The sequence below is a fragment of the Rhineura floridana genome, chromosome 1 (genome assembly GCF_030035675.1).
Source record: "Rhineura floridana isolate rRhiFlo1 chromosome 1, rRhiFlo1.hap2, whole genome shotgun sequence".
Lineage (NCBI taxonomy): Eukaryota > Metazoa > Chordata > Lepidosauria > Squamata > Rhineuridae > Rhineura > Rhineura floridana.
Genome location: NC_084480.1, coordinates 168,059,813 through 168,131,901, shown reverse-complemented (window position 1 = coordinate 168,131,901; position 72,089 = coordinate 168,059,813). Strand labels below are relative to the sequence as shown.

General features: G+C 42.8%; 2 protein-coding genes across 4 annotated transcripts in view; one reads left to right on the top strand and one right to left on the bottom strand.

Moving 5' to 3' along the window:
• Positions 1–10,761, bottom strand: part of LOC133364369 (mitotic-spindle organizing protein 2A-like) — a 15,213-nt gene extending 4,452 nt beyond the window's left edge. Inside the window, exons 1-3 of one of the 3 annotated variants that reach the window (XM_061584802.1) lie at positions 10,519–10,761; positions 7,091–7,209; positions 70–258 (exon numbers count right to left, since the gene is read on the bottom strand). In XM_061584802.1, coding sequence (XP_061440786.1) covers positions 70–258; positions 7,091–7,209; positions 10,519–10,670 — 460 coding nt within the window. In that variant the 5' untranslated portion in view covers positions 10,671–10,761. The remainder of the gene's footprint in view (positions 1–69; positions 259–7,090; positions 7,210–10,518) is intronic. The other 2 variants (XM_061584787.1, XM_061584795.1) reach the window with 2 other exon arrangements.
• A 24,639-nt stretch (positions 10,762–35,400) lies between these two features.
• Positions 35,401–71,590, top strand: LOC133377066 (tumor necrosis factor ligand superfamily member 4-like). The gene is made up of 4 exons (XM_061610311.1): positions 35,401–35,457; positions 36,400–36,558; positions 67,421–67,463; positions 70,896–71,590. The coding sequence occupies exons 1-4, from the start codon at positions 35,401–35,403 to the stop codon at positions 71,276–71,278; spliced, it is 642 nt and encodes a 213-aa protein (XP_061466295.1). The 3' UTR covers positions 71,279–71,590.
• Positions 71,591–72,089: the final 499 nt, after the last annotated feature.

The following is a 72,089-nucleotide window of genomic DNA, read 5'->3' as shown; positions in this document are numbered from 1 at the left end:
TTCGAAGGGGATTCTTTTTTAATCACAGAAGACTGAACTAAAACTCAGGAGATAACTAACACACACAACCTGCAAAAGGAGAGAACAAGCAGCAAGAAAACTGGAAAGTGCCAGGGGGACCTTGAGAGAGAGGCGAGCAAGCTGCAGCAGGACTGTAGACCACAGCCTTAGTAACGCTTATTCTTGGAGGTCGAAGGGCAGAGGAAAGTGAGAGTGGTGCAGGGATTTTACTGGTCTTGGCAGAGACAAATGGGGGCTCTAATTCAAAGAGAGACACAGAAACAAATTAGAAACACCACATGGTGATAGACACTGAAACAAACCTGTGAATGCTCAAATATCCAAACAAATGTTCAAAGATTTGAATACATAAGGTACCATCATGCCTATTTTCACTCTCCCTGTACAATTTACAATAAGTGGAATAATTCTACACATAGATACTTGTATTGCAATATAGTGTTCTTCTAATCAGGTTGAAGGCTTCAGGAGGAAATGGGGCTATATCGACTCTTTGGTTCTCTTCAATTTTCTTGCAATTCTATACCACATGACCTCAATTTTTGTGAATAAATACAGATTTTGATGCAATATTCCTAATAGGATACTAAAAGACAGTAGCATAATCAATACATTAGATGGATTTTGCTCCATCCTACCTACAAACATGGGTGGGAGAGAAGAGAGAACGCAGCTCACAGGGCAAGGCACGGGAAAAATCTACTTTTGTTGTAGCAACCTTAGCTGTGGCTCTGTCCACACCAACACACGACACAATGTAGACTGGTGGTTAGGGTGGCAGGCATAGTCTTGTGGTAGATTACTTCATGCGGTAGTATGGGAGCTTTTACCCGTGGCCATCTTACAGGGGATAGTGCTTTCGCCAACCTTTCCTCAGTCTCAAAATCAGATCCTACTCTCAACAGTTCAAAAATACCTAGCTACCAAATAGAAAAATGCTTATTCCAACCATTGCATGAAACAATTCAATGTGGTATGATTTTGAGACTTTCTAAATAATGAACTAATCATACTGCCGTTAGTTTTAACACACAGCATTTAGTCAAACCAACACACGAGTTCTCTTTAAATATTTATAATGTAAAGGTAAGGATAACTTTACCCCCACCTAAGGACTTGCCTGAACTTTTTTGTACTACTTTCTATGGCAGTGGTAGTCAATGTGGAACCCTTCAGATGTTATGGGAGAACTCAAGTCATCCCTGACCATTGATCATGCTGGTTGGGGCTGATGGGAATTGTAGTCAACAGCATATGAAGGGATCCCCTGCACTATGCAAGATGAGCTGATGTAAGCCTAATGTTTCATATCAGTTTTACCTCTGTTTAAAACCATTCACACCCTGAACAGTTCACTGAACCTTCAGTATCTCTCAGGGCTAGTCAGGAATCTCTTAATAATGCAAAGACAATACCTCAACTAAGTCAAGGCTAACAATTCATTTGCATCCAAGTTATTTCATCTAATATCTGGGCCACATAAAATTATTGAAAGCACTGCTAAAGAAAGAAGCACAAGCTTTGTTAGGAAGAACTAGCATGGCTTTTGCAAAGGGAAGTCCTGCCTCACTAGTCTTTTAGAATACTTTGAGTAGAATACAAGCATTGTAGATAGAGGAAGACATTATATACTTGAGAGTTCAAAAAAAATTCTATTCACAAAATCTTCCATCAAATTGGACAGAGTCCTCATGTGAATCAATAGCTGGTTAAAGAACAAGAAAGAGAGGGTAGGAGTAAAATGGACAATATTCACAGTGAAAGAATGTAAGCAGTGGACTCCCCAAGGGACTGATAGTATGTAATACATTCATAAATTAGATAATAATTTATGAAAATACTTATATCCTATTAGCAGGGATGAGCACGGAGGTGACTTGGTTTGTAGAGGACAACATATTACTAAAGATGATGAAAACCCACGTGGATTTACAAAGAACTCCAAAAATATCTATCCAAGTTAATGGGCAACAAAACGGCAAGTGTGGTTCAATGTAAGTGCGAAGTAATGCATAATGGTGTAATAAACTCTAACTTCACATATACACTGATGGGCTCTGAACTAGTAGTGATTAATCCGGAAAAAGATTGTGAAGTTGTGGTGGTTCTCTCAATGAAAATTTACTGGTTACAGGAAACCAGATTTTGGATGAACATCAGGAAAAAACTACCTAACTGTTACAGCAGCACAGCAATGGAACCAATTACCTGGAGGGGTTGGGCTCTCCAACACTGGAGGCATTCAAGAGGCAGTTGGACAGCCACCTATTGGATATGCTTTAACTTAGATTCCTGCATCAAGCAGGGGGTTGGACTCAATGGCCTTATAGACCCCTTCCAATTCTACTATTCTATACTACTATGAAAATGTTGGTTTAGTTTGCAGCAGCTGTGAAAAACACCAATTCCTTGCTTGGGATTATTATCTATTCTTTGCTTTATTAAATTTACACCCTCCCCTTCTTCCCAAGGGAGGCCAGGGCTCCTATTAGGAAAGGGATTAAAATAAGTAGTTTCCCATAGTTACTGGTTTGAGCCTCTGCATTTCCCACCCTATACAGGTAATACAACCCCTCTAGCATATTGTGGCCTTGATTAAAGAAGTAGTTTCACCTGGGTAGCAGGTTGAGACTGCAATGCCTTTATATTATCTATTGTGTGGCTATAGGTGAGAATACATTCCTGGTTGCCCCATCTCAAAAAAGACATTGTACAGTTGGAAAAGATGCAGAAGAGAGCAACCAAGGGAGCTGGAACATTTCCCACAGGAAAACACTAAAGAACCTGGAACGCTTTAGGTTAGAAAATAAAAAATGACAGGGTGGAGTGTGTGTGGGAGTACGACTGATGTTTATAAAAATGATTCATGGAGTGAAGAAAAGGGGTAGAGAGAATTTTCTCGTAATACTAGAACCCAGGGCCACACAATGAAACCATTGTGGAAATAAATTCAGAATAGTCTAAAGGAAAGTCCTTTATACAACCTATAATTAACTTATGCAATTTACTGCTATAAAATGTGGTGATGACCACTGGCTTAGATGGTTTTCAAAGGGAATTGGACAAATTAATGGAGAAGGAGAGGATCATCAGGATCTATGGATGTGATAGCTAAACAGAACATCTAGGTTTACAGGTCTAAATACTTACTGAGAACCTAGTGATGGTGTATGTTTGGGAGGCACAATTTTGGAATGGAGATTCAATTGGGGTGGTGTTTTTTATTCTGCAGACATCACCACCAACTTGTGGGGCTCTAGGCACTGCGTGCAGGGGGTGGGAGAAGAGTGTATTTCGATAGGGGGAACTGTAATGGAAGAGGTTAGGCACCCCTCCTGCAGCCCTTGAGTGGCATTCAATGCTAGTCCTAATAAGAATAGACCTGACTAAATTAGGTTCATTAATTTCAATGGGTCTGCTCTGAGTAGGGCTTAGTTGAATACAATGCATTATATACATTTGTGTGCAACAGGCAGTTTAGCCCTTAATTCAGAGGAGCCACTTACTTTAGGCTCCACTACAGCAGCAGCCTTCTTCTCAATCAGAAAGGTCAGGAAAAATAAGGGCTGTAAGGTTATTCCAATGTCCCCTCTCAGCCTTTGGAAGCCAGGCACAAGAGCTATAGCCCTGCAGCGCTCCTTCTAGGTGGGGAAAGAGTGCTGCAATGAAAGCAGGGAGTAGCTGAACAGCATGACAGGCAGGCAAGATCTGGGCAACTTTTAGCACAGCTAGCAAAGTACATGCAATACAGAGATCACAGAAATTAACAAGCAAGCCCAGATGCAGAATAAATGTTGGGGATATATATATGAGGCCTCACTATTTACTTTGAAGGATGCCATCCAGGCGAAGTGATACAGTTTATACCAATATGCACCAGAATTAACAGACTGTGTACGTGTCAGTGCTCACCAACATGCAAGAGAGAGACAATGAAATGAAACACAGAATGCCACCTGTTGGGTTCAGCTTCCCCTCTCACACATGGATTGCAAACTTTGTTTCCTTCTGACACTCCTGCCTTCATGTCATCTGCCATGTATTCCTAGTGACTGAACAGTTGCCCCACAGTCATGATCATTTCAAAATCACCTTTTCTGCACTGTCTTCTAGTACTTATGCCTTATCTCCCTTGTCCTCTGCCTCCCACTTTATAAAGCCTTGTTACTACCCTTCTTTTGAATGAGACTGTAACCCAGAAACTACATCATGCAGTACAAAGCACAAACATTGTCAGAATTGCTATGAAGGGGCCTTGACTAAAAACAAATGCTGCGAGGACATAAAAGCAGCCCATGAAACATGTTCCTTTCTGCTCACACCCATGTTGATTAGAAGCAATAATTCTGAACTGAGAAAGCCAAAATGCTTGCTCTTGAACTGTAGAACAGTATTCACCTTGAACAGAATTTTGTCTGCTTTAATAATTTAAATATGTACTGAACTTTCAGTTGCTGTCCTGAGGCACACACATAGAGGACAACCTGGAATGCATATTAGATTGGGACGGCAGTATTAAATGTACTTCTACAGAAATAGGCCTGATTAAAAATCAGAAGGGCTTACTTCCCATGAAAGACTAAAAGGAACAGAAGAATGTACAGTCACATTTTACTGAAAACTTGCTGACTCAGTGGCGATACCTCAGTGGTACAGCCCACGCTTTGCATGCATACAGTCCCAGGTTCAATCTCTGGCATCTCCAGGGAGAACTGGGAAAGACCGGCCTGAAATCCTGGAGAGCAGTTACCAGTCAGGGTTGGCCATACTGAGCTAAATGGATTAAAAGTCCAAATTATACTGAGATCGTTTTCTCTGGTCCTAGCAATACAATCCCTATTGTCATCTACAGCTTATGAAGGGGAAGCTGGAATGCAGTAAACTAAATTGATGCAGAGAGTGGGACATTTTTGAAAAAAGCATAGATTTTGATGGATGATCTGCAAGAGAGGGAGAATGAAACATACAGGAATGGGTTAATTCCTCTGGAGTAAGAGTAAAAAACCACTTTAAAAAAAAAGCTTTCAGTGGCCAGATGGAAAGGGAGGTAGCCTTCCTTCAACTTCCAGTCTGTAACAAAGTCTAACCAGTGAGAGGCTGGCCACTTGTGACTTGTGTACTTGTGTACCTTTAACTAGAGAAGAGTAAACAAAGACAGGAAATGTTAAGAGAAATACAAGAAAGAAGGTTGTCGTGGGAGGTCCTCTCCACGCTGGCCAAGTTACTGCGCAAACACGAAATGCTAGGAGAGCTCCCAGATGAAGACATCCCCCCCCTGGTTAGGCACGGCTGAAGTGGCAATGCTGTACGCCCCACTTCCCGCTGACCAGAAGAACACTTCACAGCAAGGTCATTCTCGGTCAGTGGAGGAGAGGAGCAGACAAGAATGTGAAGTACCGACGCAGTGACCATTCCCTCTTGGGTGGGGAGGAGAACCTGAGCCGTCACCCTCGGGAGGGCCCGCCTGCCAAAGGTGGCCTTGCTGGAGGCATATTTGTCTGCCTTGCCGTGCCTGATGAAGGTGGGCGCCTGGGCCCAGGAGGCTGCCCTGTGGGTTTCTTCCAGGGGGCCACTCTTGCGAAGGGCTGCTGCTCCCCAGATGGAGGGGCTGTGATCCCTGGTACCTTGCCCTTGGCTTGCTAAGCCTTCACTATGCATTCCTGGACCCACTGTAGGGGCCCACAGTGTGCCCCCCACTGAAGACTGAGGCAAGCCTTGGCTGTGATGTTGCTGCTCCTAACTAGCATGTGTGATTGCTCTGTGAGGTGAAGGAACTCTATGAGGTCCAGACAGATGGCTCTGAGCTTTAGCCAGTTGAACATAGCCACAGGATTAATATCCAGAGGATATTTATCCTTGTGCCCCCTCCAACTGGGAGTCCTGCAGGCCTTACTCCCCTCTCCCCCAGTTGAATCAAGGGTAATTGGGAAACTGAAAGTATCTCAGGCAGAGAATCCAAAATGGCACCCACTATGGACACCAGCGGGATGAGTGGGTTTCTTGCGTCTGGGCTGCTGGGTTCTTCCCCACTAAGGGACACATCCCCAGTAGTACCAGAGGTCATACTTAAATAACAGAGGCTCAGTGAGGAACGGTCTAGTGTGGGATGCTCCCCCACCAAGTGAGCTCAGTACCTGCCCAGGACGCACAGCTAAGCTCCAGTAACAAAAGTATGTCACTGTGGTTGCAGAGTGAGAATCTGGATGGCAAGAGGCTCCTTTCCCTGCAGTCTCGGGCTGGGAAGTCACTTCTCTAGAAGGAGGATGTCAGGAGACAAGGCAGGAGGAGTCTGGGACTGATCCTGGCTACCTCCACTGGGAGACGACACCTGAAGGTGCCGCTGGTTCTATCCGCTTCTCCTCTCCCTGCCCTGACTAATCACTGACAGATGGGGGAAGAGGAAATGGAAAAAATTATTTGTAGAAAGAAGGTGGCCCCTGCACCCCAAGAGTGCAGATACACGAGTGAAGCGCTGACTCTGCTAACTCACGGGAGTCAGTCAAGACTGGAAGTTGAAGGAAGCTGACCTCCTCTTCCAGCTGGCCACGGAAAGATTTTTTTTCCCAAAAAGTGTTTTTGACTGCCTCCAGGAGGAGTTAACCAGTCCTTGTATACTCCACTCCTCCGCAGACCAACAACATGGGGCTTGTGCCCTATTGCAAATATCAGAGGTTACTTAACGATCAGAAAACAGCCATGCTAGAAAATGTAATTCCAACCACATAGCAGAGAAAGTGGTTAAAAACTGATATATGTTTTGAAAGACACAGAATATCAAAAGTTCAACTCCTAGTACTACCAGAATGCTTAGATCTGCACAATTCTCGGTCTAAAATTTAAAGCTATTAACATCTGGAGATAAAATGTTACTATAGGTTCACCCTACCAGTTGAACATTCTTCTCCTTGATATGGGAATTGGCTGTGGATAATACCAAAACTGTGGGAGAGGCACTCAGATACTCAAAGGTGCTCTTGCCATTGTTACAAATCCCTCTGGCTCAAACTAGCCCTGATGAGCAGCAGTCTTAATAAGTTCCTCTTTCTTCAAGGGATGGGGCACCACTAACCTCGCGCTGGCTCAGGAGCAGCCTCAGCACTGATGAGTCTCTGCCCAGCACACATGGAACGCAGCATCTGGAAGACAGCCAAAGGTGCCACATTCATGCGCAGAAGGTCCAGCAGAATCCTACAAGGGAACATAGACTTTAAATATACTATACTAACAGTTTTGTCTGGAAATTAGATCTCCGGGTTTCTTTCAATGCATTGTTTCTTGTCTACAGGGGAAAAAGTAATAATAATAATAATAAATAATAATAAAAGTAATAATAATAATAAAAGTGACAGTTGCCTACAAGAAACAATGGACAAATCTGGGAGCTTATTGTAAAAACAAACACAGTAGTTCACATTCTTTTTAACTTGGGCCTTGTTTAAAGACTAAAAAATACTTTCACATGGAACAATTATGAAAAAACTGTGCTGCAAATTCAAACTCAGTCTATAGACATTATCCTCATATTTGTTCATCTTAAACTTTTTGTAATGTATTTTATATTGCTGTGACCTGCTATGGGACTTACTGGTGAAGGACGGGTCATTTAATACTACCGCCAGCACCACCAATAATATTGTGGACTGGGGCTGAGAGGGTGTGGCTCACAGCAATCCTGTTATCCCTATATTGTGTGTGTCTATAGATCAGCAGTGGGGAACCTCTGCCCATGGGCCTAATTAGACTTGCTAAACCATGGCCACTTACACCTGACATCATATATGTAGCACAGAAATGACATCAGGTGTGGGGCAGATAAAGATGTAGTTTCACAACTCCCCACAATCGGCTGATTGTTGGGTCTTGTGGAGCACATGTGCTGGGCTTCACAAGTGCTGACAATCAGTTGATCATCTGTACTTTGTGGCTGTGCCTTTGCATACATGGACAAATACAGGTTACTTGTCTTCATTATGATTGATAGGTAGGCAGCCTCACCCACCTATCAAACTTGGCCCATTAGTCGCCAGGGAGATAAGGTTCCGGCCTGCTGGATCCAGTTCCCCAATCCTGCTGTAACCTATCATTAATATTGTAGGTAGGAAATATAGCTGAATGGACAGAGGGAGTGAATCAGAAACTGGCTAGGAAACAGGAAGCAGAGTAGGAAGAAATTGACAGTTCTTTCAATGGAAGGGTGTAAAAAGTGGAATCCCCTAAGGATCGGTATCAGAACCTGTGCTTTTTAACTTGTTCATAAATTATCTATAGTTAGAGGGGAGAAGTGAAATGGCCAAGTTTGTCGATTATACTAAATTGTTCAGGGTTGTTAAAATAAAAAGGGATTGCAAAGAACGCCAAAAGAAACTCTCCAAACTGAGTGAATGGGTGGTAAAATGGCAAATAAAATTCAATGTAAACAAGTGTAAAGTGATGCATGTTGGGGCAAAAAAATATTGATTTCACATATATGTCCACGGGATCCAAACTGGTGGTGAATAACCAGGAACGAGACCTTGAGGTCATAGTGGACAGCTCAACAAAGATGTGGACTCAGTGCTGTGAAAAAAGGCAGACTTCATGCTAGAGATCATTAGGAAAGGTGATGAACATAAAACTGCTCATATCATAATGTTGTTATACAAATCTATGGTACGGCCACATTTGGAATACTGTGTGCAGTTCAGGTCACCTCACCTCAAAAAAGATACTGTACAGTTGGAAAAGGTTCAGAAAAGGGCAACCAAAATTATCAAGGGGATGGAGTGACCCCCCTATGTGGAAAGGCTGCAGCATCTGGGGCTCTTTAGTTTACAGAAAAGGCTAGTAAGAGGTGGCATGATAGAAGTGTATAAAATTATGCATAGCATGGAGAGAGTGGATAGAGAAGTTTTTATCCCTCTCTCACAACACTAGAATTTGCAGGCATCCAATTAAGCTGAATGTTGGATTAAGGACAGTAAAAAGAAAGTTCTTCTTCACACAGTGCATACTTAAACTGTGGCATTTGCTCCCACAGGTGGCAGTAATGGCCACCAACCTGCATGGCTTTAAAAGAGGAGTAGACACCGTTTACCATGAAAACCCTATTCATAGGGTTGCCATAAGTCAGAATCGACTTGAAGGCAGTCTATCATCATCAGACACATACATGGAGGATAAAGCTATAAATGGCTACTAGTTATGATAGCTATGCTCTTCCTCCACGGTAGGAGGCAGCATGCTTCTGAATAACAGTTGCTGGGAATCTCAGGAAGGGAGTGCTCTTGTGCTCAGGTCCTGCATACAGGCTTCCCATGGGCATCTGGTTGGCCACTGTGAGAACAGCATGCTGGACTAGATGGGTCACTGGCCTGATCCAGCAGGCTCTTCTTACATTCTTATGAACTACAAAAGAATGTCCTGGACCACTTCCAGGTCTGACCACTAGACACAAAAGGAAACAAAATTAAGAGGTTAGGAGCCCAGAAGAACAAAGCCACTGACCTTTCTTGGTTGCCTGTTGCCACATCTTTTTTGCTATCCCCAGCTGCCTATAGAATACAGCAACCAACAGCTCCTCCAGGCTGCTATCTATGCAACTCTGGGCAAGTGGGGAAAGCAGAAACAGCACCACCAACCAGCAACAAATGTGAAATATTACTGCCTGTATTACTTTACGCAGGCAATGACAGTAGAAGCAAACCAGGGAAACCCAGAGTAGCTAAGAGAATTGGGAGTGGGGGAGAAGATATTTAAAGGTGGCTTGAGTAGCACAGCTGATCCCTGTGTAGGCGGCACCACTTAGAAGAGTGCCAGGTGCCACGATTTTAATTCCTCCACAACACTATGTCAGGTGTCCTAAAGGAATTAAAATGCCAGTGCCCAGCAATCCTCAGAGCACTGAGAAAGGAAAACAGTAACAAAGGGGCAGGGCCTCCAAAATAATTTAAATTAGGTGTGGGAAACCTGTGACCCTCCAGATGTTGCTGAGCTACAATTCCCTTCATCTCTGGCCATTTATGCTTTCTGGGGCTGAGGGAAGTTGTAGCTCTGCAACATCTGTCCAACAGAAACTTCTCCACATCTGGTTGAAGCATTGGCATTGATGGGCCCTAGCGGGTCCCCAACATTTGCCCAATCATGCCTAGTGTTGAAGCTGGACCTGAATCCTTCTATGCAGTGCAGTGTTATTATCTATGCAGGGTTAGATAACACACCATAGTCACGCTTCTGTACAACAATTAAGGTTGTTAAGTAATGCTTTAAAACGCTACAATGGGAGTGATATACACAAACACATTTGGTCGCTTTCTGGCAATGGCTTTGAATTACCAGCAAAAAATAATTATGGCTAAAGTGCCACCCACAGCCAGCGCCAAATTGAATGCAAATGTACTTATGTGTAAAACTACCGCACATCAATCTCCAGCGGAAAGAAAAGGCGGCGCATCGCTATAATACCTGCAGCACTTGGCCACGCCAGCCTACACACGACCCCATCCCTCGGGGTTCACTCACTTGAACACTTCCGGGTCAAGGCCGCTTCCCGCTGCCTGCGCAAGCTCAAACAACTCTGCCTCTTCCGCCGTAAGGACCTTCCGCCGAGAGCGCGACCCACAGGTTGCGGTGCCTTTTACCGGTCCTGCCGTGTCCAGTCCTTGGCCTGACATCACGCCCGCCCCAAATCGCGCACGGCAGCCCTTCTCCTTCGTAGCCGCAAGGCATCCTGGGATCACTTGTGCGTCTGACGCGATTTTCCTTCCAGGAGGAACTTTGGGACATGTAGTTTCCTGAAGGGCCGATAGACTTTAGAAAGTTAGACTGCCGTCGTCTAGAGTAGTTACTCGGATTTTACTTTTATTTTTTTGCTTCCACCGAGATGCATGTGACAGCTGTCTATAGAAAACTATAAGTGGAAAATGCAACAAAACGTTGCAGTGTGGAGATATCCTAACCACTGCTCCAGTCAGTCAGCCCTACCCTCCTCCATCAGACTCCCCCAATTTTCCATGTTCCCCCTCTCCACAGATAGTCAGCAATCATGTTGTGGCCACTGTGGATGCTCAATCTCTTGCAGTTCCCCCAAATAGGCGGATCTTGTGCATTGGAGCTACCATTATTTGGGGGGGGGTACATAAGGCTCAGCAGCACTTGGAGAATTAATTCTCTGTTAGGATAGCATGGAGGGTGGGGTGGGGTGACATGGGAAGTCACATTGCTGCTACCTCTGCCAACACAAAAGGTAGAAGAAAATTCAAATTCATACTGTGGCAGATGCAAATATGCAAATCACTTTCAAATCACTTTCAAAGGCAAAGATGTATCACTGAACACTGAAGTCAGGATCATTCAGACCATGGTATTCCCGATCTCTATGTATGGATGTGAAAGTTGGACAGTGAAAAAAAACGAATAAGAGAAAAATCAACGCATTTTAAATGTGTTGGAGAGCTTTGCGCATACCATGGATTGCAAAAAAGACAAATAATTGGGTGTTAGAACAAATTAAACCAGAACTATCACCAGAAGCTAAAATGATGAAACTGAGGTTATCATACTTTGGACACATCATGAGAAGACATGATTAATGAGAAAAGACAATAATGCTGGGAAAAACAGAAGGGAGTAGAAAAAGAGGAAGGACAAACAAGAGATGGATTGATTCCATAAAGGAAGCCACAGACCTGAACAGGGTGGTTCATGACAGATGCAATTGGAAATTGCTGATTCATACGGTCGTCATATCAAAATCGACTTGAAGGCACATAACAACAAACTCTGGCAGAGGATTCTTAATGTGTTTACTCTGAGTAAAATGGGAATTATTCCCCAATAAGGTTCTTTAGGATTGCAGCCTGATTCTGACCTTTTTATATATATAAAAAAATTATATGAAAGAAATTGATGCCCAAAACACTTGAGAACAATATTTCAGAATCAAAATCCTGCCCATGTTATATTTTATTAACTCTTTAATAACCAAAATGTCCCCTGAACAGAACGGCCTGGAACAGCAACTTCCGAGCAAGCCAAGCCTACCAAATTCACCAGTTACACATGACTAGATGGGAATGATGCATTAAGCCACAAAATTTCCATGAAAACTACAATCTGTTACCTGTTCTGGGCTATAATGTGTTTTTCCAGAAAATGGCCCAGAACTGCAACTTCCCAGCAAGTCACCCCTACCCAATTCACTAGCTACGCGACTAGACGGGATTCATGCAATAAGCCACAAAACCTGCACAGAAACCAGATTCCAATAACTGTTCCAGCCGTAATATGTTTGTCTGGCAAATGGCCCAGGATGGCAACTTTCCAGTGAGCCAGACCTACCAAATTCATCAACCACACATGATGAGAATTCAACAATCCACAAAATTGCTTTGTGTTTATTTTTACTGCATTCATATTTTTCCAAAGAATATAGCTAGTGATCCTATATGTTAAATAGTTTTAGAATGAAAAATCATTACAGTATTTCAGAACTACTCTTTATAGTAATATTTGTTCATTAATTTGAGCTATCATAGCATTTGCATCATCCCTTCTAGTCATGTGTGGCAGGTGAATTGGGTAAGTCTGGTTTACTGGGAAGCTGCCGTTCTGGGCTGTTTTCTGGCAAAATGTATTATAGCCCAGAACAGGTATCAGAACATGATTTTCGTGGAAGTTTTGGGGCTTAATGCATCAATCCGATCTAGTCATGTGTGACTGGCTTGCTCAGAAGTTGCTATTCTGTTTGGGGGCATTTTGGTTGTTAAAGGGTTAATAAATTATAATATTGGAAGGGGTTTGGTTCTTAAATATTGTTCTCAAGTGTCTTTAACACATTCAAATATTTTTGGCATCAGTTTCTTTTACAAAGGGCTTGCTCTGTTCCAGCTTTTATACCCCCGCAAACCAAAATGCAACATAACATACAAACCCCAACAAGTGTTGCATGTCTCACATAATGCATATCTTCACAGAACTAGAAAATCACAATAAGGTTGCTCAAACAAAAGACATCAAGTAGACCAAATCACTACTTGATTATCTTGTATATTTTGGGCTTTTGTCAGGGTTAGATATCATTAAAAATTTAGGCATTTTTGCTACTAGAGATTTCTACAGGCAATTTTATTCCCTGACAAAGGCCCAATATATCGGAGGCCAAAATGAGTTGGGCTTTTGCAAGAAATAAATTTTCTTCAGCATTTTGGGATATTTTCTCTTTGTGGTTCTTTTGGATCCTATTTTTTTGTTTCCAGAATATCTTGTAAGCCATGTTTGGTTGTATATTCAATAAATCTCCACCAGATGGCAATAAAGGCTTGTGGTTTTCTTTTCCCTTGCACAAGGCGTAGTTCATGGGTTATTTTTGCCATGACTGCAAGATGCCAAACATTCTTGTACCAGGCCACGTGAATGAAGATGGGGAAAACCTGAAACAAATAAAGGAACTGTGGAATTACACTGTGACCGTGGTTGAATATATGTATTCTGTTATATTTTTCTTCTTTCTTTTCAGGTATATACAGTCTCCCAAATAGAAAGAGAAATGCCCTGCCTTCAGATTTACAAACATTGGCACAAGGAGAGTGGAGGGAAAAGGTAAAGAAGAGAGATCAGTTTGGCAGTGCTAGGTGAGCTGTAAACGGGCATTTACATCCAATAGAGGCCATACTGATCTTCCCATGCTGCTGCAACAGGCATTTACATCCAGGTGAAACCACAGTATGCTTCTCCTCACTTCTGCAATATACATGCAGAGATACGTATGGCTCTTGTGCTGGTAATGCATGGTGGTCTCTTGTTTCTCATCTTCCCATTTTTCCATTGCAGAATTATGGCCCCTCCAGATGTCCTTTTTATTGGGTGTTTATGAATATTTGTGATCATGTCATGATTGTATGGAGTAGTTATACGTGATCCCTCTTTCAATACTGTTTGTGCCTACAAATGTTTTGGGATGGTCATACAGTTTTGTTTCTAATCAGTACATCTCCCATAATTTCCTGCTTAAATCCTGTAACTTTTGATACCACACACATTCTGTTCTGTTGTTTGGTTACCCAATAAACCTACAAAACACAGACATACATCACATTTTGCAGGGCCCCCAAGATGGCTTTAAAAGAGGACTGAACATTTTTTTAAAAAACCTGAAATCCTTAGTGTGATGTAATGATGTTGATGTTCTTTCTGTCCCTTATTTTTGTTGCATTCTTTTCTGTATCTTACTGAATTTTGTTGCATAAGCAAGACTGAATTATATAAAATAAAATCTAAAAATAAATCCACCTCTAATGCACCTTATGACATGTTGCGGAACACACCTACCAAAAAACAACAGTCTGGTGGGGCCTGTAGTGAACCAAAAATTTTTTTACTCATCTTAACCTGGTAATTCCCAATCTGTGTGCTGGGATATATTTGTACACAGTGAGAGAACTGATAGTGTGCTGTAATTAATATATGAATTACACAATCAAAGGCTGTGATTGTGTAAGTCCATGATGGAGAAGGCTGTGTCCTGCATCTCTGCATAATCCACTCTTCTGGACTTGCCTCTTTCCATAGGAATATAAGAAGAGCCTTGCCAGGTCAGACCAAGTCAATCTGTTATTATATTTTCTTTGTAATTTTATCCATTTTGACTACTGATTTTCAACAAATGTCATTGTTATTTATTGTATATATAATTATTTTGATCAGGCTTTGACCTGAATAGAGAAGTGCATTTGTTATTGTATTAACTTTGCAATGTTATTTATTTTAACTACATTTTTACAATGGATTGAATTTGTGGTGTATTTACCTATAATATTCAAAAGCATGTCACATTTTTTACTCTTACCCAACTTAGTTCTTTAGTTTAGCCTTGTTGGTTGGGGGTAGCATATCCTTTCTTGTGCTGGATTACGCCAAAGGCCCATCCAGAATAACATCCTGTTCCTCCAGTCGCCAACCACATACATACGGGAAGCCTGCAAGCAGGACATGAGTGCAATAGCATTCTGTGACTTCTGATATTCAGCAACTGGTATTCAGAGGTATTATACAGCCACAAGAGTGGCTATGTACTATTGTCAACATGGACTTTTCTTGTTCCGCAATGTTAAATTGAAAATACACCCACATGTCATTGTGATCCTTCCCATAAACTCATTTCAAAACAAAACCTTACAAAGCGTATAGTCCAGAACTCAGAAACAGTAGCTTAACAACCCTCTGAATTTTCATGGTGATACACAAAACAGTCAGAGAGAATCGAGAGTTCTCATAGTCCGATGAAATTAATTAAAAATCAGCCATGTTCACAGAGTACCTGTAATCCTATTACTGACCTTGCCCCATACTCTGACCTTCATCTTCTGCAGTTTAAAAGTTAAAAAATGTCTGGCTGATTTTTCATTAATTTAAGAAATTTAGCATTGAACTCAATGATAATGTCGGGCATGCTCAGTAAGAACCAACTGTCAGTGTTCTAAAAGCCAGACTCACAGCTGCTTGGCTTACCTAATCAGGGGGAGACACCCACACCAGACCATGATTTCACTTGAGACAGTCATGGCTTCCCCCAAAGAATCCTGGGAAGTGTTGTTTGTGAAGGGTGCTCTCCCTTTCTCCTCCCTTCTTCCTCTCTCCCCTCTTTCTTTACTCCCCTGACAGAGCTCCAGTGGCCAGAGTGGTTTAACAGTCAACTGCTGTGACTGAAGCTCTGTGAGGGGAACAGGGCATCTCCTAGCAATTCTGGATGTGGCCAGGGACAGCTTTGGTTTAAATTTGGGTGGGAGGTACATGTGTCTGCTGTAGAATAAAAAGGTGGGGGAAACTCTGAAAAAGAATGATACTGTTCACAATGTTTTCCTTTTGGAAAGGAAAGGGGCTTCCCCTCTGCTCAGTGCCCACCCATCTGATCTCCTCCCCTCCCCCTCCCCCTCCCTCCCTCCCCCCTCTTACCCCATCCCTCCCCCTTCCTTCACCTCTCCCCTCCCCATCCCCTTCCAATCTCCTCCTTCCCCTCCTGTCCATCCTGCCCCCTCTCCTCCCCTTCCCCTCCCCCATGGTCAGTTTTACCTATCCTAAGCATGATTGCATGGGAGTAAATCCCACTGTATGCAAATTATCAAACCTGCCCTTCCCTCCTCTTCCCTCCCAACACCACCCTTTTGCTCCTTCCCTCCCTCTTCCTTCATCCCTTCCCTTCCCCTTCCAATCCCTTCCTTCCCCCTCCCTCTCCTTCTGCTCCCCTCTCCCCCCTTCCTCCTTCCCTCTACTCCCCCCTCTCCCCACGGTCAGTTTTACTTATTGTAGCCATGATTGCATGGGAGTAAATCCCACTGAACTCAATAAGAATGCAAATGATCAGACCTACCTTTCCCCTCCTTCCCCTCTCCTCTCCTCTCCCTTCCTCCTCCCTTCTTTCTCTCTCCTCTCTTCCTTTTTTCTCCTTCCCTGCCCACTCCAGGCTTCCCTCCCCTTGGTCAGTTTTACCTATCCTAAGCATGATTGCACAGGAATAAATCCTACTGAACTCAATAAACATGCAAATGATCAAACCTGCCCTCCTTCCCCTCATGCCTGCTTCCATCCCCCTCCTCCCTTCCCCATCCCCTGTGGTCAGTTTCATCTATCCTAAGCATGATTGCAAGGGAGTAAATCCCACTGAACTCAATAAGCATGCAAATGATCAATCCATTCTCGGCAAACTTGGACAGGATCCCATTTCTTACCTCCCGGATTAAAAAACAGAGAAATTCACTAATAGGCAAAAAAACCTTGTGGTTTAAGGACGCACCTATAGCCAACATATTTCTATCAAACTTTAAAAAGGAGGGAAATCGGGCAGCTATAGTGAATGCACCATGGGAGCAGGAGACCTGACCTCTCTGAGATATTGTACTGTCCTACAAATGTGTAAAAATGCAACACACTTTGGGTTGGTCTTAAACAGCCCAATCCACTTCCTGTGTAGCTTGGAAGAATTGGGTAACATGTTCCTCTGAGCATATGATGAGTGGTGGCTATACCTGCAATAACTGAAAGAACAGAAGCAAGACATGTGCTGTGCTGTTCTTGTTTTAGTAGGGAGGAAGCAACAATATTAAAACAGTTGATATAGTTCAGATAGTCACTTTAGATATGTTTGATTTACTTTGCAATTTTAATGACGTTTCCTATAGTAAATCAGTTTCTTTTACTTCTGTTTCTGTGAATATGTGAAGTACAGCAACACTTTACAACACTAAAAAAAGCTCCAAAAACAATTGTGGAATAATGGCACTGACTGTTCTGCAGAATAATTTCCAGTGGACATGAGGAGCGTCTCAGTTTGCACAAGATGAAACAATGGGAGGTGAAATATATACTAGCAAAATTCTAGGTGTGCTCTATGTTTTTAATTGACCATGCCCACTTTCCTTCAGTGGAGTAGCTTAAGCATAGCAGGCTGAAAACATGCATCTTGGGCAGGCCAAGTATCCCCCCCCAACAGCTAGAGTCATTGCTTAAGTAGCAACATATAGTAATCAGTCTGATTTTACATCAAACTGCAATTTCAGATTCAACTGTTAATGCGCCCAAAATAGAAATGGAGCATAACCTCCAGTTTGAAACACAAAAGGTTGTCTTCACCCTCATATGACATTGACCAATAAAAAGACTTTGAAATTAATAAAAATACATTTGACACAGATTTCTACGATGAATAATGACAGAAATATAATTTTCTAGGTCTGTAGAAACAGTAGTAACAGAGAAAAACAAAGTAAGAAGAACACCAACAAACATACAAAAATGTAATTCTCCATCTTTGGAGATGGCAGGTGTTGTCACCACGCCCCATATGCTCAGAGGCACATATTACCAAATTCTTCCAAGCTACACAGGAAATGGATTGGACTGTGAAAGACCAACCCAAATTGTGTTTGCATTTTTACACATTTGTAGGGCAGTACAATATCTCAGAGAGGAGGTCAGGTCTCCTGCTCTCCTGGTTCATTCACTATAGCTGCCCAATTTCCCTGCTTTTTAAAGTTTGATAGAAATATCTGTTGGCTATAGGTACATTCTTAAACCGCAAAGTTTTTTGCCTGTTAGTGAATACTGTCTCTGTTACTGAATACTGTCTCTGTTACTGGAGCCATCACAACTAGCAGCCAATCCAATCAGAGGGCACAGCACACTCAGCCAGGAATTCTTACAACTACACATGAATGACCTTGGTATCTGACGGAGTGCCTTTCCCCATATCAGCCAGCCTAGTCTCTCAGATTAGTAATTACATGCCAAATGCGTTTTGGCTTCTTGGCCTTCTTCAGTGGTCCTATGAAATTCATAGGAACAAATCTTGACCTACAGGTCATAGAACTTTATATTGATCTTTGAATAATTTTGCATACATTAGCAAAATTACTGGATAACTGGACTGATTGTTTGGTATTTACAAAACATTTCCTGGATCACAAGTGGTAAACTCATGCCCAAAGGATACTGTAACCAACAGGCCATTGAAGTAGGCTAAGAAGCCAAACCACTTTTGGCATGTAATTATCCAGACAGAGTACTGTGGAATAAAATCAGCTGATGTTGTGCAAACATCAATTATTGACTGGACTATATGCACAACCATTACATTTTTATGTGCCATATACAGGCCTTATCCTAGTTTGATTCATGCATGGTTCATCTTCAGTGTTTTTCTGTTCAGATTTTAAGTATGTATTTCACATTCCATTTTTTTGTTTATGTTGTGAAACCTGTGCATTTTTGTATCACTTATCCTTCCTTGGTTTTATTTATTTATTTTACAATAAATTCTGTTTTTAGATACTGTTAATTTTTCATTATTTGTTGTTGTAATACACTACAGTAGGGCCCCGCTTTACAGCGTTCTGCTTTACGGCGTTCTGCTGATGCGGCGGCTTTCAATCAGGGGAAATTCCCCATTTTAAAGCCGATTTTGCCGTTTTGCTGCATTTTGTGGCATTTTCGCGTCATTTTCACGTGACGCGACCCATTAAAGTCAATGGGTTCAGCTTTATGGCAATTTCCGCTTTACGGCGGGGACCTGGTCCCTAACCCGCCATATAAGCGGGGCCCTACTGTACTGTATAGCTTTTAGATATTTGGGCATCCTTGACTCTTTTTTTGCAGTTTATTAATTTTTCTAGTCAAGTCCACCAGAGCAGTTATTCATTAGGAATCAAAATTTACTATCATGCTTTCACAAGGCTTGGGAAGGCATTGGTCAGTCTAGCTTAGTATTGTCTCTGACTGGTAAAAGCTCCCCAGGGTTTCAGACAGAGAAGTTTCCCAGGCCCACCTGGAGATGCCACGATTGAACCTGGGATCTTATACATTTAAAGGATGTACTCCATCCCTGCCACTTGGCCTGGTTTTTAAACATTTTGTTCGATTTTTATAGTTTGCTCCACAAAACACCTTTTGAGCAAACTATTATTACTCATATGTTGCTGTTTCAGCATATATGAAAGAGGCTTTCCAAATACTTGGAATCAGACAGTGTAAATTCCAGTCTCTGAAGATATACAGAACACTGAGAAGAAATCTACAAAGTTTCTGAATCACCTTAAAGTTGTTTAAATCAGTTTATTCTAGATTGTGGTACCGTAAAGCAGGTGAGGGAAAACCTTTCCTTCTAAATTTTTATTGGCAGGGGAACGAAGTTACTCCTCATGTGTGTGCAAAACAGAGGACATAATTAGACATTTAAAATGCTTGGAGCCTAGTAATTTTTAAGTGGCCTGCCCAAAATACTTTTCTTAGGAACTGAAATTTCCATACAACTCTGCTACTACAAAAATCCCTTCATTAGCTACTTTCCAAAAGAGTTACAGTCACCAGGGCAATCCTGTATATGTCTGCTCAAAAGTGAGCCCCATTGAGTTCAGTGGTACTTAGTCCCATGTTAGGGCTTCTCCAGATAATCTGTTTATTGAGCACTTACCCTGATTTGCTTGCACAAACCTTACGCAGAGCTAAGAAAGTGTCCAGTTTGTACTGGGTGTTCGTTCTGATTTGTTTGCAGGAAGATTTTATATCAATGAGCATTCATCCTGAATTCATCTTGATTTGCTTGCATGGTGGTTATACATTTTCCTGTTAATCATTTGTTCATAGAATCATAGAATAGTGGAGTTGAAAGGGGCCTATAAGCCCAACCCTCTGCTCAGTGCAGGAATCTATTTAGCGCATACTCAACAAGGGCTACCTAGCTGCCTCTTGAATGCCTTCAGTGATGGAGAGCCCACCACCTAGGGTTGCCATATTCCAGTTCCACAAATCCGGGCAGGCTAATTTGCATATTATGCATATTATGCAAATTATTTGCATATTAATATTTGGATTGTCCAGTTGTTTTGTTCTTGTGCCTAGGAATTACCACCAAAAACTGGGGAAAGATATGAGAAATCTTTTTTTTAAAAGCAACATTTTCAGCCTTAAATGCCTAGACTCTAGTTTCCAACACTATGGAGTATTTATTGATTAAGAGGATTTATATCCTGCCCTTCTGTTGTTAAAAACAGAGCTCAGCACAGCTTACAAATATAATAAAAACAATAAAAATACACAATCAATATAAAAACACAATAAAAACACAAAATAGCAACAAACATAAAGTAAGTCAGGGCAGCAGTACGATTAACCATTACATATACAATATATTTCAGAGATGTGGTGGGTGGAGAAAAACAAGAAGCCAAAATGTTAGGAAAAGGAGTCTTTCACACCACATGCTCAGTTCTAAATACTGTTGCAGCAAGTTTTACAAGTTCCTCCAGTATTCCACTGGTGCAGGCACTCAGACATTCAAAGTATCTGTATGTTCCTTAGGTTTTATAAAAGCAGAGCTTTGCTTAACTCAAAATTTCTTCTCCCTTTGATCAACCACATCTACACAGTTTCCACCTCCATACTCAAAATGAAACTGGGCCTGGAAGTGTGCAACAACTAGGGTTGCCATATTCCAGTTCCACAAATCCGGGCAGGCTAATTTGCATATTATGCAAATTATTAGCATATTGTTTGCATATTAATATTTAGATTGTCCAGTTGTTTGGTTTTTGTGCCTAGGAATTACCACCAAAAACTGGGGAAAGATGTGAGAAATCTTTTTTTTTAAAGCAACATTTTCAGCCTTAAATGCCTAGACTCTAGTTTCCAACACTATGGAGTATTTATTGATTGATTAAGAGGATTTATATCCTCCCCTTCTGCTGTTAAAAACAGAGCTCAGCACAGCTTACAAATATAATAAAAACAATAAAAATACACAATCAATATAAAAACATAATAAAAACACAAAATAGCAACAAACATAAAGTAAGTCAGGGCAGCAGTATGGTTAACCATTACATATACGATATATTTCAAAGATGTGGTGGGTGGAGAAAAACAAGAAGCCAAAATGTTAGGAAAAGGAGTCTTTCACACCACATGCTCAGTTCTAAATACTTGTCAGCTCTTACTGAGACAGCAGTGTCGGTGGGGGTGCAGGCAGGGCTGGAGATTCCTTGGTAATTGCCAGGCCATAAGTCCTCAGCCAGCAGCTTGGCTATAAATCTGCCAGGCTAGCAAGGAGGAAGCAAGATAAGGGCAGAGGCCGTTCGAAGCTTACGTGCCAAGCCAGAAATCCAGAAGAGACATCAGTGAAGGTCCGGGTCTAGTTTGCCGAGAGATCAGTCCAAGTCAAGGTTCAGGGGATAGGAAGACACACAGTGGTCACGCCTGACGTTGTAATCAGCAACAAGCTGAAGCCAAGGTTTGACTTTTAAGGAGCAGGTTTGTCAGCAGGTGTGAGCCCTCAGTGTTTTGGCCTTAAGTGGACAGGCCTGCCCCTGTTCTGCCTGACCTTCTGCTGTCTACGTTCTGCAGGTGAGGGGGGAGTATCCTGATCACTGTCTGTGTCTGGCTGAAGGGCTTCAGCTGTGTCTGGGGTGCTCTGCAGCTGAGGGGGAGAAGGAGCTGGGTTCTCAGGAGTTTCCTCCATTTCTCCTTCTGGGTCTGCTGCTTCTGGGTCTGCTGCTGTTACTCCTGAGTCATTCTCGTCTGATGAGTCCTCTGACGGGGCCATGACAATACTGTTACAGCAAGTTTTACAAGTTCCTCCAGTATTCCACTGGTGCAGGCACTCAGACATTCAAAGTATCTGTATGTTTCTTAGGTTTTATAAAAACAGAGCTTTGCTTAACTCAAAATTTCTTCTCCCTTTGATCAACCACATCTACACAGGTTCCACCTCCATACTCAAAATGATACTGGGCCTGGAAGTGTGCAACAACCCCACACATACCTTGCTAATTAGATTACCAATGCCAGGATGTCTGCCTTATCAACTACTGTCCTGCTCCCCCCCCTCACCAGGCATCATGAAAGACCCAGTCCTGGGCTCGGAAAGAAAATAAATATCTGGTCCTCTTCAAAGTACTGATAAGCCTCTTGTTTTAATTGAAATAATAATTATAAATTCTTGCTCTTACCACTAATGGGAGTTAATTATCTTGCATATGCTGCTGTTGCTTCTATGGCTGTAACGGAGTGAGGTTAAAGATAAGTGAAATGCAAATAGGAAAACAACAACACGAAAGGCAGTATTACTTTCCTAAATGTAATACCATACCAACCACAACAAGACTCCTATGAGTAAGGCAGAAAACTCAGCATCCCACAACCAGTCAGGATTCATAACCAAAAACCCAAACTAAAAGAATCCTAGCAGCCAGTCAGCACAGAAATCCCCATGCAGCACAACCTGACCTGGGGACTGCAGTTAATGCAGAATGCTGCAGCACAATTGCTGACATGAGTGAGATCCTATCAGCACATAATACCTCTGCTCTGAAATCTGCATTGGTTGCTGATTTGCTACCAGGCCAAGTTCAAGCTGTGCTTTCCATGTTATGGGTGCCACATACTTGTTCTGCTCTTGTAAGAAATCAGTCCTGTAAAATGGCAGCACCTACACTTTGGAACAGAGCTTGGAAGATTACTTTTAAAAAGTAATAAATTACAGTTACAATTACTTGGCCCAAAAAGTAATAATTACCGTTACAATTGCAATTGCTCTGAAAGTAACTAATTACTTTACTTTTTCTCAAAAGTAATCACTACAATTACATTTCAGTTACTTTTAAAAATAACTCCTACAAGGTGCTGGCCTTGGCTGCTGCACATCTAAGAAGCCTAAAACAATATTAAAAATAAACACACACACACAGGGGGTAGTAGAATAAAAAAATTTATCTGTAAGATTAACATAATGGCATAACAGAATCTCACATCCCCCCAAGCAATGAAGATACCCCAACTCTTGAAATCAAATTTTACACTTGAAATGCTTTTATAATATGTTTATGTTATGTCTCAAAAGAACAAGATGCTCAAAGAGCATGTCAGACAAGGAATGTCTGATTACAGTCATTACGTTGCCACCAGTACTGAACAGGCGTTCTACTGCGGCGCTTGAAGGCATGCCTGTGTTGTGCTGCAAAAAAACACCGCAGCACACGTGGAAAGCCATGGAGTGATGACACTTCCCTGCTGGGAGACCTCAGGTACCTCACCAGTTCCTCCTCAGCAGTGTCCACTGCTGACTTCTTGCCCTGGGGCAGAAAGTTAAAGAAGTCATCTTCTAAGTCATCTCCTTCCTGGTCTTTATCTGAAGACTGATCACTGTCCTCATTAAGTACACCCATCTTTATTTCAGCTTTCAACAAGGCTTCCATTGTGTATCTAAGAAAGAGAGAGGATATGTTAACACATATATGTTAGGAAACCATCATCTGCTCTTCATTTCCTGATGCTTGTCATGTCCCCTGGTTCAGGGTCCAGCCTGGATGATGACATGGAAGGTAGGAAGGTGACCAAGTCACCACACTCATGGGGCAGCACAGCAGACCCTTAAGGATTACCTGCAGCAACCCAAGGTTATGATGAGGAGCCCCAGGAAGAAAAGGCCCAGCCCCTGCCTACCACCTTAAGCCCTCTGATGCCTCCCTTGAGACAACATTTCCCTTGGAGTAATCCACCCAAAGGGCTTCCCTAATGTTCTTACTTGTTGGTATGGGTGGCGGCCTGACACGATTCCAGCCAATCTAGTTTGAAGCGAGGGTGTAGGCAGGCTGCCAGAAGAAGCCTCTTGTCCTCCCAGATAGCTGCAAACTGCTTTCTTAGGGCTTCGCGCACACCTCTCAGCAGCTGAAAACAGTATGTGTACCTCTCAGGTTTGTTTTCCAGTCCTTCTAACTTGCGGTCCAGATTGCAGAGCGTTGGTAGCAAATACCCCATGAACATGCCGTTCTCCCGTTGCAAGATATCTAGGGACTGGGCTAGTGGCTCCATAATCTCTGTGTATTCCTGTACCACTTCAATCTCAGCAGCTGTGATCCTGGACAAGGAGCAGCGGTCCATTATGGCATGCATTTTTAGTGGCACAGTTGACAGGAGCTCATGTAGTTGCTTCAACGCATCAAAGGTGGAATTCCACCTGGTCTTATTCGGTACCTTCAGATACACACCATATTACGCACGGATATACTCAGCAATCTGTGCTGACTGGTTCTGCTTGGACCACAACTTGCTGCACTTTCCCATCAAGGAACGAAACTGTTTCTTGAAAGGACCAAGAAGACTACTTTTGGAGGAGTCAGAAAGCATGGCCTCTATGTCTTGTGTTGCCACAAGGTTGAGGGTGTGGCTAGCACATCTCTGGTGTGGTGGTAAAACAAAATCCTCTCCTGAGTCTGCAGCTTCTTCCTCTGCCTCAGGTCCTGTGCCCAGGATTTCACAGATAGGCACAAACTCCACCTCAGCCTCCTCCTCCTCCTGGTTATCACCATCATCGTCACTGGTGCCTGCAGCTTCCACTGGTTCTTTGGCCATGAAAACTCTGAATGCTTTCACAAAGTTGGAGCCATTGTCTGTAGTAGTGCACATAACTTTGTTGTGGATCCTGTACTGCACATGTACATCATGCAGTGCTTTTGAAAGGACATCGTATGTATGGCGCCCCTTCAGACGCTTACAAGCCAAGGCCCCGACCTCACGTTTCAGGGTAGTTGGGTTGATCCAGTGGGCTGTTACCCCAAAGTAACTCTTCTTGCCATTGGTCCAACAATCTGCAGTGGTTGCTATATATGCCACAGCACCCATTCGGTTTGCAAGAGTTTCTCTCATGTGGCATGTTCTCTTCTCAATTCTGTCTCTCAGAGTCTTGGCACATATGATGGTGAGATCTTTGGGGAGTCCAATGCGAACCAGATTAATGAATGATGGTTTGTCCACAGTCTGAAGTGGTAATATCTCCTCTACAATGAAATCAATGATTCTCCTGTCGAGATTGCTCTGGGTGACAGGCTCCCTGCCAGATCCCCACCTCTCAAGGGTTGTCTGCTGCTGCTTCAGCATTTTGGGAGGAGGGGTGTCATGCATTGGTTCAGGAAGGCCACGTCTCCTTGCCTTTATTGCTTCTTCAATTGCTCTCAGCTTCTCAGGGTGTGCCCTCTGAGGAAGAAGAACAAAGCATGAATCCAAGAAAAAATGGAAGAGGAACTTCACAATTTAAACATAAATAGACAATGGACACTCTTTGAGGACCAGCATGACAAAGGCTTACCTCAAAATGTTTCTTCACATTGGATGAGGAGGAAACAGCTAATCTCAGATTTTTGATCCTTGGAAGGCAGTAATTGCATCGTACAACAACATTTTTCCCACTCTGGCTCACAAATGTACAAGCTTTCTCAAAGCCAAACCATGGTATTTATTATTTATTTAGTTTAATTTATATACCGCCCTAAGCCCGAAGGCTCTCTGGGCGGTGTACAAAAAGATAAAAACAAGCACAATATATAAATACAATAAATACAATAAATAAAAAAACAAAACAAACAAACAATAATGAACCAAACAACATCCAAAATACGGAAATGCTGTTTAAAATACACTTTAAAATGCCTGGGAGTATAAAAAGGCTTTCACCTGGCGCCAAAAAGATAGTAGCGTCGGCGCCAGGCGCACCTCATCGGGGACACTGTTCCACAGTTCGGGGGCCACTACTGAAAAGGCCCTGGTTCTAGTCATCACCCTCCGAGCCTCTCGATGGGATGGTACTCGGAGGAGGGCCTTAGATGTTGAGCGTAGTGTACAGGTAGGTTCATATTGGGAGAGGCATTCCACCAGGTATTGCGGTCCCATGCCGTGTAGGGCTTTATAGGTCAAAACCAGCACTTTGAATCTAGCCCAGAAACAAATAGGAAGCCAGTGCAGACGGGCCAGAACAGGTGTTATATGAGCAGACCTTCTGGTCCGCGTCAACAATCTGGCCGCTGCATTCTGGACTAGCTGTAGTTTCCGAACAGTCTTCAAGGGCAGTCCCACGTAGAGCGTGTTGCAGTAGTCCAATCTAGAAGTTACCAGAGCATGAACAACTGAAGCGAGGTCGTCACTGTCCAGATAGGGACGTAGCTGGGCTACCAATCGAAGATGGTAAAAAGCATTCCGTGCCACCGAGGCCACCTGGGCCTCAAGAGACAGGGAAGGATCGAAAAGAACTCCCAAGCTACGAACCTGTTCCTTCAAGGAGAGTGTAACCCCATCAAGAACAGGATGAACATCCACCATCTGAGCAGAGAAGGCACTCACCAACAGAGTCTCAGTCTTGTCTGGATTGAGCTTCAGTCTGTTAGCTCCCATCCAGTCCATTATCGCGGCCAGGCAACGGTTTAGCATGTTAACAGCCTCACCTGAGGAGGATGAAAAGGAGAAATAGTACTTGCTGTTCTGCAGATGTGGCTGTGGGCAACTGGCATTGCTTCATGCCCTCCTCCTCCTCATGCACAGGGCCTCCTTTCTGAACCTCACTTTCCGGTTTTGCCTCCTCAGGATCAACAAGCTGTGACTCAAGTGGCCGCACTAACTGACTGCTGCTCTCAGCAGCAAAACCTGCAACAGGCGTCTCTGTAATAAACAAGAGATAATGCTCCTATATGGGTGAACTTCAGCTGTGATGTGCCCCCATCTCTTCCCCATGCTGCAAGATCCCCCAGTCAGAGTGGAAGTAAGCAGGTCGATAGCACAATTAAAAGAGATCCTATTTGCATCATTTTTGCTCACTGAATAACCCTGCCTGGGCCAGTCTAACCTACTATCTCACAGGGTTGTTGTGAGAACAAAATGAGACTAGGGTTCAAATCCCCACATAGCCATGAAGCTCACTGGGTGACCTTGGGCCAGTCACTGCCTCTCAGCCTCATGAAAACCTTATTCATAGGGTCACCATAAGTTGGAATCAACTTGAAGGCGGTACATATATTTTTTATTTTGAATATGATGATTATGATAATAAATATGCAGCATTTCAAATTAATTCTGTATGAGAAGCATTCCATGCCAAGCTTGGAAAACCAAGGATGAGGTATAAAATGTAGACAAAAATACTTTTGACAAAATGCCGTTTATCTTTTATATCTATATCTATAATTAGCAATACAGCTGAACGATGTATGTAAAGTATTTTTTCTTTCCCTTTTCTTTTTTATTAACATTTTAGTACTACCGCTAAAGTTCTGATGAAAGAATAAAGCATTCATTAGCCAAATTCAAATGATTAGAACACATCACATAAATTCCACTGAAGTTGGAGTTTTTGCCATAGAAAATGAAAAAAACATATAACCTATGATAGCCCAATAGACAATCAGAACTAATATAAAACCCTATTGCTTCTCATTTGCAAATCTTGCAAGATCTAAGGTAACTCTAGATCATGTGAGTTCAGGTGATGCATGTTATGTACATTTGTATAGATATTAGCAGAGATTGTCAACAGTCTCTCTCTCTCTGGGACTGGGAATCTCTCTCTTTCTCACAGAACATGAGTTTGAGAGCTGGGGGACTGAGAGGAGGAGCTGCAAGGACCCTACTTCTCACCTCATCTCTGCCAAGAACAAAAAAAATCAGCCTTAAGCCATTTATTATATGCCTAATGATTTTTTATTTTTATTATTATTATTATTATTATTACTGAGACAGTTTTTGTCCCACATACAATTCAGTCTTGTGATTAAACAGGACAAAAATACAAATAAAAAGAAAGATGGAGTTCAAATAAATATACAATAAAAAGCTAGCCGACATTTTAAAAGGCAGGAGTGCTCTGTCTGGATAAATACAGCACACAGGTATGCATAAGAACAAGGGGGAGAGTTACTGCAATGCGCTCTATGTTGGGCTGCCTCTGAAGACAGTCCGGAAGCTACAGCTAGTGCAAAATGCGGCGGCCAGACTGTTGACAAGGACCAAACGGTCCGAGCATATAACACCTGTTCTGGCCCGCTTGCACTGGCTACCAATATGCTTCTGGGGCAGATTCAAAGTGCTGGTACTAACTTATAAAGCCCTGTACGGCGTGGGACCACGATACTTGTCGGAACGCCTCTCCCGCTATGAACCGGCCTGTACACTACGTTCTGCTACGAAGGCCCTCCTCCGGGTTCCAACTCACACTGAGGCCCAGAGGGTTGTGACAAGATCTAGGGCCTTCTCAGTGGTGGCCCCCGAATTGTGGAATAGCCTCCCCGAGGAGGTCCGCTTGGCGCTGACATTGTCATCTTTTCGGCGCCAAGTTAAAACCTTCCTCTTTCCCAAACCATTTTAACTGTACTTTTTAACTTATTATAACTTAATTGTATTTTTGCACTGTATTGTTTTTCTTATTGTATTTATTGTACTTTTTTGCTGTTCACCGCCCAGAGAGCTATCGCTAGTCGGGCGGGATATAAGCCTAATAAATAAATAAATAAATAAAAAGGGGGGGAAGGAAGAGAAGTAAGTAGGTCGAAGTTTCAGAAGTGCCTTGTGATTGATGGGGGGTGGCAGCAAGGCAAGGAGGCAGTGGGAGGGGCAGAAGGGGCCGCAGGGGGGCGGGGGGCAAAAATGCCATGGGGTGGAAGGGGCCATGGGGGGGGCACACACACACACACAAATCATCATCACTCACCTCCACAGCTCTTTGCCATTCTGCTGCTGCCTTCTCCTCCGTTGTCCTTGCCCTGGCTTTTTCCTCCGGCGTCCATTTTTTCCTCTTAGACGCTAGCAGGCCCTGCCTATTCACCTCTTCCCTCGTGCCTCCTAACACAGATCATGAGGGAAGAGACAGTCTGTGCAGAGGTCCAATCAGTGTGAGGCACATGTCTTGTGTTAACCAATCACAGCCAGGAGCTGACTTCCCCTTGTTCCCGCCCCCAAGTAACGTGCAACCTAACGTGGAAACGTTAAAGTTGCAGCTGAAAAGTAGGGAAATTACTAGTCGTTCCGTTACTTGCCAAATGTAATGGAATTACCCACTCGTTATTTAAAATTGTAACTAATTACAAGTAATTCGTTAAAAATAACGAGTTACTTCCAAGCTCTGGTTGGAAGCAGAATGTGGACTTGATAGGCTTTTGCCCTGATTTGTTGTGTTGTTATATGGGGAAGAATGAGAAACACCTAATTTGCAGTTAGGCACTATTTATGTAACATGTATTCAAGCAATATACACATACATAGCTATCTATATATGTATAATAAGCTGTTCTAAACATTCATCATTCACTCAGGCCAATCCCTTAAGACTGTGCTGGGCTAGGATGGAGAAGCAGCTTCGTGCACAAGCAGTCCTGATGCCTACAGATGGAGGGTTCTCTCTCTCAGCCACTTTTCCAGCTAGTGTCTCTTGTATTCCAGAACTTTGTCCAAACACTGGAAGAACATCAACATCAAACACCATCCCACGCATTGACATCCATGTATTGCAGCTCTCCCTCACTCCCTGCACAGGCTTGAAACATGATGTGTTGTCTTTGCTGTCTGTACACTAGCCACATTGATGACTCATGTCCTTCCTGGGTTAGCCAGCTGGAATGGAGTGTGCTTGATAAGCCTTTCTGCTATTGTACTTTGGAGTGAGTTTCTGGGCTTTGGTGTGGAAGAAAAATTTGATTCAATCCACATTTAGAGCTGAATTTATCAAATTTGCACTTTCTGAAACAACATGAGAACTGAAACACAGCTGTCCTTTGAAATTTACACTTATGCAAATTTTGCAATGCAGTTCTTCAGTCAAGCAATGTTTACAAAAATGCATATATCAGAGGGAAAGTGTGTACAAAATGAATATATTGGTGAAAATAAAATAGCAAAATGCATTATATTAGGATACATTGCTTGCAAAAATGTGTAGATTAGTCAAAACTGCATACAAAAATGTATATATTAGGATAATGGAATGGAATGGACTGCCTTCAAGTCAATCCCAACTTATGATGACCCTATGAATAGGGTTTTCATGGTAAGTGGTATTCAGAGGGGGTTTACCATTGCCTCCCTCTGAGGATAGTCCTCCCCAGCACAAGCCAGCCCCTTCCTTGTCTGCAACTGCCAGCTGGGGGGCAACTGGGCTCCTTGGGACTCTGCAGCTTACCCACGGCTGCACAGGTGGCAGGGCACGTCACCCCTGAGCCACTCACGGTGGGGGTGATCTTTAGCTGGCCCTTGATGCCCAGGAGACACGAGCGGCGATTTGAACTCACAGACTGGACTCCCAGCCAGGCTTTCCTCCGCACTGTGTTATACCAGCTGCATAAATTTGCCCTAAAATGCTGAAGAGTTTTCATGAGGATTTTAAAAAAATAAAGAAATGTGGAGAACCAAGTTTAAGATTAGAAAAATGAGAAACAGAGAGAACTGAAACTGACAGATCCTTCTGTCCGATCCCCGACACTTCTTGTGGATTCTGGCCTTTGTTTGTTTGCATCACTCTAGCTTTAATTGGAAATACTCTTAATATTTCTAACTGATTTAGCAACATCTTCTGATGGTCTTAAGAAAAGTATTAGACTTAAAGAGAATGTACAATTCCTGATATAGAAGCAATCATATTTCAGAACTGCTGTATCCACACTAATTTCCCAGTTCCACAATAAGTCTGTTAAAATTTAATTCTAACATTTTACAGGTGTCAGATGCTAGCAGGCCCTGCCTATTCACCTCTTCCCTCATGCATCCTAACACAGATCACGAGGGAAGAGAGAGTCTGCGCAGAGGTCCAATCAGTGTGAGGCACATGTCTTGTGTTAACCAATCACAGCCAGGAGCTGTCTTCCCCTTGTTCCCGCCCCCAAGTAACGTGCAACCTAATGTGGAAATGTTAAAGTTGCAGCTGAAAAGTAGGGAAATTACTAGTCGTTCTGTTACTTGCCAAATGTAATGAAATTACCCAATCGTTATTTAAAATTGTAACTAATTACAAGTAACTCGTTAAAAATAACGAGTTACTTCCAAGCTCTGCTTTGGAACTCCTTGCCTATTGACATTAGGCAGACGCCTCTTTTCAGCACCTGCTAAAATCAGTTTTCTTGAGGCAAGCCTCTCCAGGCATGCGGAAGCTATTGTGTTTTTAAATCTGTTTTTAACTCATTGTTGGTTTTATTATTTTGAATGTTTTTAAGTATCTGTTCTTAACGCTTTTGCCAATAATTTTATTGTTTTAATTCTTTCTGTAAACCGCTTTGAGATTTTTTTACAATAAAGCGGTATATAAATGTTGTAAATAAAAATACATAAATAAATGTTGGAGTCACTATGGCCCTTGAGTCTCTTCCCACTTTTAGGAACCAAGGAATCTGCCTTATACTGATTCAGGCCATTTTGTACCACGATTTCTTAAATGCAACACCATACCAACCACAACAAGATTCCTATGAGTAAGGCAGAAAACTAAGCATCTCACAACCAGTCAGGATTCCTAACCAAAAACCAAAAATAGGATAAATGAAGAAATATTTATATAAGCATGACTATCAAATATATTTATTATTTACACAAACTGTAAAGATATTTATAGTGCAATCCTAGGTTTATTTATTCAGAAGCAAGTCCCAGATTTTGATGAGATGGATTAATCGATATGTTTATTTGGACTATGGTTATGACAATAAGATTATTATTATTATTAACGAGATGGATTAATCGACATGTTTATTTGGAGAAAAATTTACATGTCGATTAATCCATCTCGTTAAGTGATAAGCAACTTCATTCACACAACCCAAAATTCCGAATCATGCCACTTTACGCTGTTTTGCAATTGTTTATACTTGTTTTTATGGTTATTGGATTTTAAATGGCTTTATTTCTTGTTGTGAGCTGCCTTGGTTTCCAACCCTACCTCACAGGGTTGTTGGAAAGACTCCATACACGCACATGCACACACTGCAGAGTATAAATACATACAGCCCCTATAATAGTTTATTGTCAAACCAGTTGGTCATAGCAGAAAAATCAGTATTAGTTTAAAAAATCAGTATTAGTTTCCTACAGAATAAAAACTGTAATACCTAAGTAAGCCCTGCTTACTTGCTTTAAAATAGGACTGGAGCGGGGTAGGACAGAAACAGTTAGAACACAAACACAATTCTTTTTTACATTCACTCCAAAGTCCCATTGATTTTCAGCACATTCATAACCATGTCTAATCAAAAGTAAGTCCTATTGAATTCAATGGGATTTACTCTGAGCATATGGGATTAGCATTGCTTTTACAAAAGCAAGTATTGGACTTCCGGGAAGGGTGACTTCGCTTGTGCCTGCTTTTGAGACGGGCTCCCGCCTCAAAAGAAGCTTATTCAGATATAAATCAGTCAGAACATTTTTTTTTTTGACTGATGAAATTTCTCCCGGGCAGGGAGAAACGTAGAGATCAACCTCAAAAGCCTGTTTTTGTTGGGAGGACTGGATTTCATTAATTTATGAGAAAAGGTCCAGCCAGCAACGCCGGACGGACTTCCGAACAAGCTCTATCTGATTAATGCGATACGTTTATCTTTTCTTCAAAGAGAAAACAGACTAACAGGCAAGCATTCTTCTTTCTTTTTTTTCCATCTGGTTTAAATTGTTGCAGCAAAAAGAGATTTGTCAAATTAATCAGCTTTAAAGAACTTCTGGGTGAGCTATAACTCTTCTCTGTTATTCACGAAATTAACAGCTTATCTCTGTTTCTATTGCAAAAAGCTGTCCTGGAAGTGCATTCTAAAGATATAAACAGAAGAGGGATTTCTATTCCGAGGAACATTATATTGTCTGGGACTATTCTCTTTTTGGTCTATTTTATTTTGACGAATCTGCTTCTTCACGACGCCACTAACTGTTTTGATGCTGGGAACTAAATTTGTTTTGTATTCTTGAACATAGAGAGATAAGGCAGGCTGCTCTGTTTATACTGTGATGTCATCAAGCCTGGAATATTAACCCAATTGTTGCTGAAATAAGAAGTGGTTCTTCTTTATTTTTGTTTTGTTTTGTTTTTGTGGTTTTAAAAATGGCAATCAAGAAAGTGGCTGAGAATCTGGAAGTAATTATGTTTCAGAAAATAATGGATGAGATTGAGATAACGAAACAAACCCTGCGACAGGGCAGTAAGGAGCTGAAAATTGAACTGAGAAAATGACGCAGGAGCTTAAAGAAATAGGGGATCCTGTGAGAGAGGAGAATGAGATCAGAGATGAGAAAAGAAAAAATAAAGGGAAGATACAAGCCCTGGAGATTGGAACAAATGTGGAATTGGAAAAAGATCTGGAGTTTATGGATATTAGAAATAAAATCTACTGTTTGGAATTTAACGTTATCTCTGAAGAAATTAATGAAGATATTAGAGATAAAGTTATCAATGGCTTGGATAATCTTCTGGACTGGAATGACGTGATGGAGCTTGTTATAGAGAAAATCTATGGAATTAACTGCAGCCATGTGACCCAATTCAAGGCGTTGGTTTTTACCTTTAAAACCCTATACGGTCTCGGCCCAATTTATCTGAAAGAGCGCCTCCAGCTTCATCAAGGATGCCGCGCAACAAGATCAGCCTCAAAAGGCCTCCTCTCTATCCCACCAGTTAAAACAGCTAGACTGGTGAGGACTAGGGAGAGGGCTTTTTCTATTGTGGCTCCCACTCTGTGGAATTCCCTCCCAAACAATCTCCGTCATGCACCCGCTATGAAGAGCTTCTGCCGGGCCTTGAAGACCTGGCTCTTCAGACAGGCTTTTGGGGTGGGTTAGGTTTATTACTACTGTTGAGATTTTAATGTTTTAATGCATTTGTATGTTTTTATTCTGTACGTCACCCAGAGTGGCTGGACAAGCAGCCAGATGGGCGACTAATAAATCTAATAAATAAATAAATAAAATATCCATGCAAGAGGGCAGGGGTGAGGAACCTTGTTCAGCCCAGGGTCCATATTCCCCACTGGGTAAACATCCGGGGGCCACATGCAGAGGGCAGAGGAAAAAGTGGGCAGAGCATTCAATATGAATTATACCCTTTTACAGTAGGGTAGTTTATCACACTCACACATTCCTCTGTCCTCCATCCAGGCAAGCAGGAGGCATCAGAGTTCAAGGACCCATTCCAACCAAGCAAAAACACCCAAAGAGGCAAAACGGCTGCCAAGGGGTTTGCTTTAGAAGAGAGGGTTGCCTGACAGGAATCCTGAGGACAGGGTAGAGGGCCGTGGAAGACTGCATTTGGCCCCTGGGCCTGAGGTTCTCTATCCCTGGCACAGAGCAACACTTCTTACTTCATTTTGATGAAAACCTACGTGCATTAAGTAAACGTATGGACAAAGCAGTGCATGGAAACAACCCTAAAAGACTACATGTCAACTCTAATATATTCCTTTCTGTGCCATGCAATTCTGTGCATGTTTACTAAGTTGCACAGTGTTAAATGGGGAGGGGGGCCTTGCTCATTAGTAAAGTCTGTTTGGTATTACCACATCAGTGACTGAATCTGAATAGCTTGAATGATAGAAACCCTATCAATACAAATACAGCATCATCCATGGAAAATCTACACTTTGGTTCAGGTTCCACCAGCTAGAGATGGGGTTCACTGCCTAGGTCCAATTTGCTTGTCTTCTGATAGTCTGTCGTTCAATCCTGATCCACCTATTTTTTGTTCCAACTTCCTTTTGCACTTGCCGATTCAATCTGGTGGGGGGGGTTGGTGGTGAAAAATATTACATAATTTTTAACATAAATGCTTATGTACATCCATGGAAGTTAACGGATAATAGTGATTCTAATTATGAAGATAATTACGTAAAATCGGGTGTTTTTTTTTAAAACAGCAGTGCCGGTTACAGCTGTGGCCTGCTGCAGTGCCAGTCTGAAAAGACAGCAGACTGTTGGATTCAGTCAAAATCCGGTACTAAGTCCGATTTAGCGGATATTCTCCCCCATGCCTACCACCAGCAAGCTTTTTTAAATAGTGTTTTAAAGTGCCTGCCTAGTACACAGAGTATCACGACAATCCCTGCTTTTTTTTTGTTTCAAGGGTAAAGGCCAGAGGGAGGGGGCATGATTAGAGGAGGAAAGTGTGGGCCCAGTGTGGAGAAGCCAAAGAGGGAGGATATGGTTAGAGGAGTAAGGGGCAGTAATAAAGGGGCTCTGCAAAATCCTGGAGCTGGCCCTGTACTTTTTCTTTGGTTATTTCTAACCTGCCCCTTATTTCAGGCTTCCTATTTTGCATTGTATCCACTGAGGCTGCAAATGCACTAGTCGGCAAATCAAAGCATTTCCATTAGCCACACCTGGAGGAGGAACGGGTTGATCTGCCAATCAGTTGCGGAATCTCTTTGAAGTTGAATTTAAAAAAAAAAAACACTCAAACTGCTCCCACCAGGTTTAACAACAAAAAGGAGTGGGGTTTGACTAGCATCGTGTGTCCCCATTTTCAGAAGAGGTGGAGACTCACTGGAACTGACAGAACAGGGAGTGTGTTTCTACCTTGAGTGACAGTAATTAGTCTTAACTATATTCTAAGCACATGGGAGGCACAGCCAGGAAAACTGGGATCTGGATTCCCCATTCTCACCTCCATCACCATAAAGTTCAATTATTCACCATATTCTCGTCATATTTTTGGTCCAATGTATATAACAAGAAGCCAAATCTCTGAAACCTGCCTTCACTCAAAGAGTTTTGCCAGAGAATCATCTGAGTGGAAGAAGTTCCTATATCCTGTGACAACTTGATTGTTGACAGCAAATATCTTGGGGTTCAGTTTAAATGTTTTTTTTATTAAAAATGAATTGGAATATCTTAAATATCAGCCACCAGAATCACCCACAGAAGGAGAGAGGGAGGGACGGTGGGAGGGAGAGAGAGACAGAGAATAAAGGGAAATTTCAGATTAGTCATAAAGAAGTTCCCCACCTCTCTTTGCATACAAGGTTTAAAATTATCTCTTAATGGTGTTTATTTGCTCCCCTGGGACTTCACAGGTCTTTGGTGTCAGTGCTGATTTTCTTCCTTAGGTGAGAAGTGGTTTCTTTTCCTTCTGTGCATTGCATCAAGGAACAACTGGAGATGGAGGCCAGAAGGTTGGAAGAAGCACCTGCAGAGGGTGAGGATGGGAAAAGAACCAGACGAATCTCCCTGCAACTTGGAGGCATGGTTGTTCAGTGGATGGTCTTGTTTGCCTGTCTGATCTGGATTGGCTTGTGCTACCTCAGGGTAAGTCTGCACAAGAACTCCACAGTGCTGTATCTTGTGATGGATTCATACAGACCATAAGTTTTTCTGGTGGTGGCTGGTGCCCACTGGGACTAGTGGGGCAGAGGGCAGGGAGCCCAACAGGAGGTGAAGCCAGAGCCAATGACAGGCAGAGCCAACTAATTATAGTTTTGTCCTCCCTGCTGTGTTTTACAAGGGCAAAACTGAGGCTAAGGAGGAGGAAGCTGACAGGCAAGGCTGCTCCCTGGAGAGGTTGTAAGTAGGAAAACAGGCAGATGCAGGCTGGCTGAAGGCACACTGGGGTTGATGGGGCAATGCCCACTAGCCCCAGTGGACTAGTCTCCACTAGGGTTTTCTATTCTGAAATCCATGGGATTTTTGTGTGTCTAGTGCTCTTCTGAATCTGACAAAGTAACACACTTTTCACATAAAGTTGCTGTTTTTAAGTCACATATATTGGTAAGTCTGTTATCAAAATGGCCAGCAATTGTCCCTTTGGCCATGCACCTGACCTGTATGCATGCTAAGGAACACAACACACAGAAAAAACTATGGACTTAGGGATGTGCAAATCTACCTTTGTGGAAATTATAATGTAAATGGCAGGCTATTTGAGCTCTGGTGAACTTCCTTCTGGTACCACTTTGTAAGAGATCAACGGTCACTATTTGCAATAAATACCAAGGGTTTTTTGCAAATATATCGATATTAATATAAATATTTTTAATATTGGGTTTTTTGTAGATTAAAAATTGATATTTTACTCAAAATATCAGTCTTAATACTGATATTTTAAGGGAAATAATATTGATTTTATTGAGGAAAATATTGATATTAATACTGATGTTGTGGAGGCGATCTTTTTTTAAAAATAATCCGCTTCAGCTGCAGAAACTGCTAGAAAAAAACCCAATCCACAAGGACAAAAAAGTGAATAAATAGGAAATGCAGTGTCAAATTCAAATTTTGTGAAATTTGAGCACATCCCTACCTACAACCATACATGGAACAAAATATAGATCCAAGAGTGAAAGTTTATGATCTCATGTACAGCTGTGGGGTATTCCAAGAAAAGACATTTGACTGATATACACTGACATATAGACCTATAGCCATACATGAAACTTAAGTCTAAGAGTGAAAGCTGATGATCTCAAGTAGAGATCGAGGTAGTCTATTTGGCTTAATTTTGCAGTTTTGGTGGTTTGGCCTTTTAAATGTGTGGGTTTTGTCAACAGAAGTAGAGACAAATCACTGGCTAATTAGTTCATCCCCATGAGGGACTCCTGGGTACAGGGATACAGCAGTCCATTTGGAATCAGTAAACTGCATTATATTTTGCTTTAGTTTTAGCCAAACTAAAACAAAATTTGCCTTAATATTTCATTTTAAGTTAAGCATGTGGTGCTTATAATTTAAATGTATTTAAAATGTTGACCTACAAATGATTCTTACATGGCCGGGCAGTCTTAGATTTTTTTTCTTGTCTTGGTTATTAAGTTATTATTATAATTATAATTAAGTTATTATTATAATTAAGTTATTATTATAATGAACTATGTGCTGGGAGATTGAGTTAGCTGGATTGGTGTTAGTGCCTTGTCGCTCATTTTAAGAACATAAGAACATAAGAAGAGCCTGCTGGATCAGGCCAGTGGCCCATCTAGTCCAGCATCCTGTTCTCACAGTGGCCAACCAGGTGCCTGGGGGAAGCCCGCAAGCAGGACCCGAGTGCAAGAACACTCTCCCCTCCTGAGGCTTCCGGCAACTGGTTTTCAGAAGCATGCTGCCTCTGACTAGGGTGGCACAGCACAGCCATCACAGCTAGTAGCCATTGATAGCCCTGTCCTCCATGAATTTGTCTAATCTTCTTTTAAAGCCATCCAAGCTGGTGGCCATTACTGCATCTTGTGGGAGCAAATTCCATAGTTTAACTATGCGCCGAGTAAAGAAGTACTTCCTTTTGTCTGTCCTGAATCTTCCAACATTCAGCTTCTTTGAATGTCCACGAGTTCTAGTATTATGAGAGAGGGAGAAGAACTTTTCTCTATCCACTTTCTCAATGCCATGCATAATTTTATACACTTCTTCTATCATGTCTCCTCTGACCCGCCTTTTCTCTAAACTAAAAAGCCCCAAATGCTGCAACCTTTCCTCGTAAGGGAGTCGCTCCATCCCCTTGATCATTCTGGTTGCCCTTTTCTTAACCTTTTCCAACTCTATAATATCCTTTTTGAGATGAGGTGACCAGAACTGTACACAGTATTCCAAATGCGGCCGCACCATAGATTTATACAACGGCATTATGATATCGGCTGTTTTATTTTCAATACCTTTCCTAATTATCCCTAGCATGGAATTTGCCTTTTTCACAGCTGCCGCACACTGGGTCGACATTTTCATTGTGCTGTCCACTACAACCCCGAGGTCTCTCTCCTGGTCGGTCACCGCCAGTTCTGACCCCATGAGCGTATATGTGAAATTCAGATTTTTTGCTCCAATATGCATAATTTTACACTTGTTTATATTGAATTGCATTTGCCATTTTTCCACCCATCCACTCAGTTTGGAGAGGTCTTCTTGGAGCTCTTCGCAATCCCTTTTTGTTTTAACAACGCTGAACAATTTAGTGTCGTCAGCAAACTTGGTCACTTCACTGCTAACTCCTAATTCTAGGTCATTAATGAACAAGTTGAAAAGTACAGTCCCAATACTGATCCTTCAGGGACTCCACTTTCTACAGCCCTCCATTGGGAGAACTGTCCGTTTATTCCTACTCTCTGCTTTCTGCTTCTTAACCAATTCCTTATCCACAAGAGGACCTCTCCTCTTATTCCATGACTGCTAAGCTTCCTCAGAAGTCTTTGGTGAGGTACCTTGTCAAACGCTTTTTGAAAGTCTAAGTACACTATGTCCACTGGATCACCTCTATCTGTATGCTTGCTGACACTCTCAAAGAACTCTAATAGGTTACTGAGACAGGACTTTTCCTTGCAGAAGCCATGCTGGCTCTTCTTCACCAAGGCTTGTTCTCCTATGTGCTTAGTTAATCTAGCTTTAATAATACTTTCTACCAGTTTTCCAGGGACAGAAGTTAAGCTAACTGGCTTGTAATTTCCGGGATCCCCCCTGGATCCCTTTTTGAAGATTGGCATTACATTTGCCACTCAGTCCTCAGGCACGGAGGAGGACCCAAGGGACAAGTTACATGTTTTAGTTAGCAGATCAGCAATTTCACATTTGAGTTCTTTGAGAACTCTCGGGTAGATGCCATCTGGGCCGGGTGATTTGTCAGTTTTTATATTGTCCATTAAGCCTAGAACTTCCTCTTTCGTTACCACTATTTGTCTCAGTTCCTCAGAATCCCTTCCTGCAAATGTTAGTTCAGGTTCAGGGATCTGCCCTGTATCTTCCACTGTGAAGACAGATGCAAAGAATTCATTTAGCTTCTCTGCAATCTCCTTATCGTTCTTTAGTACACCTTTGACTCCCTTATCATCCAAGGATCCAATCGCCTCCCTAGATGGTCTCCTGCTTTGAATGTATTTATAGAATTTTTTGTTGTTGGTTTTTATGTTCTTAGCAATGTGCTCCTCAAATTCTTTTTTAGCATCCCTTATTGTCTTCTTGCATTTCTTTTGCCAGAGTTTGTGTTCTTTTTTATTTTCTTCATTCGGACAAGACTTCCATTTTCTGAAGGAAGACTTTTTGCCTCTAAGAACTTCCTTGACTTTGCTCGTTAACCATGCTGGCATCTTCTTGGCCCTGGCGGTACCTTTTCTGATCTGCGGTATGCACTCCAGCTGAGCTTCTAATATAGTGTTTTTAAACAACTTCCAAGCATTTTTGAGTGATGTGACCCTCTGGACTTTGCTTTTCAGCTTTCTTTTTACCAATCCCCTCAATTTTGTGAAGTTTCCTCTTTTGAAGTCAAAAGTGACCGTGTTGGATTTTCTTGGCAATTGGCCATTTACATGTATGTTTAATTTAATAGCACTATGGTCACTGCTCCCAATCGGTTCGACAACACTTACATCTCGCACCAGGTCCCGGTCCCCACTGAGGATTAAGTCCAGGGTTGCCGTCCCTCTGGTCGGTTCCATGACCAACAGGTCTAGGGAATAGTCATTTAGAATATCTAGAAATTTTGCTTCTTTGTCATGACTAGAACACATATGCGGCCAGTCTATATGGCAGCTGCAGGGATGCACATATGCGGCTGCAGGGATGAGACTGTGCTGGGACCATCAAGGGGCAAGCATTTCCACCTGCCTTGCCCCACCCCTCTGCCTGGGCCTTATCAGGAGGAGCTGCAGGCTGAGTCGTGTTGCTGCAGGGATGAGACTGTGCTGGGACCATCAAGGGGCAAGCATTTCCACCTGCCTTGCCCTACCCCTCTGCCTGGCCTTATCAGGAAGAGCTGCAGGCTGAGATGTGCTGCTGCAGGGATGAGACTGTGCTGGGACCATCAAGGGGCAAGCATTTCCGCCTGCCTTGCCCCACCCCTCTGCCTGGGCCTTATCAGGAGGAGCTGCAGGCTGAGTCGTGCTGCTGCAGGGATGAGACTGTGCTGGGACCATCAAGGGGCAAGCATTTCCACCTGTCTTGCCCCACTAGGGTTGCCAGGTCGGAACCATCCAAAAACCTGAGAAAATGGGGGCGAGCCCTAGTGACGTCACAGGGCGGGCCCTAGTGGCATCATTAAACGTGATACATTGTATCAACCACAGTTGCTTGGAGCATACCATTCAAAAAAAAATTCTCTGATTGGAGATTAAAATAGAAATCTTACCTAAAATAGGGTGTTCCTAGGTCCATCTGAAGTGACAAGGTCATTCTTTCTCACAAGCTTAGGGTGATGCAAAATGGAAATGGACTGCCTTCAAGTTGATCCCAGATAGGGTCTTCATGGTAAGCAGTATTCAGACAGAGGTGGTTTACTATTGCCTTCCTCTGAGTCTGAGAGGCAGTGACTGGCCCAAGATCACCCAGTGAGCTTCATGGCTGTGTGGAAATTGAAACCCTGGTCTGCCAGGTCACAGTTCAACACCTTTAGGGAACATTTAATCTAGCTTACTTGCTTCTGGCAAGAAGGGTTTACGTGCCCTCAGGCCAGGCCATTATTGGAAGAAAGGAGCTTAGTGTTGCAGAGATGTTAGCTGGGAGCACAGATGGATGCCCCTGAAGGCAGCAACTGTAAACATGCTTATTAAGGAACTAAGCCCCACAGAACTCAATAGGACTTACTTCTGAGTAGATATGGTTGCAGCCATGTTAAACAAATTAAACCAGAACTATCACTAGAAGCTAAAATGATGAAACTGAGGTTATCATACTTTGGGCACATAATGAGAAGACATGATTCACTAGAAAAGACAGTAATGCTGGGAAAAACAGAAGGGAGTAGAAAAAGAGGAAGTCCAAAGAAGAGATGGATTGATTGCATAAAGGAAGCCACAGACCTGAACTTACAAGATCTGAACAGGGTGGTTCATGACAGATGCTCTTGGAAGTCGCTGATTCATAGGGTCACCATAAGTGGTAATCGACTCGAAGGCACGTAACAACAACATAGAAGGTAAAATTCATTGCCTCTGGCCAGTGACCACGTTCACTACTGGGATATGGACCTCAGAAGACTGCCCAGAAAGGAATGCGGCCCTTGGGCTCAGATTGGCTCTACGGTGAGGATGGGGGAACCTGTGTTCCTCCAGATGTTGCTGGACCCCAAACTCCCATCACCCTCAATTATCTGTAGGCCTGATGAGAGTTGTGAGCTGACTGTAGTTATTACAGAACTGATGCACAGCCAAGCACATTTACAACCTGGCAAAGGAGATACAGTGATGAAAGCCGTGTCTGGAGGTGTGGTTTTTTTTTTTTGTCTCTGTGTGCAAATTTACATCACGATGCAGCCACACAACCCTCTCGGGAGGTTTAATAGCTAACAATGCAAAATAGGCTGCAAAATAGAACATATTAGCACCTGTCTGCACACTAACAAAAAAAAATAAGGCAGTATTCCTCAACATGTTCCTCACAGGCAAATTAAGGACAGTGTCAGACGCCGTCTTCTAGCAACCACTCCCGCGGGGGCTGCTGCTGGGGGAGGTCCCTGCAGGGGCGGCGGCTGGATAGAGGCACCCACGTTGTGGTAGATGCGGCTCAGGAGACGTGGGCCAGGAGGCTGCCGTCGCTTGGCCAGGCGGCTATGGCCTCCACTCAGCACCCTCACCTCTACTTGTGTGGGCGGCGGGAGTGGGCAGGGGCTGCTACTCGGGGGGGCCTGCAGGGGCGGCGGCGGCTACACCTTGCTCAACCTACAACTACGGCTGCAGCTCATGTCCTTGTCCTGTCTCTCCAGTGGTCCCTGCCTCAATGAGAAAGGGCAGGAAGGCGGCCAGCCACAGCCGTCACGCATGCGTGTGTCAATCACGCATGCATGGCTGAGGGGGACGCTCAAAAGCCGGAGATCAACGTCTTCAAAGAAACTATGGCCGGAGGCAGGAGACGGCCCCCTTTTGCCAGAGACTCCGGCAGAAAACCGGAGATCTGGCAACCCTATGCCCCACCCCTCTGCCTGGGCCTTATCAGGAGGAGCTGCAGGCTGAGACGTGCTGCTGCAGGGATGAGACTGTGCTGGGACCATCAAGGGGCAAGCATTTCCACCTGCCTTGCCCCACCCCTCTGCCTGGGCCTTATCAGGAGGAGCTGCAGGCTGAGTCGTGTTGCTGCAGGGATGAGACTGTGCTGGGACCATCAAGGGGCAAGCATTTACACCTGTCTTGCCCCCCACCCCTGCTCTTAGTGACATTTTTCTGGGGACTGCCCTTTACCAGGAAGATGAATGCTTTTGGTTTGCTGCTCTTGTTTTTTTAGAGATGTTAGGACTTCGTTAGTTTGATTTTTTTTTTGTAAATTGTATTGTTTTTATTTGTATTTTGTATTTGTATTTTTGTGTGTGTGTAAGCCGCCTTGGGGGCCTATTTGGCCGAAAGACGGCCTAGAAATAAAACATTACATTACATTTACATTACAGTCTATGTCTGGGTAGTTGAAGTCACCTATTACTACCACATTTCCTAGTTTGGATGCTTCCTCAATTTCATATCTCATCTCAAGGTCTCCCTGAGCATTTTGATCAGGGGGACGATAGATCATTCCCAGTATCAAATCCTTCCTGGGGCATGGTATCACCACCCACAACGATTCTGTGGAGGAGTCCGCCTCTTTTGGGGTTTCGAGCTTGCTGGATTCAATGCCTTCTTTCACGTATAGAGCGACTCCGCCACCAATACGTCCTTCCCTGTCCTTCCGATATAATTTATATCCAGGGATAACCGTATCCCACTGGTTTTCTCCATTCCACCAGGTCTCCATTATTCTCACTATATCAATGCTCTTCCCTAAGACCAAGCACTCCAGTTCTCTCATTTTGGTTCGGAGGCTCCTAGCATTAGCATACACAGGCACTTGTAAGCAGTGTCTCTCTTCAAGTGTCTTTGGCACTTGTGGTTTGGCCTGTGGTAATTTTGCCATTCTGAATTTACATCCTGTGCCCCTGCTCTCACAATGCCTACTTCTAGGCCAACCCCTTTTAAAATTTCATCATTCCTTTGGTCTTTATCCCAGGGGGGAGGTTTATTCTGAACCGGACCTTCCTCAGCTCCTGTCGGATTTCCCCCCTCAGTCAGTTTAAAAGCTGCTCTGCTACCTTTTTAATTTTAAGTGCCAGCAGTCTGGTTCCATTCTGGTTCAAGTTGAGCCCGTCCCTTTTGTACAGGCCCAGCTTGTCCCAAAATGTTCCCCAGTGCCTAACAAATCCAAACCCTTCCACCCGACACCATCGTCTCATCCACGCATTGAGACTGCAAAGCTGGGCCTGTCTGGCTGGTCCTGCGCGTGGAACCGGTAGCATTTCAGAGAAAGCCACCTTGGAGGTCCTGGCTTTCAGCATCCTACCTAGCAATCTAAATTTTGCTTCCAGGACCTCACGGCTGCATTTCCCCATGTCATTGGTGCCAACGTGCACCACGACCACTGACTCCTCCCCAGCACTGTCTACCAAACTATCTAAACGACGGGCGATATCTGCTACCTTCGCTCCAGGCAGGCAAAACACCTTGCAATCTGCACGCCCATCACACACACCACTGTTTATGTTCCTAATGATCGAATCACCCACTACAAGGATCCCTCCACCCCCTGGAGATATATCCTCGGCACGAAAGGATAGCTGCTCATCCCCCAAGGAATGGGTCCCTTCTAAGGGATCGTTTCCCTCTTCCTCAGCTGGATGCTCTCCTTCCCCGAGACCATCGTTCTCCATGATAGCCAAAGAGCTATCATCGTTGGAGTGGGACACAGCTATAACGTCCCTGAAGGCCTCCTCCACACACCTCTCTGCCTCTCTCAGCTTTTCCAGGTCTTGATTTTTAAAAATAGTCTTTTATTGGATTTTGAATAATGCAACATGTCAAATGTGTAGTGGCACACTGAACAAGGCCAAGAAAACAATTAAACAACAAACAAAACAACAATGGGTCTACTTCTGTGGTATCACATACACAGAAGTAAAGGAGAAGGGTTGAAGGGGTCTCTGAAGGAAAGGGATGCTGCATCAGGCAGAGTTTACTGTAGTATAGAGTCTCTCTAGCTGACCTACGAAGCCAGCAGCCTTATGCCCTCCACTGACTCATTATCAAAGAAAGAAACGGGAACCACCTGCCTTAAAAGTATTCGGCTTAGACTCTCCCTTACTTAATCTAATATTATGGAGCAACTTTTCAGGCAGAGGAATACACCAAATTCACTCATACTAACTAGATAAAGTGATGTCCAAGGATGTTTTCTATCCCCGTCCCACAATCATTTGGGCAGTCACCAGAAGGAATATTAAAAAGCAATATAGGGCCTATAAACAAGGATAACAGGGCTAGGGCAGGGGACTTTGGGACATTCTGTTTAGTTTTTAATGACAGATGATCAAAAATCTTATCCCAGAATCTTTCTTTGTGGGGGCAAAGCCACCACTTGTGCTAATAGGTACCACACTCCTCACACCCTCTCCAGCACATAGGGGACATCAGCAGGATTCATGTAGCTTAGCTTACGTGGAGTGAGGTACCAGCAATGGGTCACCTTGGGAGCAGTATCTCTGACTGCAGCTGATATGATTTTAAAGGGGGCCTGTATCCATAAGCCCTTCCAAGCCCCCTTGAGTATCAGTTTCCCAACATCCTTTCAGACTAAGTAGAGCCCATTGAAATCCCCTTACAAAGCTCCCATCAACATGTCATAAAGGGCTGAGACAATCCCTTTTCTCCAAATTGCTTGCTGCATGCACTCATCACCCAATTGGTGTGCAAGTTTTTGCATGAAGCTGCCCACCTGCTTAGCCTGAAACCACTGGTTCCCAGAGTCACGGACAACAATTGTGTGGTGAAGGACTGTAGCTCAATACTAGAGCTACCATTGGTAGAGCTATATGCTTTGCATATATAGATTCAATCTCCAGCATCTTCAGGAAGGGCTGAGAAAGCCTCCCACCTGAAGCCCTGGAGAGACACTACCAGTCAGAGTAGACAGTACTGAGCTAGATGAACTAATGGTCTGACTCAGCATAAGGCAGCTTCCTATATTCCTGTGGTTGTTGTTATGTGCCTTCAAGTTGATCACGACTTACGGCGACCCTATGAATCGGTAACCTCCAAAAGCATCTCTCAGCTGTTCAGATCTTGTAAGTTCAGCTCTGTGGCTTCCATTATGGAATCAACCCATGACTTGTTTGGCCTTCCTCTTTTTCTACTCCCAGCATTATTTTTTTTTCTAGTGAATCGTGTCTTCTCATGATGTGTCCAAAGTATGATAACCCCAGTTTCATCATTTTGGCTTCTAGTGACAGTTCTGGTTTAATTTGTTCTAACACCCAATTATTTGTCTTTTTCGCAGTCCATGGTATCCACAAAGCTCTCCTCCAACATCACATTTCAAATGAGTTGATTTTTCTCTTATCCGCTTTTTTCACTGTCCAACTTTCACATCCATACATAGAGATCGGGAATACCATGGTCTGTATGATCCTGACTTTAGTGTTCAGTCATACATCTTTGCATTTGAGGACCTTTTCTAGTTCTCTCATAGCTACCCTCCCCGGTCCTAGCCTTCTGATTTCTTGACTATTGTCTCCATTTTGGTTAATGACTGTGCTGAGAGACAAGTTCAATGTCCTCATTGTCAACTTTAAAGTTATATAAATGTTCTGTTGTCATTACTTTCATCTTTTTGACGTTCAGTTGTAGTCCTGCTTTTGTGCTTTCCTCTTTAACTTTCATCAGCATTCATTTTAAATCATTACTGGTTTCTGCTAGTAGTATGGTATCGCTTGCATATCTTAAATTATTGATATTTCTCCCTCCAATTTTCACACCTCCTTCATCTTGGTCCAATCCTGCTTTCTGTATGATATGTTCTGTGTATAGATTAAACAAATAGGGTGATAAAATACACCCCTGTCTCACACCCTTTCCGATGGGGAACCAATTGGTTTCTCCGTATTTTGTCCTTACAGTAGCCTCTTGTTCAGAGTATAGGTTGCGCATCCAGACAATCAGATGCTATGGTACCCCCATTTCTATAAAGCCAGGGTGATTTTCTTCTGAAATTCCTTGTTCTGTTCCATTATCCAATGTATGTTTGGGATATGATCTCTGGGGCCTCTTTCCTTCCTAAATCCAGCTTGGACAACTGGCATTTCTTGCTGCATATATGGTAAGAGCCTTTGTTGTAGAATCTTGAGCATTACTTTACTTGCATGGGATATTAAGGCAATAGTCTGTGGGCCATTGTTTAGTTTTCCATATTTCTTGACATATTGTTGTCAAAATTTGGACAGATTCAGTCTCAGTGGCTTGTAGCAATTCTATTGGTATGCCATCTGTTCCTGGTGATTTGTTTCTTCCAAGTATTTTAAGAGCAGCTTTCACCTCACATTCTAAATTTTCTGGTTGTTCATCATACAGTTCCTCCATGAATGAATCTGTCATCCTGGCATCTCTTTTATAGAGTTCTTCAGTGTATTGCTTCCATTCTCCTTTTATTTCATCTTGGTCAGTCAGTGTGTTCCCCTGTTGATTATTCAACATGCCTACTCTTGGTTTAAATTTGCCTTTCGTTTCTCTGATCTTTTGGAATAGGGCTCTTGTTCTTCCCTTTTTGTTGTCTTGTAATAGTTCCCTTTGTTCCCTATGTACTAGTCACTGTATTGTTGCATTTAGGGTTCTGACTGTGTTGCTATCTCCTCTTGCTTTTGCTTTCCTTCTCTAACCATTTAAAGAGTTTCTTCAGTCATCCATTGAGGTCTTTCTCTCTGCTTAACGAGAGGTATTGTCTTTTTGCATTCTTCCCTGATAACGTCTCTGACTTCACTCCATAGTTCTTCTGGTTATCTGTCAACTAAGTTTAAAGCCTCAAACCTGTTCCTTATTTGATCTTTATATTCTTCTGGGATGTTATTTAAATTGTATTTTAGCATTATGATTGCTTTGTTGTTCTTCTTTAGCTTTACTCTGACTTTCAATACTACCAGTTCATGATCTGTACCACAGTCTGCTCTTGGTCTTGTTTTTGCAGAAAGTATGGAACTTTTCCATCTTCTGCTACAAATTATATAATCAATTTGATTCCTATATTGACCATTTGGTGATGTCCACGTGTACAGTTGTCTTTTCGGTTGCTCAAAAAATGTGCTTGCAAGAAACAAATCATTGCCTTCACAGAATTCAATAAGTCTTTCTCCTGCCTTATTTCTGTCTCATTTCTAGCCCCATTTCCCCACAATTCCTAGTTCTCCTCTGTTCCCTACTTTTGCATTCCAGTCCCCCATGATTATCAGCACATCTTGTTTTAGGGTGTGATCAATTTCTTCCTGTACTTCTGCATAAAATCTCTCCAATTCCTCTTCTTCTGCGTTTGCAATTGGATGATGGTTATGTTAATAGGTTTCCCGTTTAATCTCATTGATAACACTCGGTCAGACCTTGCGTTGTAGCTCCTAATTGCTTTTGCTACATCACTCCTCACTATTAAAGCAACCCCATTTCTTCTTAATTTCTCATTTCCTGCATAAAATATTTTGTAGTTGCCTGATTGGAAATGTCCGATTCCTGTCCATTTTAATTCACTCATGCCAAATATTGTAATGTTGATACGTTCCATTTCTTGCTTGACAATTTCTAACTTTTCCTGGTTCATGCTTCTCACATTCCATGTTCCTATTGTGTGCGTCGTACAACTCCGGACTCTCCTTTCGCATCTGTGCACATCAGCCTCTGGGCTTCCTTTAGGCTTTGACCCAGCTGCATCATTAGTCACAACATTACTCGTACTTGTCCTTTGTTCTTCCCCAGTAGCTCGGTGAGTGCCTTCTGACCTGGGTGTCTCATTTTCCAGCACTATCTCATGTTGCATTTTGGATTCTCTGTTCATAGGGTTTTCATGGTAAGAGATATTCAGAGGTGGTGTACCATTGCCTTCCTCTGAGTTTGGATGCATCTTAGTCTGGTGTCTCAGCTTTGACCATTCTGCCGTGGGTGCCCCTGCTAGGAGTCTAGCCTCTTAGTCCTGATGGCATTACTCTCAGCTTCTTCAACACTCTCAAACCCCCTCCCCACATTAAGGTGTGTTGGAATATGTGGTTCAACTCCAACTTGTGGGTTGAGGCTGCATGGGGTTAAAAAGAGTAGCTAGAGAGGAGATGTCCTGATTGCTAGGCTAATACCTCTCCTTTGATCTCCTGCTGACTCTCCCTTCCTGCTAGACTGATATGCAGAGGATGTTGACCACATCTCCTTCCTCCTTCCTTCTTCTTCTGTCTCTTGAGAGGGAGAGCAAACATTCTCTTTGTCTCTCCCTCTCCTCCAAGCATGAGGGCAAACACTAGGCTTAGTGTTTGGATCTCCAACTTAGCTAGTTAGCTACATGTAGAACTCTTGTCTATCAAGTATGTACTTCCAGAATAAAGTAGTTATTTCTTATTTTAAAGCTTAACGTCTCTGTCTGACTAATTTGCAGGGAAGGTGTAATCTTTAGCAAAGATGCAAACACATGAAGGCTCACTCAGTCTCTCCATTCCCAATTTCACCACTCTGCGACAAGGTGTGCATCCTAGAGGGGCTCCTATGTGATAGAAGTTAACAATCTTCAAACAGATCCATAACTCTTAGAAGACCCTTGTCTTCCCAGCTCCCATACTGATCGTACCTGTTGGGTTAAAAACAACAGAATGAAATTTAACAGGGATAAGTGCAAAGTTCTACATCTAGGAAAAATGAACCAAATGCACAGTTATAACATGGGGGATACTTGGCTCAGTGATACTACATGAGAGAAAGAACTGTTGTTGATCAGAAACTGAATATGAACCAACAGCGTGACAAGGCTGCAAACAAGGCAAATGCTATTTTAGGCTGCATTAACAGAAGTATAGTTTCCAAATCACAAGAAGTACTAGTTCCTCTCTATTCAGCACTGGTTAGGCCCTGACTTGAGTACTGAATCCAGTTCTGGACATCGCACTTTAAGAAGAATGCAGAAAAACTGATTGAGAAGAGGGCAGCAAGGATGATCAGGGGACAGGAAACAAAACCCTATGGGGAGAGACTGAAAGAACTGGGCATATTTAGCCTTGGGAAGACCGAGGGGAGATATATTAGCACTCTTCAAGTATATACAGAGGAAGGCCAGGATCTCTTCTCGATCATCTGAGAGTGCAGGCCATGCAACAATGGGAACTTACAGAAACCCAGATTTCAACTGAACATCAGGAAACCTTCCTAACTGTTAGAGGGGTACAACAATGGAACCAATTACATATGGAGGTGGTGGGCTCTCTAGCACTGTGGGCATTCAAGAGGCAGCTGAACAGCCACCTGTCAGGTATGCTTTAAGCTGGATTCCTGCATTGAACAGGGGATTGGACTGGATGGCCTTATAGGCCCTTTCCAGTTCTACTATTCTATGATTCTACCTTTCAGTACTCTAAAAAGGGTGAAGAGGGCTCTGTGTCACTCACCTTGATTGAGACACATTTAAATCTAGAAAGCCCATTAGCAGAGCTTGGAAAAGTTACTTTTTTGAACTACAACTCCCATCAGCCCCAGCCATCATGGCCACTGGATTGGGCTGATGGGAGTTGTAGTTCAAAAAAGTAACTTTTCCAAGCTCTGCCCATTAGGCTCAAAGCACTGTCTCAGCACTGCCAATATTATGAGAAATGAACATGCAGCAAGAATTTTGCATTAGGTCTATTTTTTTTCAAATTACCAGAGCTATGACTCTTTTTGGCTCATAGCTGTAAGACAAGAGCTTGGAAGATTACTTTTAAAAAGTAATAAATTACAGTTAAAGTTACTTGGCCCAAAAAAGTAGTAATTACCCTTACAATTACAATTGCTCTGAAAGTAACTGATTACTTTACTTTTCTCAAAAGTAATCACTACAGTTACATTTCAGTTACTTTTTTTAAAAAAAGCCTACGAGGTGCTGGCCTTGGCTGCTGCACCTCTAAATAGCCTAAAACAACATTAAAAATAAACACACACATACAGTAAGGTAAGGGAGGTGGGGAGGGAGGCAAAGGCCACTACTTGAGGTTCTCCTCAAGGCCACAGAACAGCTGGTTGTTCTATCAGCCAGCCCTTAGATCTCCAGGTGCTGCTTTTGAATGCCAGGTTGGTATATAATAAAACCTCCCTTGTCCACGACTTAATTGTGGATGAGGGTGCCGACCTGGCATGTCTAACCGAGACCTGGGTGGGTGAGCAGGGAGGAGTTGCTCTCTCTCAGCTTTGTCCACCTGGGTATACGGTGCAGCACTATGGTAGACCTGAGGGTCAGGGAGGCGGGGTCGCTGTGGTCTATAGGAGTACTTTCTCTCTCACCAGGCATCCTGTCCAGATGGCGACTGGTCTAGAGTGCCTCCACCTTGTGCTGGGTCAAGGAGACAGACTGGGAATCCTGTTGGTGTACCGCCCACCTTGCTGCCCAACAGCTTCCCTAGCTGAGCTGACAGAGATAGTCTCGGAGGTATTGCTGAGGTCCCCCAAACTTCTGGTGTTGGGGGACATCAACATTCATGCCGAGACTGTTTTATCTGGGGCGGCTCAGGACTTCATGGCCTCCATGACAACCATGGGGCTGTCTCAATTTGTTACTGGCCCAACGCATGTATCGGGTCACACTCTTGATTTGATCTTCGCCACTGGTCATGGAAATGGTGATCTGGAGGTGGGGTGTTTTTCATCTACTCCATTGTCATGGACAGATCACCGCCTGCTGAGTTTTAGACTTACGACGACTCTTTCCCTCTGCAAGGGTGGGGGACCTATTAAGTTGGTCCGCTCTCGGAGGCTTATGGATCCTATTGGTTTTCAGACGGCTCTGGGAGTTTTTCCAGCTGATAGTACTGGCTCTCCTGTCGAGGTCTTGGTCGAACTGTGGAATACGGAGATGGCCCGGGCTATTGACACGATTGCTCCCGCGCGCCCTCTTCGATGCAGAGCTCATACAGCTCCGTGGTATACCCCGGAGCTGAGAGTGATGAAGCAAGAGAGAAGGAGGCTGGAGTGCAGATGGAGACGAACTCCAGACGGATGCAGTTATGCTTTGGTAAGTGCCTCTACTAAGTCGTATATAAAAGCGGTAAGGGCGGCGAAGAAGTTTCACTTCGCTGCCTCTATCAGGACATCTCTCTGCCGCCCTGCAGAGCTTTCTAGGGTTGTACGAGGACTCTTACATTCTGGTCCTCGAGATACTATTGAAACATCTGAAGCTCGCTGTAACGACATCGCAGGGCACTTCCAAAATAAAATCACATGGATCCGTAGGGACCTAGACTCCGATGTTATGACAGACGAATCCATTGAAGTGTCCAGAACACGGTCTTGTCTTTCATTATTGGATGAGTTTCAGTTGGTGCAGCTTGAGGAAGTGGACAAGGTACTTGGATTGGTGCGGGCGACCACGTCTGCTCTAGATCCTTGTCCATCTTGGCTAGTGAAGGCTAGCAGGACTACTATCACCGGCTGGGCCAAGGAAGTGATAAATGCCTCCTGGAGTGAGGGAGTAGTCCCTAGTAGCCTCAAGGAGGCAGTAGTAAGACCTCTCTTAAAGAAACCTTCCTTAGACCCAGATGACCTGAACAACTATAGACCGGTGGCAAATGTCCCCTTTTTGGGCAAGGTTCTGGAGCGGGTGGTTGCCGGTCAGCTCCAGGTGCTCTTGGATGAGACCGATTATCTGGATCCGTTTCAATCCGGTTTTAGGCCTGGTTTTGGCACTGAAACAGCCTTGGTCGCCCTGTATGATGACCTTTGTCGGGAGAGGGACAGAGGGAGTGTGACTCTGTTGATTCTCCTTGATCTCTCAGCGGTGTTTGATACCATCGACCATGGTATCCTTCTGGGGAGACTCGCGGAGTTGGGAGTTGGAGGCACTGCTTGGCAGTGGTTCCGCTCCTACTTGGCGGATCGTCACCAGAAGGTAGTACTTGGGGAACATTGCTCGACTCCTTGGACTCTCCATTGTGGAGTCCCTCAGGGGTCAGTTTTGTCCCCCATGCTTTTTAACATCTACATGCAGCCTCTGGGTGCGGTCATCAGGAGTTTTGGAGTGCGTTGCCACCAGTACGCTGATGACACGCAGCTCTATTTCTCCTTTTCATCTTCTACAGGTGAGTCTGTGGATGTGCTGAATCACTGCCTGACCGCGATAATGGACTGGATGAGAGCTAATAAACTGAGACTCAATCCAGACAAGACTGAGACACTGTTGGTGAATGCCTTCCCTGCCCAGATGGTGGATGCTTACCCTGTTCTAGATGGGGTTACACTCCCCTTGAAGGAACAGGTTCGTAGTCTTGGGGTTCTTTTCGATCCTTTCTTGTCTCTGGAGGCGCAAGTGGCCACGGTGGCAAGGAATGCATTCTACCACCTTCGGTTGGTAGCCCAGCTACGCCCCTATCTGGACAGGGATGACCTCGCCTCAGTTGTTCATGCTCTGGTAACTTCTAGGCTGGATTACTATAATGCGCTCTACGTAGGGCTGCCCTTGAAGACAGTTCGGAAGCTTCAGCTAGTGCAAAACGCAGCAGCCAGACTGCTGACGAGGACCAGCCGGTCAGCGCATATAACACCTGTTCTGGCCCGTTTGCACTGGCTACCTATTTGCTTCCGAGCCAGATTCAAGGTGCTGGTTTTGACCTATAAAGCCTTACACGGCGTGGGACCGCAGTATCTTGTGGAATGCCTCTCCCGCTATGAACCAACCCGGTCACTTCGCTCAGCGTCTAAGACCCTCCTCCGGGTACCAACCCATCGGGAAGCCCGGAGGACAGTTACTCGATCTAGGGCCTTTTCTGTAGTGGCCCCCGAATTGTGGAATAGCCTCCCCGAAGAAATACGCCTGGCGCCAACGCTTCTATCTCTTCGGCGCCAGGTTAAGACCTGGCTATGCTCCCAGGCATTTTAATGCGTTTAATGTTACAATTTTAAATCTCTTTGTTTCAGTTTATTTATTGTGATATTTTGTATTTCTGTACTTTTAATCTTTTGTACACCGCCCAGAGAGCTATTCGCTGTGGGCGGTTTAAAAATGAAATAAAATAAATAAATAAATAAATAATACTCAGATCTTTGCACGTCAAATCAAGTGCAACCCCCCCCCCCACTCAGCCAGCAAGCATAATCTCTGTCACTTAACCACCTCCTGGAGCCTGCCCTGCCACCAACTAAGGGACACTCACTCAAGCAATCATTTTCCCAAGATGCAACAAAGTTAAAATACTGCAAATGCAGCACAGTAGCCAGAGAGGGTGGTGGAGGCCACTTTGTGTGCGAAGTGCAAACACACATACAGACATGTTGTCATATTTCACATCTACAGTTCTTTATCTCCATTCTGCTTCTGCCTCCTTCTCCTCCTTTATCCATGTTCTTTGCCCTCTGGCTCCTTTTCCCCTCCACTCCATTTTTTAAAATAATTGTTTTCTCCACTCCACCCCATCTCACTCTCCACCTCCTCCCTTATCACCTCCTACCCACCCACAGACCATGACGATAATGAAAGTTAAAGAGGAAAGCACAAAAGCGGGACTACAGCTGAACATCAAGAAGACTAAAATAATGACAACAGAAGATTTATGTAACTTTAAAGTTGACAATGAGGACATTGAACTTGTCAAGGGTTATCAATACCTCAGCACAGTCATTAACCAAAATGGAGACAAAAGTCAAGAAATCAGAAGAAGGCTAGGACTGAGGAGCGCAGCTATGAGAGAACTAGAAAAGGTCCTCAAATGCAAAGATGTATGACTGAACCCTAAAGTCAGGATCATTCAGACCATGGTATCCCCGATCGCTATGTATGGATGTTACAGTTGGACAGTGAAAAAAGCGGATAAGAGAAAAATCAACCCTTTTAAATGTAGTGTTGGAGGAGAACTTTGTGCATACCATGGACTGCGAAAAAGACAAATAATTGGATGTCAGAACAAATTAAACCAGAACTATCACTAGAAGCTAAAATGATGAAACTGAGGTTATCATACTTTGGACACATCATGAGAAGACATGATTCACCAGAAAAGACAATAATGCTGGGAAAACGAGAAGGGAGTAGAAAAAGAGGAAGGCCAAACAAGAGATGGATTGATTCCATAAAGGAAGCCACAGACCTGAACCTACAAGATCTGAACAGGGTGGTTCATGAAAGACATTGGAGGCCTCTGATTCATAGGGTCGCCATAAGTCGTAATTGACTTGGAGGCACATAACAACAACAAGAAGAAGAGTTTGGATGGAACAGAAAGAATTCATTACTGACTCCACCAAAACTTTTCAGAGTGGACCAAGTGGTTCCCTTCATCCCTACACTTATTGCTTCTGTCTCCTTTAACTCTGATCACCCATGTTTCTAATTATTTCCCCCTGGCATTGACTCCCTCATTCTCTTTGTGACTCACAGCTAAATCTGATTGCTCACCATTGCAACATGGTTCTCTTAATTTTTCCTGTGTTCTGGAAATGGGCCTGCTTAACCTTCTGTTTCAGTTGATTGAAACAGTTCTCTATCTCCAAAAGCACTTTGGACCCCATAGGACTATTTATATCACATTAGGTCCCCAAAGCCCGAAGAAGGATGCCCTAAGGCCACAAGAGCATCTCCTGGTAGCAGCCATTTTCAGTCTTGTCTCTGCAGGCATGAGGGATGTGATCTTTGTAAAGCTTAAGTTACAACTGATATTCTCGTTATTCAAATCCCTCAAAACGTTCAGTGCCCATTCTCATTCCCTTTTGGGGAATCTCTGACCATCAGCAGAATTTGTACTTAACAGTGTTAACCAAGAGTTTATGCCAAGAGTGAAGTAATTATATTTACTATTTGTTTAATAAATGACAGTTTGTACATTTCAGACTTTCTTAAAAATATGGAAATGTTAATGGAGTTGAAAACCTTATAGAGAATTGATTTCATTTGGTGAGACCGAAGCAGGAGCATTGGTGACCCAGAAGTCCTGAGCCTCAAGTCTTTTGCACTGGACCCTGAATCTCCTGCCCCTTCTCCTTATTTTAAACTTTATAAAGAGAGAGATGTAAAAACTTTGTTTTCAGAGTTGCTGGGCATGCTGCAAAGCATAGTGCCGATGAGGCTCAAGACACTTACTGTCTTAATTTGCTAAATGTAGGTACCTAAATTCATATCTGTACATATACATTACCATATGCAAATGTTATGCATGTGGCCAAATTTTATCTAGCAGCACCCCTGGACTGAATGGCCCAACACTACTACTACCACTACTACTACTACTACTATTAATTTATTAATTTATTATTTATTACACTTGTATACTGCCCCATAGCCAAAGCTCTCTGGGTGGTTTACAACATAAAAATCAATATATATTCTACATTTGAATTACAATTGCAATAATAAGAAAAGCAATAATTCACATTTTAAGTAAACAGAATATATTATACTCTGGCATATGGCAGAGTTGAAATACAAAAATATAAATAAAACTTGCTGTGTAACCTTATTAAAGAAGTTGGAGTGTAACAGTCCTGTTTAAAGTATAAACACTAGCATGTTTACATGGAAAACATGGAGAACTTGGATGGTCATTAAGTGAGCTATTAGGATTAGTCTGGCTACTAAAATCAACACTGTAAAAAGGTATCAACCTATAGTCATATTCAGTTGTATTTATGTTTAGGACAGTTTACTAATACTATTATGTGCTTAAAAGTAAAATCCTTTACAGATTACAACTTTAAATTGTACACATTGCCATTTTTTAAAAAATAAATATACATAAGCAAAGGGCTAAAGTCCCCCTTCGTGTTCTTCAACACTACAAAAATAAAATCAGGAGAGGCAGCGACAGGTGGGGGGATGGCGGCGACAGGCAGGCAGAAGGGGGGAGGCGGTGACAGGCAGGAGGGAGGTGGAGGTGGCGACAGGCAGGAGGGAGAGGAAGCAGCAGGCGAGGGAGAGAGGTGGCAGGTGGGAAGGGGTGGCAGGATGAGCGGTGGGGGCACACACACACACACACCATTGTCACTCACCCCATCGTCACTCACCCCATCGTCACTCACCCCATCGTCACTCACCCCATCGTCACTCACCTCAGCTCTTCACCTCCATTCTGCTTCTGCCTTCTCCTTCATCCTTGCCCTCCCGGCAGTCTGGCGCTCCACTTCCTCCCTCGTGCCTCCTAACATAGAGCACGACGGAAAAGCAACACTGCACAGAAGCCCAGTGTGAGGCACATGTCTTTTGTCCACCAATCACAGGAGCAGACTTCCCCTATTTCCCCCCCAGTAACGTCCAAATGTAAGGTGGGAAATTTACAGTTACAGCTGAAAAGTAATGAAATTACCACTCATTCTGTTACAAGCAAAATGTAACTAAGTTACCCAGTCATTATGCGAAAAAGTAATAAATTACAAGTAACTCGTAACGAGTTACTTCCAAGTATTTGTAACGAGTTACTTCCAAGCTCTGTATAAGAAACCATATAAATATGTAAAATGATATGTAGAGTGATGTGTCTCCCTTCATAGAATCATAGAATAGTAGAGTTGGAAGGGGCCTATACGGCCACTGAGTCCAACCCCCTGCTCAATGCAGGAATCCAAATCAAAGCATTCCCGACAGATGGCTGTCCAGCTGCCTTTTGAATGCCTCCAGTGTCAGAGAGACCACTACCTCTCTAGGTAATTGGTTCCATTGTCGTATGGCTCTAACAGTTATGACGTTTTTCCTGATGTCCAGTTGAAATCTGGCTTCCTGCAGTTTGAGCCTATTATTCCGTATCCCGCACTCTGAGACGATCGAGAAGAGATCCCGGCCCTCCTGTGTGTGACAACCTTTCATGTACTTGAAGAGTGCTATCATATCTCCCCTCAGTCTTCTCTTCTCCAGGATAAACATGCCCAGTTCTTTCAGTCTCTCCTCAAAGGGCTTGGTTTCCAGTCCCCTCATCATCCCTCCTCTGAACCTGTTCCAGTTTATTTGCATCCTTCTTGAAGTGCGGAGACCCGAACTGGACACAGTATTCAAGATGAGGCCTAACCAGTGCTGTATAGAGGGGAACTAATATTTCACGCGATTTGGAAACTATACTTCTGTTAATGCAGCCTAAAATAGCATTTGCCTTTTTTGCAGCCACATCACACTGTTGGCTCATATTCAACTTGTGATCAATGACAATTCCAAGATCCTTCTTACATGTTGTATTGCTGAGTGACGTATCCCATCTTATAACTGTGCATTAGTTTTCTTTTTCCTAAGTGTAGAACTTTGCATTTATCCCCATTGAATTTCATTCTGTTGTTTTCAGCCCAATGCTCCAGCCTATCAAGGTCCCTTTGAATTGTGTTTCTGTCTTCCACGATATTAGCTATGCCCCCCAATTTTGTATCATCTGCAAATTTGATAAGCATGCTCTGTAACTCCTCATCCAAGTCTTTAATAAAAATGTTAAAGAGCACTGGGCCCAGGACTGGTACCCTACTCACTTACTTCCACCCAGTTTGAGAAGGAACCATTGATAAGTACTCTTTGAGTACGAGTCTGGAGCCAACTGTGGATCCACCTCATAGTTGTTCCATCCAGTCCACATTTAGCTAGCTTGCTAATCAGAATATCAATGGGCACTTTTTCAAAAGCTTGGCTGAAGTCGAGGTATATTATGTCGACAGCATTCCCATAGTCTACAAGGGAGGTTACCCAATCAAAAAATGAGATGAGATTAGTTTGGCAGGATTTGTTCTTTTTTTTTTTGGTCTGAGGCCTATGGCCAGACAGCAATAAATGATGATGAGTTTCTTCATAAATCCATGTTGGCTCCTAGTAATCACTGCATTGTTTTCAAGGTGCTTGCAGATTGACTGCTTTATAATCTGCTCCAGAGTTTTTCCAGGGATTGATGTTAGGCTGACTGGTCTGTAGTTCCCTGGTTCCTCCTTTTTCCCTTTTTTGATGATAGGGACAACAGTAGCTCTCCTCCAGTCATCCGGCACTTCACCAGTCCTCCATCATTTCTCAAAAATAATAGACAGCGGTTCTGAGAGTTCTTCAGCCAGTTCCTTCAATACTCTAGGATGAAGTTTACTGGGCCCTGGAGATTTGAACTCATTCAAAGTGATTAGGTATTCCTTGACCATTTCTCTATCAATCTCAAGTTCCAATCCTGCCCCTTCTACTTCATGTTTCCCGGAGGGTCACAGACACTTTTTTGGGAGAAGACTGAGCCAAAGTAGGAATTGAGGACTTCTGCCTTTCCTTTGTCATCTGTTATCATTTTGCCATCCTCATTGAGTAGCTGTGCCACCATTTCTTTTCTCTGTCTTTTACTATGGACATACCCGAAGAAAGCTTTTTTTGTTGCTTTTAGCATCCCTCACTAACCTCAGCTCATTCTCATCTTTAGCCTTCCTGACACCATCCCTGCAATTCTGTGATTCCTGCCTGTACTCATAGAATCATAGAATAGTAGAGTTGGAAGGGGCCTATAAGGCCATCAAGTCCAACCCCCTGCGCAATGCAGGAATCCAAATCAAAGCATCCTTTGTGGCCTGGCCTTCCTTTCTCGTATATACAAGAGAGAGAATGTAAACAACATGAAAAGGCAAAACATTCTCACCAATTAATTATACCTTTAATTTCTTTAATTCTTAATTTAATTAATAATAATTAATTATTCCTTTAATTCTCAATAATGGCAAGGAGGGAGAGGAGGAGGTCTTGCTAGGACAATTTTTCAAAGTTAGCCCTACTCATGGGTTGGACTATGGAGCTTTGAAAAGTTACTTTTTTTGAACTACAACTCCCATCAGCCCCAGCCATCATGGCCACTGGATTGGGCTGATGGGAGTTGTAGTTCAAAAAAGTAACTTTTCCAAGTTCTGGGACTACCGAAGAGAGAGTTAAAAAAATATTGGGCAGTGATTAAGGTGCTTCCAGACTGTTTCTATATTCAGGTAGGGTTCAGTCACATACTAGCAAATTCAGGTTGCACAATTCAAGTTTTTTTTTTAAATTGTTTTTATTGATTTTACAATAGTTTAACATGGGTAATGTAATAATGCAAAAATACAACAGGTTAACTTTAAATCCCTCCCCCCTCCCCCCTCCCCCCTCCCCCTTCCCCCTCCCCCTCCCCCCTCTTTAGAGCCAATGCTTGTGCACAATTCAAGTTGATTTGGAGCTCTTGTGCAACAAACCCGCTTCCCCCCCAAATCAGGCTTTTTGTGATAAGTAAAACAATGGAGAAATGGCCTGGAAAGTGTTGGGGAACATTTGCTTGACACAATGTCATTTAAGCTCTCTGCTAACAAATCAGGATGAATGCTCAATGAAGAGGCTATCTGTAAGCAAACTAAGTGTTTTGTGGGCACTGAAGTAGAAAACCACTTCCTGTGTAGTTTGAAACACAAAAGGCTGTCTTCACCATCATATGACATTGACCAATAAAAAGGCTTTGAAATTAATAAAAATAAATTTGATACAGATTTCTAGGATGAATAATGAGAGAAATATGATTTTCTAGGTTAGAATCTCTGTAGAAACATTAGTAACACAGGAAAGAAGCAAAGTAAGAACACCAACAAACACAAAAATGTAATTCTCCATCTTTCAAGATGGCAGGTGTTGCCACCACTCACCATATGCTCAGAGGCACGTTACCAAATTCTTCCAAGCTACACAGGAAGTGAATTGGACTGTGAAAGACCAACCCAAACTGTGTTTGCATTTTTACACATTTGTAGGGCAGCAAAATATCTCAGAGAGGAAGTCAGGTCTCCTGCTCCCATGGTGCATTCATTATAGCTGCTGAATTTCCCTGCTTTTTAAAGTTTGATAGAAATATGTTGGCTATAGGTACATTCTTAAAGTGCATGGTTTTTTGCCTACTAGTGAATTTCTCTGCTTTTTAATCCAGGAGGTAATAAATGGGTTCCTCTGCAAGCTTGCTGAGAATGGATTGATCATTTGCATGCTTATTGAGTTCAGTGGTATTTACTCCCTTGCAATCATGCTTAGGATAGGTGAAACTGACCACAAGGGATGGGGAGGGGAGGAGGCAGGAGGGGAGGAGGCAGGAGGGGGAGGGGGAGGAGGAGGACAGATTTCATCATCTGCATGTTTACCATTGCCTTCCTCTGAGGCTGCGAGCCAGTGACTGGCCCAAGGTCACCCAGTGAGCTTCATGGCTGTGTGGGGAGGAGGAGGGGGAGAGATTGGGTGGGTGGGCACTGGGCAGAGGGGAAGCCCCTTTCTTTTCCAAAAGGAAAACATTGTGAACAGTATCATTCTTTTTCAGGGTTTCCCCCATCTTTTTATTCTACAGCAGGCACATGTAGCCTCCCACCCAAATTTAAACCAAAGCTATCCCTGGTCACATCCACACCAGACCTTTATTTAACTTCAGACAGTAATGGCTTCTCCCAAAGAAGAAGAGTAGTTAGTAAAGGGTGCTGAGACTTGCTAGGAGATGCCCTGTTCTCCTCACAGAGCTTCAATCAGAGCGGCTGACTGGCCATTGGAGCTCTGTCAGGGGAATGGGAGTCTCCTCTCAGCACCCTTCACAAACCCTTCACTCTTCTCAGGATTCTTTGGGGGAGCCATGACGGTCTCACGGGAAATCAAAGTCTGGCATGGGTGTGGCCCCCTGATTAGCCAAGCCAAGCAGCTGTGAGTCTGGCTTTTAGAACACTGACAGTTGGTTCTTACTGAGCATGCCCGACATTATCATTGAGTTCAATTTCTTAAATTAATGAAATATCAGCCAGGCATTTTTTTAACTTTTAAACTGCAGTAGATAAAGGTCAGAGTATGGGGCAAGGTCAGTAATAGGATTCCAGGTACTCTGTGAACATGGCTGATGTTTAATAAATTTCAACAGACTATGAGAACGCTGACAGAAAAAAAGTCCAAAAGGGGTTTGGGTTTTCTCTCCTTCTTTTTACACTTGGAACTCTCGATTCTCTCTGACTGTTTTGTGTATCACCATGAAAATTTAGATGGTTGTTAAGGTAGCGTTTCTGAGTTCAGGACTATATGTTTTGTAAGGTTTTATTTTGAAATGAGCTTATGCAAAGCATCAGAATGTCATGGGGGTATTTTCAATTTAACATTGTGGAATGCGAAAAATCCATGCTGACTATAGTATACAGCCACTTTTGTGGCTGTATAATAAAGTCTAATTTCTGTTATGCTCACTAGTGTGTGATTCAAAAAAGAAGGCTGGTGGTCATCTTCTGAAATATATATGGGATGATGACAATGCCAGGCCCAAAGATCAAGCTATGAGAATAGTTGTAAGGGCTTTAAGTGGAATTAATTGTCAATGCCTGGCCATATTGATCATAGTTCTAGGAGAAATGTTATGATTTATTGTCTCTTAAGCAATTACCTTGAAATAGACTTTGAAAAACCTTTTTTTCTTAATTGAGCATTTTATTGACTTTCTATGCAAAGTTAGTAATTTAGTCACTGCTGATTTTATGTGTTTAATTGTTTACTTTTAATTGTATTTTAAATATTTATATCTTATTGTTTCTTAATTTTGTAAACTGTTTTATCTTAGGAGGGATTTTACCCTGAAAGGCAGATAAATAAATATATTTAAATAAATAAACAAGCCACACATTTGGGGAGACTAAGAACTGTTGGAAGCTGAGAAGGATTGTTACCAATCTATACTTATAATGACACAATATTATGGGGCCATTCTAGACTCAAGGCCCCATGCTGCAGGGATGAGACTGTGCTGGGACCATCAAGGGGCAAGCATTTACACCTGCCTTGCCCCACCCCTCTGCCTGGGCCTTATCAGGAGGAGCTGCAGGCTGAGTCGTGCTGCTGCAGGGATGAGACTGTGCTGGGACCATCATGGGGCAAGCATTTCCACCTGCCTTGCCCCACCCCTCTGCCTGGGCCTTATCAGGAGGAGCTGCAGGCTGAGTCGTGCTGCTGCAGGGATGAGACTGTGCTGGGACCATCATGGGGCAAGCATTTCCACCTGCCTTGCCCCACCCCTCTGCCTGGGCCTTATCAGGAGGAGCTGCAGGCTGAGTCATGCTGCTGCAGGGATGAGACTGTGCTGGGACCATCAAGGGGCAAGCATTTCCACCTGCCTTGCCCCCCACCCCTGCTCTTAGTGACATTTGTTTGGGGACTGTCCTTTACCAGGAAGATGAATGCTTTTGGTTTGCTGTTCCTGTTTTTTTAGCTTTTACATTATTGTTAGTTTTTATTGTTAGTCTCTTAATGTTTTGATGTTTACATGTTCTGCTTTGTACGTCGCTTAGAGTGGCTGACAATTCAGCCAGATAAGCGACTAATAAGTCGAATAAATAAATAAATAAAATAAATAAATGTTCACTTTGTATGACAGGTAGAACTTCAAAGGGCAACCACCATCACAGAGCAGAAAATATCTTCCTTTTTAAAGCAGTTATGCTTCTATCATCTATTCTATTTGCTAACTGAGGTATCAGTGGAACTTAGAGATATAACAGCTCTGTTCCTCTAAACAATTGTAAGGATGTTTGTCTGGAATTCATGAATACCAACCTTTTGAAGTGCTAAGGAAGTTCTTTAACCAAAAATGGTTCCTAAAGTAAGCTCATCATGAATAAACTAATCAATGCCAACATTCTGGAGTTCTAATGAGACAGGTGGGGAACCACCCCAATGGCTTGAACAGAATGAGGCTGGGACACAATGAGGGTAAGGTGGTGGGAGAGTGATGGTGGAGCAGTTGCAGGAATTCATACAGGATGCAGATTATCTGAATCCATTTCAATCTGGGTTCAGGGATGGCTTTGTAATTGAATCAGCCTTGGTTGCCCAGATGGATGACTTGTATTGAGAACGGAACAGGGGGAGTGCAACTCTGCTTATGCTTCCTGTTTTCTCAGTGGTTTTTGATACAATTGACCATGGTATCCTTCTGGACTGGATTTATGGGATGTAAAACAGTGCCACCACTTCTACTTACAGGGCCATGTCCAGAGAATAGCCTTGGGAGATGGGGTTTCAGACACATGGTCCTTGTGCTATGGTGGACATGATCTTGTCCCCAGTGGTGCTCAACATCTATATGGAGCTGTTGGGAATGGTGATTAGCAGTGTCATCAGTAAACTGATGACCTGCAGCTCTATTTCTCCATAGCATCTGAGGTGAAACTATGCATAATCTGGACCATTGTCTGAGTGCAGTGGTAGTCTGGATGAGGGCCAGGAAATTAAATTTGAATCCTGGGAAGGCTGAGGCACTGTCGGTCGTTAGTAGGGATGGGATCTTTTGGCCAATGCTGGTTTGAAAGCATTCTGCTGACCTAACAGGCTGGTATTGATTCAAGTTCATTCTTTGTCTGCTTTTACTGATCCATTTTTTCCCCTTGCAAAAATACTGCTATTAATATTGATAATTTTGAAAGGAAATATTGAGATTTTGAAATATCAATGAAAGGAAATATCAATAAAATTATCATTCTTAATATCAATATTTTAGAGGCAGATTTTTTAAAAAAACAAACTTGTTTTGAAAATAGCAGTGGAAAATTGCTACGTAAAAATCCAACCCACAACCATAGAAAATAGTTAATGGAATTAATAGAAAATTTGGTACCAAATCCAAATTTGGCAGAATTCTAGCACATCACTAGTTGGTAGTTATTATTATTATTATTTATTACATTTGTATACCTCCCCATAGCCGAAGCTCTCTGGGTGGTTTACAACAATTAAAAACATTAAAAACAAATATACAAATATATAAATTTAAAAACACACACAAAAAATTAAAATAGTTCCCATGTCCAAGATATTGGCAAGTTGCCTGTTTTGGATGGGGCTGCACTAGGGATGGAATCCTCTCCTTTTCTACATTTTGTTTTTAGTGTGAGCCCCTGGTGGTCATTAACTATTTGTTTTCTTTTTCCTCTGATATTTTTTCATTTTTCTGATCTCCGATATTTTTTTATTTGCAGAAAATTATAATATTATTATTGCTATTGATTCATGAATCTCCACTGGTATTAATTGTCTGTAATTATTGTCTGTTTACATTCCTTTTCAAGTGGTTTGCAGAGCAGATTAAGGCAGATAATCAAGTCAGTGTCTTTCCCCTTGCTGCTTACAATCAGCACTTCATTCCCCCTGCTGCTTTCTGTCTGTCAGTTACAATCAACACTTCACTGACACATTTGATGAATGAATACACATTTGAAGAGCTCACATGGAAAGCAGATTGATAAAAGTATCACTCACACTGTTGATGATTTCGAGAGAATTTTTAAAAAATGAATCAGAAAAAAAAGAATGAATTGGAAACCAGGCGCAGAGAGTTGCTGCTTCAAAATTCTCTCCGCAAAGAGAGAAAATCAAAAATAATAATTAATCCAATGGCAAATCCAATTATTGCAGAAACGGAGCCCATCGCTAGGCTGCACTCCCTCTGAAAGACAGCTTCATAGTTTGGGAGTGATTCATCTTTGTCACTGGAGGCTCAAGTAGCCTCAGTGGCTAGGAGTGCCTTTTACCAGCTACGAGTGTTCTTGGACAGGAATAGTTGCCATGATTTATGCATTGGTAACCTTGAGACTCAATTATTGCAATTCCAAAAGCTCCAGATAGTGTAAAATGCTGTAGCTAGACTGCTGGTGGGGACAGATTACTTCTGGTGCATTAGTCAGGTAACTAATAGCTTGCACTGGCTACCCATATGCTACGGGGTCAAGTTCAAGGTCCTTGTTTTAATTTACAGGATCCTTGACAACTTGGTTCTAGGATATTTGAAGGACCGCCTGATTCCTTATATCCCTGTCTGATCACTGAAGTATTTGGAGAAGTTAGTGTTAGTGGTCCCCCACGGCTCAGGTGGATGGCTTGTATTCATGAGGAGCTGTGCATTCAGTATCGTGAGCCCAACTCTGTAGAACTCCCTCCCAGCTGAGATCAGACAGGCCCTGTTCCTGTTGAACATCTGGTGCTTGGTGAAGACTTTTTTTATTTTAGCATGCATTTTCAGTAAGTTTTCTCATTTTATGATTAGTTTTAACTGATTGTATGTCTGTTTTTTGTAACCTTACTGTGCGCTGCTTAGAGACTATGGTGTATCAATTCTTGGAACAAATGACCATACTGTCAACTTGGGATTGAAAAATGGGAATGAACTGCCTTCAAGTCGATTCCGACTTATGGCGACCCTATGAATAGGGTTTTCATGGTAAGCGGTATTCAGAGGGAGTTTACCATTGCCTTCTTCTGAGGCTGAGAGGCAGTGACTGGCCCAAGGTCACCCAGTGTGCTTCATGGCTGTGTGGGAATTCGAACCCTGGTCTCCCAGGTCGTAGTCCAACACCTTAACCACTTATAAGATAGTTTTAAAGTAAGCTGTAATAGCCCAGCTGTATATGGCATCTAAAACCAGGGCAGTGCAAATGAAGATAAGCTTGAAAAGATGCCTTGAATCTTTTCTTCTGATCAAATCTAGAGGATTTGGCTGTCATTTGGATTAAAAATAAATGCTCATTTTCTGTTCCTCTAGCCTACCTGTATGTTGGTTGCTTGGCAAGGCTGATCCAACATATTTTTCTGCCTGAAGCAGGACAGCAAATGGCATCTTTTCCCACCTCAAGTGAAGGTGTACAGCTCTCAAAGCTGTCCATGTTAGTAGATGCTATAAAGGGTTTATCCAGCTAAGTGACACTTCAATTGATTTCAGTGGGTCTCCTCTGAGTATGGCTTAGTTAGATGCAACCCTAACAGGAAATAATACTGGATAGCAAAAGGGTTATTTTGGAACTATATGTGATATTGCATACCCGTGCTGCAGGAGTCTGTACCTATATATGAGAAGCTGCTCGCTGCTCTAATCCCCAAACCTGTAAAAACGTTAAATATCCTGAGGGAAAGCCCATAATTCTTGACTTCTGTGGAGTTTCATAGGGGCCAGCATTCCCTGTTCTACTTCTTAGCACATGACAATTTTAAACACTGATAGCACTCCCCTCTCCCCGTTTCTTGCCCAGTCCTGAAGAGGTCAATATTCCCAGCATATCTTGGATAGTTAGGCAGAGGATCCATTCAGGCAGTGCTCTAGTGTTCTGTCACTTGCAGAAAATAGTTGCACTAAATAACTGCAACCAAGACCTTTTAAAGCTCCCCATGCAAAAGGCCCCATTATGTTGGATCCCCAGTTTTCCATCCTGCATGCCCCATCTGAGTCTAGATTTCGAGCTCATAGACAGCTTTCATAACATTTTATTTTGTTCCATTTCTATTTCAGAGTCCAGACCCACAGACACAATGGATCTACATCAAGCCTAGCAGTGAGTTTATTTCTTGTTTCTTTTAAATGTTGTGTTCTACCCTATTCCAAAGGCTTGTGGTGGGCATTCTTCCCAGTGACTAGCTGATGCTCCTGGTCTTGATATCCTTCCACCAGTTTGCATAGAAGTAATTCAGGTAGGAATGAAGATTATTCGATCAGCTGCATCAGGGAGAAGAAAATCCTCTCCTTGACACAGTATGGCCTCTCATTTCCTCTCATTTGAGTGAAGGAGGTAGGAGAATGAAAGTAGACTACAACTAGGGATGGATGTGAATTTCAGTTCAGTTCACATTTTAAGCCGAATTTATCAAATATGCACTTTCCAAAAGAATATGAGAACTGAAACTTAGCCATCCTTTGAAATTTGCACTTATTTGAAATTTGCGATGTAGTTCGCCAACCAAACAATGTTTATAAAAATGCATATATTAGGGAAAGGTGTGCATAAAATGATATGAGTGAAAATAACATGCAAAAATGCATTATATTATGAGAAATAGCTTGCATAAATGGGTACATTAGTCAAAACGCCCTTAAAAATGTGTTCATTAGAAAATATTTGCACTATAATGGTGGAGAATTTTCATGAGGATCTTTTTAAAATTGCAAATCGCAGATTAGAAAAATGAGAAAGGGAAAGAGTAGAAGTTGGCAGACCTTCCCATCCCTCACTGCAATAGTCAGAGGAGAAATATTCCTCTCCTTGGCGCGCTCTGATATCTCCCTCTCTTCCCTCTCATTGCAGAAGTTCTGATACTTGGGCAGGGCAGAGGCAAGAGGTATAAGCAAAGCCAGGTTGCAAGCTGGGCTTGGCAGCATTTAGCAAGAGCAAAGCCTCCACGTGGAGTGCTGGCAGGTGTTACAGGCTGAGCCTTGGGATGGGGGGAAATTTAGTTTGGAAGGAATTGAAAAGAACGGATCCAATTCACACTTTCTGAAACAATATGTAAACGGAAACACAACCATTTTTTCAAAATTTTTACTTTTCCACATCTTGTGATGAAGTCCTCCAACCAAATGTGTACAAAATGTTTATTTATTTATTTATCTATTGCATTTATATACCACCCCATAGCCGAAGCTCTCTTAGGGGAACGTCTGCATAATAATACTTATTGTAGTAATAATCTTATGTAAACTGCTTTGTGAAGTCCACCTGAAAAGCAGTATATAAATGCCTCAAATAAATAAATATGCATATATTAGTGAAAATAATATATAAAATGCTTTATGTCAGGGGAAATCCCTGGTAAAATGTGCATATTAGGCAAAATTGCATACAGAAATGTGCAGATAGGAGAAATTTGCACTAAGATGCTGATGAAAAATAATAATCACAAACTGATGCAGAAATGTGGAGAACTGAACTTAAGACTGGAAAAATAACAAACTGAGAAAAACCAAAATGGACAGATTTGTCCATCCCCAGTGCAGGACTGCTGGGGCTGGAAGTGGATCTGAGCGGCTGCAGCTTGCATTGCAAAGTTGCCGTGTCTCTCCATCTCCACCCGCCCTCCTGCCTCAACTCAGGAGATCCCTTGGAGGGTGTTGTGCAGGAAAATGAAATGTACATTCTGCATGGGCAACAACCAGACTCCTTAGTGAATATGTATGGGTTATACAATGTGAGAAAAATAATGCTGATTTTTAGGGTGGGAATCTATTATTTTTATTGAGAACATTCCAGCATCTGGCCCAGGAGCAAAAACATCCAGGCTGTTTTCTCTGATGTGTTGGCAACTGCAAGTGAGGTTGCCAGCAGATCACCAGTGATGGCAAGACTTGATTTTTCATTTCTATCCCCTTTCACATTTGGCCACAATTAAACTTAAAGGGGGAAGGTTCAGATGAACTGTTATCAAGCCTGTATGTATTCCTGACCACAAATTACATGCAACCCACATGCAAACATCCGTGACCATGGAGGTATGATATTTCAAGATCTAGGCCCAGAGTTGCAGCATGCTGCAGGGATGTTGTACTGTGCTTCAGTTACCAAGGGAAGTTTAACAAAGACCACAGAGTCCTTCCTAATTGAGGTAAAATAGAAGGTTGTTTATTGCCACCAAAAATATTACATAAAATAAAATGGCAAATTGGTGGCTAATGCACCAAAAATGGTTACAGAGAACAAAATGGTTAGTCTGGGTATATGTTGTGCATATATCTTATAGGTAACATCCTGTCTGGACCAACAAATTAAACTTTCTTGTTTCTAAGACAGAATCAGAGGTAGACAGAGGTGGGAAATATTAACAGTAATGCAAGGAGTTCAACCGGGAGAACTTGAATACAAACGGTGGATTTGGGACCACACAAAGGTAGAAAGAAATGTGAGATCAGGAAAATGAAGGGGACAGAGAGAAATTGAAGGACTCAAGGCAGACAGTTACCCATTCCAGAGGGAGGGGAAGGCATAGAAGCGGGTTACCTGAGGCATGCTGTGACTCCAGAATCAAGGGTTAGAGCTTATATTCACTCATAGGCAAAAATCCCTTGTGGTTTAAGAATGTACCTACAGCCAAAAGACATTTCTTTTAAAAAGCAGGGAAATTGGGCAGCTATAATGAATGCACCAGGGGAGCAGGAGACTTGACCTCCTCTCTGAGGTATTGTACTGCCCTACAAATTTGTCAAAATGGAAACACAATTTGGGTTGGTCTTTCACAGTCCAATCCACTTCCTGTGTAGCTTGGAAGAATTTGGTAATGTGTGCCTCTGAGCATATGGTGAGGGGAGGAAAAAGAGCAGAGAGGAGGAGGGATGGGAACAGGTGGGGGGGAGGGCAGGTTTTATCATTTGCGTGCTTTTTGAGTTCAGTGGGATTTATTCCCATGCAATCATGCTTAGGATAGGTGAAACTGACCACAGGGGAAGAGAAGGAAAGGGGGAGGGAGGGAAGGCTGGAGTGGACAGGGGAGGAGAGGGAGAAGGGGGAGGAGAGGGAGAAGGGGGAGGAGAGGAGAAGGGGGAGGAGAGGAGAAGAGAGGGGAAGAGAGGAGGGGAGATGAGAGGGGGAGAGGGGGGAAAGGCAGGTCTGATTATTTTTATGCTTATTGAGTTCAGTGGGATTTACTCCTATGAAATCATGCTTTGAAAAGGTGAAACTGACTGCAGGGGAGGAACGGAAGGGCGAGGGAGGGAGGGAGGAGGAGGGGAGGAGGAGGGGAGGAAGGGGAGGAAGGGAAGGAGGAGAGAGGGGCAGGGAAAGGGAGAAGGGAGAGGGATTACCATTGCTTAGTGGAAATCCTACTTTATGTAAAAGCCTCTGCACAGTCCCCTTGCTTTTTCACTTTTTATGGATTTCCCACTCTCTCCCCTTTTTACAATCTGTCCCAATCAATTCCCCCTCTCTCTTTTTTGGTAAGAGAACCTAATAGGTCTGGAACTGACTCATCCATGTTTTTTTCTGGGGTTTCTTGCATTGCAGATCACTCCATCGTCTATAAGAAACCCATTGGTATTAAAAAGAAGGATGGCACAATGGAAATCAATGTTCTGAACCACTCCATCCCAATCCACTGTGATGGCCTCTACCTGTTCTTTCTGAAGGGGACCATTACCCTGCAAAGGGCAAAGGATGGACTGATTCTCAGGGTTTACTATCAGCCCAAACAGCACTTCTTGAAGGTAAATTGCAGTGACCAGAATACAGAGGTGCGAGAAGTCATAGTGCGTGAGTTTCGTTCTAAGGATGAGGTCTACTTGGAGGCAGATTCTAATGATGATGAAAATCATGAAGCACCCAAACAGGACCTGACACTGAGCCTCATCATGTTAACTCCTCGTTCATATTGTTATCCTGAAAATTAATTAAATGACCAGTGAACTTATCTGCAGGTGTTTGGGCAATTATATACAGTGTCATACCGACTCTGAATTAAGCATATCCAGAACTGATTCCCACTTGAAAAATTTCCAGGCCTAATTAGTTTAAACCAGCCAATGGTATAGAAATGGTAATAGAAAACACCTGCACTTCCTGCCTGCCTGCCCTTGTACAGATGACACGTCTGGTAGAATCAAGGTCTTCTTCCCTCCGTCCCTTCTGAATAGAGCCTATGCAGAGGAATGTGTGGAGGTCAGGAGTCCCATTCCTTCCTGCCCTTCTTCCATGTTTTGATTCTCACTGGATGCCTTCTACATGGTCATCTTTCCTGTTTGCATATATTTGTGTAGAAAAGTGACTAACAAATTTAATAAATAAATAAAAGTCTTATCTGCTGAAGCACAGCCAACTAACTGGTTTACATACTGGGAGAAGAGTGTGTGTGAAAGAATAAAATTGTACTTTCCCCCTCAAATTATGTTGTTTGTTTATTGGCCTGGCTGAAGTAACAGAAAAGATTCTGAGAATTTTCAGAAATGTAGAAATATAGGAGGACTGCGGCATGACACCGCAAAGGCTGCTGGTAACCATAGTGAGGGAAATGAGGATGTTACCTTTTTGTTAACAACTTGAATTTAGCATATTTGTTACGATTATTGCTGTTTAGTATCTTCATAATAATTTATTATGATTATTATTATTACTGCTGTTATCTTGCGTGATTCTGTGTATTTTCTCAAGAGTCTCATTTCAAGTTGATGCCCATGGTTTTGCCAGCCACATAAGATTTTACAA

Bases quoted from the DNA above. Each gene is read 5' to 3' on its own strand.
- LOC133377066 (XM_061610311.1), top strand. From the start codon at position 35,401: ATGATTAGAGGAGGAAAGTGTGGGCCCAGTGTGGAGAAGCCAAAGAGG. The intron at 35,458-36,399 runs GTTAGAGGAGTA...CATTGCATCAAG, and splicing joins AGCCAAAGAGGGAGGATATG to GAACAACTGGAGATGGAGGC. The intron at 36,559-67,420 runs GTAAGTCTGCAC...TTTCTATTTCAG, and splicing joins TTGGCTTGTGCTACCTCAGG to AGTCCAGACCCACAGACACA.